Genomic DNA, 72,089 nt, shown 5'->3' on the forward strand with positions numbered 1-72,089 from the left:
CTGACCTCCTGCACAACACAGGCCACAGAATCTCACCCACCCACTCCTGCAATAAAGCTCTCACCTATGTCTGAGCTATTAAAGTCCTCAAATCATGGTTTAAAGACTTCAAGGTGCAGAGAATCCTCCAGCAAGTGACCTGTGCCCCATGCTGCAGAGGAAGGCGAAATGAATAGTATCCAAGAAGCAGCGGAATCTGTGGGATAATTAAATCAAAGCACTCACTAATAAGGGTTGTCACGCATCCGGTTTTTGACTGGAACACGTGGTCAAAAAAGGACCCTGGTGTTAAAAGTCCGGTCAGTGGTACAACAGGGGCCTGGGCCTAAGGCAGGCTCCCTGCCTGCCCCGGCTCCGCACGGCTCCTGGAAGCAGCTGCCAGGTCCTTGTGGCCCACACATTGCCCCTAGTGCCAATTCCGCAGCTCCCTTTGGCTGGGAATCGCGATCAGTAGGAGTTGTGGAGGTGGCGCCTGCAGTGTGAGGGTGGCACGTGGAGCCTCCCTGGCTGCCCATGCGCCTAGGGGCCGCAGGGACCTGGTGGCTGCTTCGTGGGAGCCGCGGTAAGCACCGCTGAGACCCCAAGCTCCCTCCAGCACCCTAACCCCTTGCCCCAGCCCAGAGTCCCCTCCTGCACCCAAACTCCCTCACAGAGCCCACCCTGCCCCAGCCCTAAGCTCCCTCCTGCAGCCCAAACCCTTCATCCCTGGACCCACCCCAAAGCCCACACTCCCAGCTGGGGCCCTCATGGCCCCTTGCACCTCAACCCCCTGCCCCAGCCTGAAGGCCCCTCCTTCACTCCAAATCCCTCATCCCTGGCCCCACCCCAGAGCCTGCACCCCTACCCCCTGCCTGGAGGCCCCTCCTTCACCCCAAACCCTTCATCACCAGCCCCACCCCAGAGCCCTTATCACCCCACAGCCTCCTCCCACATCCCAACCCCTTCCCCCAGCCCAGTGAAAGTGAGTGAGTGAGGGGGGATGGAATGAGCAGGGGTGAGGCCTCAGAGAAGGAGCAGGGTGGGGGTGTTCAGTTTTGTGTGATTAGAAAGTTGGCAACCCTATCACTGATTAGGATAGTCCAGTGTTCAGGACAATTAAATCCATGTTTTTTCAGCTGACACTGCCAAGAAGCTTGCCAATTATTGTCAGTTTTTCTAACGTTGGACTAAGTCCACCAGAATAAGTTCGTATCGGTCAATGAAATGCTAACTGCTAGTAACAGCGTTTAGTTACTTCTAACTTAGGCCGGATGACGCAGTGGTGTAAGGTTCCCTTTCCTAGTAGCATTCGCCTGAACCATCCAGTCTCTCTTGCTTCAAGGACATTAGCTGGAACATTATTTTCTGAGTAATCAGTTTGAAACACTCAGGCTAAACTCACGGGTCTGCCAACAGAAATGGCTGGGCTGATGGCCAAAAGGAGGAATTACAGACCAGAAAACTCTTCAAAGCCTTCTTCAGAAAGAAAAGGAGTACTCGTGGCACCTTAGAGACTAACAAATTTATTTGAGCATAAGCTTTCGTGAGCTACAGCTCACTTCATCGGATGCATGTTATCCTTACACAGAATAAGGAATTCACTTCTTATTATCCATACACAGAATAAGGAATCCCCACCACTGCTTAAGTAACACAACTGAGAAGCTGACTACATTAACATTACTTTAAATAACAGTTCTAAACAGAGAAACAACTGTGCAAAAATGGTGCCTTCTTATTGAACAGATCTGCTTCGTGTGTGTGTTTTCAAGGTCAGGTCTGATGGCTTTAGTAACTAACAAGTTTTCACAGCTTTTTACTCCTGTTAGCCAAGCAGAATCAATACAGCCGAGACAGAGAAACAGAGGCTAATCCAGCTCTTGTATCATCAATAGAATTGTTAAAGTTCCAATTGCAGGGCCAAACGCTGCCCTCAGTTACACCTGTGCAACCCCATTGACTTTGGCATATAGAATCTTTATTACAGGTGATGATGCCTGAACCAGAAAGTTCCCTGTTTGACTTTCAGATCCCAATTGCAGGGCTGGCAATAAGGGGACAAAATACAAAACACCCTATGTATTTATTAGAAAACTACTTGAAGTTACTGAAATATAATAAATATAGGCTTTCATAATGCCATTTTTATAACATATTTTCAGAAAAGAACCACACTTTACTATTTTAATTTTGTTTAATACAAATGTAAGGCATACAAAATTAGTATAGCACATATTAACTACAAAGTAGACTCCTCACACAATGGGTCAGAGTACAACTACATCTCCCTATGCTCCGAAACAAAAACAAACAAACAGAGATGAGCTCTGCACTATCCCCTGAAGGCTGACAAATTTGGGCTTAGTTGGACTAGTGGGAAATGAGTTCTACATTCCAAAGCCTTCTATTCAAGATGCCTGGACATTCAAAGCTTAGGACTATGAGCAGGAGCGTATCAATGGGCCCACACCAACGTACTACTGACTAAGAGAGAGCTCAGGTAGCTAGAACCCAAACCACATAGGACTTCAAAGATCAATTTGAATACTTTTCACTGTGCTCTGAAACAAATGAAAATCACATATTCTATGGAGCCACTGGTGTAACATGCTTCCTGTGACTAAATCTACTAAGATGGGGCCATCTCTACGCACAGCAGCTGAATCTTCCAAGCTGTCTTCAAGTCTTAGAAATAATCCAGCGTAGAGGCCTCAGATACTGAAATAACTGCAGGGCGTTCTAGATCTCAGAGAAATGGTCACCATTATGCCAAGAACCAATGCCCACCATTATGCCAAGAACCAATGCCAAGAACCAACTTTTGGCCCCTGACACAACTGAGTCTCCAAGAGCAATTAGGAATCCCCAAAACACATTGTCCTAGGGGCTGGCCCTTTCAGGAGAGTCAGGCAGCAGACTATCTGTGATGTACTCCTTTAAGGGAGAACAAGCCAACTCAGACCCATTTGGAAGTAATTAAATTCCTTGCTGGCTCGTTAGCCTCTAATTAGCTAATGAACCTGACACAGCTGAGGTGGTTCATAGAGACAGGAAACTCCTGAGATAAGGCCCCAGGAGAGCTCACCAGAGCAAGAGACCTGGAGGATATGTTCTGAAAAACAGGGAACACCGAAACAGAGTCAGGAAGCACCTACAGTGACACTTGGCCAGAAGAGGATGATATAGGGTAGCTACACCCTGTGACATCCATAAACTGCCAGCTTCACTGGAAAAGGGTGAGTACACCCTCTCAGTGAAAACAGCAGGCAGCATCTGCCAACCAACCACTATACCAGACTGAGCCAAAGCAAGTTCACTTTCATCCAAATCTGTATCTTGGCCAGGCACTGGGACACCAGAGACACCATCTGAATCAGCTGAAAAAAACGTTTTAGATGGGTTGCAAAGCATTGAGTGCAGCTCAGAGACAGACTGGAGTTTCACAATCTGACCCCATGAAGACTACTCCCCACAACACACAATATTTCATTTTGGTCTAGGTAGCTTTGCTTGGACCAAGTTGGAGCAATGCACACTGGGATTTACAATCTCCATGGCTTGTACCTACTTGGTGATCCAGATGTCTTACTATTTAGATGAAATATTTGACACATGCAAATGAAACCTGCTCAAAGTAAAACTCAAAGAACCGTACGGTTGTTTTTTGCTAGTCTCAAGGATTAGCACAACTTCAGACCATGGAAGGTTTTGAAAATTTTTAGTTGTACCAAAAGTGTTCTTCAGCACACTGACCAGAACAAAAGACAAGGAAAGCTACTTAAGGATCTTCTTTTCCTTATTCACCAATGTCTAAACATTTTGTAAAGCACTGAGATTCAATACTCACCATCAGTATATTTTGCTATTTATTTTCTCACATAATTTAAATCCAACCCCAAAGCATATACACATCTGTATAGCCAAGATCTTTCTCTTATTATAAGCAGGTTTTTTCCTTGGGGAAAAAATGCTGGTATGGAAGAATTTTAGTTGGATAAAAGAATCATTGGAAGACTTCAGTTGACAGAAAAAGGAATGATGGGAATTGTAAATGGGCCATTTCTGTTCCAATGTTTTCCTAGTCTAATCTCAAAGGTCAGCCTGGTGCTTTTTGCCATGAGTTGCCCCTTTTCTTGAACACACACACATCTCTTTTAAAAAAAAAAAAAAAGTCAAAAACCAATTGGCTGACCTAGCCACTAGCAGCTGGCATTGCTGTCCTGTGTGTATTTACAGTGCCAGCCAGACCCCTGATGTTCTAGGATTTTGTTTTCTTTGTTAAACACTATAATGTGATACAAATAGTCTGCAGTAGTTGACTGACTTAACTGGTGCTTTCGCATATAAAACAACAAAGAAGAGTCTTTAGAACAGTGGGGAACTGGCTGACAGTGAATACATAAAGAATAACAGCCCCAGATACAACCTTACAGTGACAAGATCAGTTAATCAACCAGTAGTGCTTGATTTATTTTTAAAAGGCCCCCCCATCAAATCTTCTTTAAAAATTGTTTGTGGATTTTTCAGGTTGAGGTATCATCTTTGGGAGAGTTTCATGCTTATTCTCTCTCTCATTGTCTGTCTCCTATCCCACATGACTGGCTTCAGCACCAGCAGAGGACTATGTTTGTGACCACATAGCGTAGTGCCTCCTCAAAGAGGCAACAGAAATTTGAAAAATTATGACTATGTGGTCTTCCTGTTTCACTAACTTCTTGGACTCCTGCCAGCTCAAGAAAGTGCTGATGTTGGTGAAGAGGTAGAACTCAATATTAGGAGCATTTAAAAAAAAAAAAAAATCCAGAGGTTGAGAAAAAAAAGCAGCCCCTGAATGCTGTAGGTCCTGACTTATTCTTCCTTCTCATAATTGCTTTCCTATACAAATCAATGTGTAGAAAAAGTAAGGACATCCATTAAATATATTTTAAAAAGCTCAATCCAGTCACTGAATGGAAACGGAAAGACTGAATAGATGGACAGGAAACGTTCCCTCAACCTGTCAGAATATAATTACACTTTGTAGAGAAGACTGTTGTCACATTATAGTTTGGATTAGAAAATGAACAAAGTTGTTACTCTGGGTAAAAGTAATTTAAAAAAAATCAATGTTTTGTGTATGGTAGTAGTGTAACCCAGGCCTGTTTGGTGTGGCACTTTGTCCCCCATACTGGTGACTAGACCAGCAAAAAGACTGATGAGCCTGCTCCAGCTTTGGTTAAGACAGATGTGTCTTTTAGCTCATGCAGTAGCAGCTTGTGCATTAAGCTCCAGAAGTCTTAGGTTTGATCCAGGCCAACGATGACCGGAATCTGTCAGCATTACAGTAGCACCAACATATATTTACAATTGAGACTAGTATACTCTTTCACACATGAATTTTTTAAATGTCCTAAAATCCATGAGTTTATTTTGTGTTGAAAATTGCTGCATTTCAAAGGGATCAAGGTGGGTTAGTGCTCAAAATGTAAGGTCACTTGAGGGGATTCCCATATTCAAACAACAAAAAAGTTTCATAACATTTTATGGCTATTTTATGCACACACCTGGGACTCAGACTATGAGGAGCCAAGTCAAATTGATATCTCCCACTTGGGATTGGTCTTAGCCAATGTCTGGCACCCACTGCAATTTGGGGAACCATTAAAAATGTTATTTGAGGTGGATCTACAATATAGCACAAAGCCAGTTCTGGATGGCTCAAAACCCTCTCTCACCAACAGAAGTTGGTTCAATTAAAAAAAAAAAATATTACTTCACCCACCTTGTTAAGCCAAAGAAAAAGTCATTTGCACATGCGTAGCAGAACTGGGTCTCTTTCTAGCCAGAACATTTTCAGGCAGCCCAAGTGGGTGGCTTAAAATAACAAGTGGTTTATTGAATCTGAATTGCACCTAAATACTGTGAATTAGGAGTCCCCGCCCCTGCCCTTGGCAACTGAAGAAATGTATGTTGTGAGCATGAGTTGCTCTTTGCTGGCATTCTCAGGTGCTCAGAGACTAGTATAGTGTCCTCAGAGAAGCTTCTGGTTTAAGAGTTGACATTTCAAAGTGTTCTAAAATTCATGTGCATACTCAGATTTTACTTTAATGAAGTACTGTCAAGGAAAGTGCATTGAATAGAGCAGGGGTTCTCAAACTGGGGGTCAGGACCCCTCAGGGGGTCATGAGGTTATTACCTGGGGGGTCACGAGCTGTCAGCCTCCACCCCAAACCCTGCTTTGCCTCCAGCATTTTATAATTATATATAAATTAAAGAACTGTTTTTACTTTATTGGGGGGTGGAGGTGCGTGTGTGTTGCACTCGGAGGCTTGCTATGTGAAAGGGGTCACCAGTACAAAAGCCTGAGAACCACTGAAATAGAGGGAATATGAAAGACTCCAAGTAAGCAGCATGCAACGTGTTTAGTTTTAATCATATGGCATGCTCCTCACTCTTTTCCTTAACAACAAGCACAATAAAAGGCAGGCCAACTGCTGCAACTCTCACCATCAGCACGATCAAAAAGAGTTGCTGAGCATCAATACAATAGGGCTCTCTGTAATGAGTGTAAGGACTGGCTTAAGCCCCACATGGACTAAATATTGTGCCAGCATACAGTAACTTGTTCGTAATGAAAAACAAAAAACTTTCTACAATTCATCCAGTCAACACTTATCAGTTTCATCTTTCAGAGTGCTATAGCTTCTGTGAAAAAAGGAGTCCAAATGAAGTGTCACACAAAAGAAAATTAGTCAGGTGGTCCTTTTAAAAGTTGCAATGATATTCCTCCCCCAAACTGCTACAGAAGAGAATCAAGCAGTGAAAACATAATTAAGAATGCTCTCATCCCTGTTAAAATGGAAATCCTGGTGTAACTACTACCTCATTGTAATATTGCTGTGCCACATATGAGCTGGGGTAGAGTTAATGATACAAGTTGGGTCGTTTTGGTCAAGGTGTTCTGCAGATAGAGCCACGCCTTGCCTCTCAAAAAACCCCCCCAAAAAACAAAAACAAAACAAAAAAAACCACATTCCGTATCATCCGAAAGGATAGAGTGCTAGGATGTCAGATGGGGGTCATCACTCAAAGAGGGCAGAATTAAGATTGTGAGGCAGGTCTGGTGTGTACCACAACTATTTCCTTATTTACCAAGTATAGGGGCACTCAACCTTCTGGAAGGATACAAGACACTGTAACTCTGCTAATCACGTTTCAGGGCAAACAGTAAGTTCCTATTTTAATTTACATTTTAAGAATAGCATCTAAGCCTATTAGTAGTTATTGTTCACTAAAAACAAGGTATAACTTCAATTATGTTAAGAAAAACAGTTATCCAATCTAAGATTACATTTTGAACACATCTAGAGTCAAATAGTTCAACAAAACTGCAGTTTAATTTCAGAAAATGTGTTAAAATATATATATTTATACATCAATTTCTGACTCTATGTGTTAGTATACACAAATGATGGTCTCTCTTGAAACTATTTATGAAATGTACATTTTTTAATTTAAATACTCAATATACACTGCACTTAATCTGCATGTTGCATTTATTAAATACATTAAAATCTGCAATGTAACAAAACGTTTTCTCATACGAAATTCAAAACACCATTTTAAATGAACAAAAGATGGCTCACTTCATTGTTTTAAACTAGTGCATAGTACACTAGCGCAGCTCCACCAACACCAGCTGTTCGTTCTTTTTTTATTTGACATTGTTCACAGACTATTACATATTACAATAAGAGTGCTGGATAAAAACCATGAGGTACGAAAGTGGTTCAAAGATTATAGGTCATGCAGATCATGCTAGACAGCAAAGAAAATTGTGAATGAGAAAAACACTAAATAAAAATACATAAAGAATGTGCATTATAAAATAAAAAAAACTCAATTACACAGCTTTGCTTCTTTGGTTACAAAGTAGGTTGAACAATTTCACAGCTTTTTTATTCCCCCCCCCAAAAAAAAAAATCATACGAAATGTCAAAAAGCAGAGGAACCATGGCAATTTCTCTCTATTAGAAAGTAGAAACAGAAATGAGCAAAGTTTTCTTCATCAAAATAGCCCATCAATTATTTATTATATCACAATAACTGGTGACTACCTGTACAGATGCACTATGGTCTTCATACTTACACTCTATACAAAATGTACATTCAAGCTGGGTCTTGACTACCGTCAATAAATACCAAAGGTAAATTGCCATTAGTGTTAGAAATATGCCAGGATTCTTTTGTTCAATTATTGCCTAAACATTTTATCTATTAAACGCAATCCCGTCTATCAATTTTTACTGATACTTACATTTATTAAAAAAAAATTAAAAAAAAAGTTCTGTGACATTGTTCATGTACATTATGAAAATAGCAGCCCTGTAATAAATAAAACAAATAAATGAAACTAATATAGGCAAATGTTACTTATACTGAAAGAACAGTGGCTCTTAAGATGAATTGTTACTTCTTACATGAGATAGCAAGGCTCAAAGTAATCCATGGGTAATGGAAACCTTGGAGAGCCCTCAAAGCTCTTAAAGACCCCACTCATGCGCACCAAATAAATGCATATGCTTTGCATTAACTCCTTCTACCATTTCCCTTGTGCACTGATGACATAACTGGACACCAACTGCGCTGTATGACATCTCAAAGTGAGGGAAAGCTCTGTAGAATGATTGTCTAATACTGAAAAGGCCAAAACACACAACTGAAGCATGGCTACTTGCTTTCATATAAAGTGGAAAGAACACCAGTGGCACACAAGGACAGATTGCTTTCAGTTTTTTCTTAATGAGAAAAGAAAAGCTTTACGCTGAGGAAACATTCGGCTGCTGTGGAGGTTGCGCTGGCTGAGGAGGCTGTGCTGTCGCTGTTTGCAGTTGTGAAGTGCTACTAGGATTGGCCTGTTGAGTTGAGAGTTGGGATAACTGATCATTGTTTGAAAGAGATTTTAACAGTGCATTTTCTCGTTCAAGTAAAGAGTTTCTTTCGATTAATTCTTTTATTTGTTCCTTCAGGACTTCCACTTCTTCTCTGACTGCATACATCAAATGGCTTTTCACCAGATCCTGTGAACAGTAAGTCAGTAGTTACACAAACTGAAACAGCAGAGTTTACAATACAGCTCCGTCCTGCTCGGTCTTAAAATGTTAGTATGATTTCACTTATTCCATTGAAGTACATCTGGTTCCTAGTAACACTAGAAAATATTTATCATTTTAGAGCAAATAATCTAGCACCTGAGAAAGTGGCTGCAAAATGTCTCCAATCTGAAAGGCCACAAAACACGGTATGCTAAATGGGTTCTACTACACAACAGAGTAGGCCACAGGCACTTCCATTTGCATTAAAACGGTAAGGTCTTTTCTACTCCACAGGAATTACAAAAGTTCTACAGAAAGCTGAAAAGAAATGGAGCTTTTGAATGGCCTTCTAGTTACATCATATGTATTTTAATGCCCAAAAAACACTTTATAATAAAAACCAGACAGCAGGCTGTGTCCTACGTTTTGGCCTCATGAGAGGCATACATCAACTGCACAGAATATATGTTTTTGCAACTAGCATCTTGTAGATTGTTTTCAAACTTGAAAGTCTGAACATGAATATATAAATACACATGCATTTAGTATTGCAGGACGGCATGTACTGGGGAGCCAAGCAGTCCACTGATGAGACAACTGACCCTATTTCTAGAAATATGTACAAGGGGGACAATGTGATTAGAAGACAACTGAAAAATGGTGTCCTGGGAGCTGATGATGGGATCCTGCAGTGTAGCACACAAGAACCAGAAAGAAACTCAGACGGAGGGGGAGGGGGAACGGGAACACACACAAACCTGCATAGGATACATGGCAGAGTTGGATTTTAATTTTATTTCATTAAATATTAAGTAACCAAGGAAAATTTTAAGTGTGCTATATCTTCAGCGTCTCTACATTTAGTTCAAGTTTTTATGTTAAATCATTTCAAAATGTTTAAAAACTCTGTGTACCAACACCATGGGTAGGAAGCTCTTTGGATCTAATGTAAAACTAATCCTGATCTGTTGCCATTCCATAATCTGGGTAAATCCAGTCTTCATATGATGGAATGGAAGAATCAGAACTAATAGAGGGGAGGGGAACAGACATTACACTACAATGAAATTCTGGCTAATGATACTCAATTTTATTCTAGGAATCTGCATTATCCCAAAGATAGCATGTTTGAATAAAAATGAACATAGCTTGAAAGATTTCATCTCATTGATTAACTGCTTGTCCTATTAGAAATAATAATCTGTTTTCTACTTACCATTGCCTGTTCTATTTTGTTGTCAATGGCTACAACACTTGCACCAGATGCACTGTAAAAAAAATTCAGTGGATATTAGATTACTCTTACTTGACTAAACATTGAACCCATTTGTACATACAAATCTTGCAAGTAATAGATTGTTAAAGGTCTGTCTTATGACATATGTGCCTTTGCTGAGAGACTTTAAATCTTAGGAGGCTTTAAGAATTCCATAACACATTACATCCTCTGTGGAAGTTCTCCTTAACTGTCTGGGACAATTAGAGCTCTGAAAATTATACTGCCACTCCCCATTCAGGCTTCTTCAGTTTACCAACTACAGTAATGGCTATAAGAAAAGGAGTACTTGTGGCACCTTAGAGACAATCTTCATGCAGTTGATAGATTTGATAGTAATGGCTATGTTATCCGGCCCTGTACCAACCGGAAAGCTCTATAAATTTGCATTTCTAATCTTCATAGAAAGTCCAGTTTATAGTTCAATTGGCATGGGGCTGGCAGGCTCCCTACCTGGCTCCGTGTGGCTCCCTGGAAGTGGAGACACGTCCCTGCTGCTCCTAGGCAGAGGAATGGCCATGAGGGGTTTGGAGTGTGGGACGCAGCGTGGGGCTGGGGCTCGGGCTCGGGCGGGGCTTTTGAGTGCCGGATCCAGGCAGTGCTCACTTTCGGCAGCTTCTTGCAAGCAGCAACCTGCCCCTGCTGTTCCTAGGTGGAGGCGTGGCCAGATAGCTCTGCATGCTACCTCCACCCGCAAGTGCTGCCCCTGCGGCTCCTATTGGCCACGGTTCCCAGCCAATGGGAGCTGCGGGGGCAGTGCTGCCTAGCCGCACCTCCACCTAGGAACAGCGGGGACAGGTTGCTGCTTGCAGGAAGCCGCCTGAGGTAAGCGTCCCCTGGATCAGACACCTCAAAACCCCTCCCACACCCGAACTCCTTCCCCGAGCCCATGTCCCGCATACCCTCCCATGCCCAAACTCCCCCCCTCTTAGTTAACGGGAATTTTTCATTTACCAGCACCCCCATTCTCCCCATATACCAGATAAAGCTTTTTATTGTATAAAACGTAAGTCCCTTAATCCATGCCTATGGACACCTAAAATTACCAGCCATTATATACCTTAATCTAGTTCAGTTACTGTTTAATTTCCCTCTCTCATTATCCACACACTCTCACTTAGAGAAACAAAAGGTTATGTAATAGATTAACAAATATGCAAACTTGCTACATCACATACTAATATGCAATGTTTTGACACACAAAAAACCCCTCCTGTAGTATTTGTCCTCAATTAGCTGACAGTAGAGGAGTGTTTTTATGGCTTTGCAGTAATGTGCCAGTAGTCAATGAGCATTTAAAAAAAAGGGTATACTCAAAATTCTGGAATCCCACAAGTGTCTTCATTTGCTCCCAGGAAACTCTGGATGCCCCATCCAATAAGGTAACTAGAATGCTATCGTAGGTCAGTAAATTAAGTCCCATTTAGGTTCTTACTGGTATGGGATATGTTTCTCCAATGCCAAGTGCTAATGCAAAGTGTTTTAACAAAGCAGGTTTCAGACTATCAGCACAAGATGGCAAAATGCCCCAACGTATTTTAGGAACAGAGTTTTGCAGACTTAAGATGACAATATTTATGCTTTCAGACAGTCTAATTTAAAAAAATCCATTTTAATACAAATTTTACAACAAAACTGTTTTAGTGTCTTGCTAACTTTCAAGCTTCCCCGTGTTACAAGGGTACTGTAGATGTCCCTCCTCAAAAATCAAAATGGTTACCAAAGCTAGCTTCCTTTTTCTTCTAGCATTTCGATTCAGATATATCCCTTTTCTGTAACTAGCTAAGATAATTTAACATGTTAGCCTTCCACAAAAATCAATTAAAAATAAATGACGGCCCTTAATGTGTCATCTTTCATCTCAAATAATCAAACAGTACACATCCAAAGCTCAACTTCTTAAGGAGAGGAAACCATAACCAATAAACTTATTTTAAAAGGTGGGTGTTTTGGGGGATGGAGGGAAGGAAGGTAGAAGTAGAGAGTAAACACCTAAAAAAAAGTTTTACAACAAAAGTCCCATGTAGACAAAGCCTTAGGGAACGTACGTTCTAAGAAATAAGTTTTCTTGGCAGTTTTACAATGTTGTCAACTCCAAAAACTCAAAAGTCATGAGTCATCCACCCCCCACCACACAAATACAGTGAGACTAAACTTAAAAAGTTTAAAAAATAAATACATCTGGGGTTCTGTTCATAAGCCTTCTGTTTTGAGACTGTATGGTGAACTTTCTTCACATAGTCAAGATTGTCTGCAGTCATAAATGCTAGAAATTTACACTGGTGAAAAATTAAAGCAGAGGTTCTCATGCAATCTCCTAACTGTTGGTATCAAGATAGATACCAAATACCAAAGACTCAAAGACAGTGAGAAGCGCCACCTCACTATACAAAGTTCCATCTCAGCTTCTAGACCTGAAACTACTCCACATAAACATGCACAAGAACCCTGTTCCTCATCAAGATCCTCTCAGCAGCCTTGCTTTCACACTCATGGAAAGGGAAAAGCCAACTGCCAAAGCTTCTATTAAAGCTCATCCTCTATTTTCTCTCAAGTGTGCATGGCATCTCCTAGAACAGCATACAAAAAGATAAGCATTAGTAACAAGCAGGAAGCTGAGAGAAAGTAACAAAGGCCATTTCGCTGACCGCTTTTGTAGCATCCAGGAGGCTCTAAATAGATAGAGAAGAGACAGTTGTCTGTAATCTCAAGGCACTTACTAACAGAAGGTAGATACAAAGGAGCACCCAAAGCAGATCAACAGACAGCATCCTATAGCAACTTCAGTATCTTTCTACCTTCCAGCAGTTAGTGCAGAGGAGCTGGGCTTCTTTTATCAGGGTATTCCCTACCAAATAAGGATTTGGCTGGTGGAGGTTCCCCCATCACCCCTCAATTTTTATTATTTTTTTTTTTAAATTAACATCTGGGCTAGCAGGATTAGTTCTCTGGATTGCAGGTGTCAAAATTTTCAAGCCCTGCTTGTACCTACAACCACTGTCATCTGAATAATTTATATACTGTTTTGAAGTTTATGTATCTAAGAAAATATAAAGCTACAAGCTATCATACTGGCATAACCTGTGTATAGCTAGAAAAGTCAGTTTTATGCTGAACACAGAAGTCAAAAGTTGGTTTTAGTGTTTAACTACCAACCATAACATTAGCAAGACTCATTTCATACTGAAGTCCAGTAAGTAATCTTGTACTTCAAAATTAGCTCCAAAACGCAAGTAGATAGTACTAGGAAATATAAATGTTCTCTCAAGACCAAAGAGTGAGTTATGTTAGTTCATGTATCAGCTATAAAGTAGCTATGTGCTTGTGTTTCACTGTGTGAGCTAAAGATTTGGTAAAAAGAAAGGCCACCTACCTTCCATAACAGAGTTCTTTGAGATGTGTCTTCCCTATCTGAATTCCATTGTAGGGTTTCAACAACTACAGTGTTTTGCTAAATAAAATAGCAAAGAGTAAATATTTTATTTTTATATATATTTATTTTTCCTGGGGACTGGAAGATGTACAGAAATGAAGTTTCCAAGCTCTTAAGTAGACACAAGATTGTATGTGCGTGCGCAAAACACTGCACAAGCTGTAGCTGTACCTCTGCCCAATCTAAATACTATTTAGAATTTTTTTCCCCCTGTGAGTTCATATTTAAATGCCTTAGTAACCCCATCCACATTACAATGCATCATTGATATGTTTAGAAAAATCCTAGTTTTAAAAAGAATGGGGTTAGATGGAAGTCTGACACAGGTAAATTAACATACAACATAAAATATCAACAAGCTTCTACAATATTGTCAAAAGGTACCCTCTGGTGGACAAAGTAATACTATACCCAATGCATGCTAGGCTTTTATTTGGAAAGTCACAGAACTAGCATCTTTGAGAGCATAACGAAGACCAGCAAGTGTTATCTGTAGTAGAGTTCTTTAAGTGCATGTTCACAGTTAATGAAATAGTATATCTTACTAGAGATTACACAAATAGTTAAAAGATATTGTTTAAAAGAATAAGAAGTTGAAGAAAAACATAATAAGTATGTAAGTGTCCAAAAAAGGCAGGCGCTGAGAGAATGGAATTGAAGAGAGTGGGAGGAGAAAAGTGTTACAAGTTAAATGAAATTGGCATTATAAAATTAAAATATATTATATTGAAACTTTTTGGATGGTTAAAGGCATTCTACCTTCAGCAGCATTCTGAAAGATGTTTAGATATCCATTATAATCTCAGAGAGTTCCTGCTTATTTAAATTTAACCTTGTCAAAGTGGATTAAATCACCACCATTTATAATTAATAGGTACTTTCATTATGAACTGTTTGGAATGTTTCTAAAAATATCAAACTTGTTACCCTTGGGATTGAATTTTTTTTATGATTGTTCTCAGTAAAAAGTGATACTCGGGGAAAGTTTGTTGGCAATCAGTATTTTGAAGTTTGGACATAAAAATGGTTCATGGTTTAAGAAATTCAGTTTTATGTTCATAAAGTAGTGTTTAGTTTTAAAAGGTTACATAGTGCTCAATGAAGTACACATACTATGCCAAGTTTGAAAGTTATGAATTGCTTCACTTCCATTAATTTAAATCTCAGCCATCTTGCTATGTATCAATTTTCTTTCACATTTAAATAAGGTTGCAAATCTCAGTGATCTGATGAAGTAAACCAACTTCAGGCTTCACTTTTTAAAAGTTACAGAAGACATGCCCTACATAAGGGGTATTGATTAGCTGTAAGGTCCATTTCCTCAGGAAATGCGTGACAACTGCAAATCAGAGGCCAAGGGGAAAAAAACCCCACCACAAGGATTTATGTATTTTCTTGGTATTTCTTGTGAAACAGCATCTGTGAAAGCAAGAATAACGTTCACAAGTCTTTGGGCTTGTTAACTCTCCACCACTACTGCAGCTTTTCCTGTCCCCAGAAGATAGATCAAGATTTCCCTGTGGAAGAGGAGATCAGAAAAGCTGCTCTGAGGATAGCAGGGAATATTGTTGGATTTACTAAAATGGATGGTTCCTTTAGAACCAGTGTCAAGCTGCCAGCATCTCTCCAGAGGAAGATGAAGACCTGTCATCAAAACAGTGTAGATAAACAACTCTCTGACTTCATCCAAAGACGCAGTGCATTTACTGTGCAACATTGGGTGACGTGGAGGCATCCTAACCATTTTGTTAGTTATTCAGACCTTCTGAAGTCAAATCACTGTTTGGATTACAGTTCACACAGATAGGTCTAGCATTTTACTTACTACTCCTGTAAAGTTAACACTTTCCTTTGGGATCCACAATCGATTCTAGATCCGATCCTGAATTTAAGGGCTTGTATACACAGGAAAATTGACCAGCATAGCCACAGTGGAATAATTATTCCACTATAGCTATGGCGATCAGTTTTCACATGAAGACAAGTCTTTAGTCACTAAGAACACTTCTGTGGTGCCATTTAATGATAGAAATCAAGATAAGTTTATTTTGGGGTAACACACTTCACAACAACAGTAGACCTAATACTAAAAGTTATAGTTTTGGAGGAGCAGCATACTTAAATGATCTTAATAGCTAAACTAACAAGATGTACTGATAGCTCACTAGGAAATAGTAAGTTTTAGTGAGAGCTATTGACAATCAACTACGTAAATGTTGTGGGAACCTTCTGGTAAACATAAAAGAGGAAGGATGATCCAGTGGATAGGGTGTTAGCCTGGGACTCGAGAGACAGGTTCAATTCTCTGTTCTGCAACAGACTTCCAGTGCAACCTAGGGCAAGTCACTTAGGGGAAGATTTTGAGAAGAACTTAGTACCCAGTAAGTCCACTGAGAATAAGTGACTGCAAATCTGTCCATTAGTCTCTTTGGGCAACAAAATGGCAGATGAAATTAAATGTTGATAAATGCAAATTAATGCACATTGGAAAACATAATTCCAATCCTACATATAAAATGAGGGGGTCTAAATTAGCGGTTATCACTCAAGAAAGATCTTGGAGTCATTGTGGATAGTTCTCTGAAAACATCCACTCTATGTGCAGCGGCAGTCAAAGAAGCGAACAGAACGTTGGGAATCATTAAGAAAGGGACAGATAAGACAGAAAAGATCATATCGCTTCTATATAAATCCACAGTAATGCCCACATCTTGAATACTGCATGTAGATGTCGATGCCCCACCTCAAAAAAAAAAAAAAAAAATTTTGGAATTGGAAAAGATTCAGAAAAAGGACAAAAATGACTACGGGTATGGAATGGCTTTGGTATGAGGAGAGATTAATAAGACGGACTTTTCAGCTTGGAAAAGAGACGACTAAGGGTGGATATGATTGAGGTCTATAAAATCATTATTGGTATGGAAAAAGTAAATATGGAAGTGTTATTTACTCTCTCGTAACACAACTGGGGTCACCAAATGAAATTAATAGGCAACAGGTTTAAAAACAAACAAAAGGGAGTTTTCTTCATATGACGCAAAGTCAACCTGTAGAACTCCTTGCCAGAGGATGTTGTGAAGGCCAAGACTATACCAGAGTTCAAAAAAGAACTAGATAAATGCATGGAGTATAGGTCCATCAATGGCTATTAGCCAGGATGGGCAGGGATGGTGTTCCTAACCTCTGTTTGCCAGAGGCTGTGAATGAGTGACAGGGTATGGATCACTTGTTCTATTCATTCCCTCTGGGGCACCTGGCATTGGCCATTGTTGGAAGACAGGATTGTGGGCTAGATGGACCTTTGGTCTGACCTACTATGGCCGTTAAGTTCTTAGATACACAAAGAAACTCTGACATGTAATATTGAGCATCACCATGCTGAACTTTTAGGTGCCTAGAAAATTAGTGGGCTTCACAAAGCCAGAATTAGGTACCTAAGCTCCCTATAAATGGGGAGAGGGTGGCACGTCAGAATGGGTTTCACAAAAGCCACCACACATGGCCAGTCCTTGCCTAAGCTAGCCAATGGAAGGTACTAAACTGAGGTGTGCGCACTAAGCCCGCTCTCAGAGCTACAGTAGAACCTCGGAGTTATGAACACCTTGGGAATGGAGGTTGTTTGTACCTCTGAACAAAACTTCTTTTCCCAAAAAATGTTTACAACTGAACATTGACTTAATACAACTTTGAAACTTTACCACGCAGAAGAAAAATGCTGCTTTCCCTTTATTTTTTTAGTAGTTTATATTTAACACAGTACTGTACTGTATTTGCTTCCCCGCCTTCCCTCCCCCAGGCTCTTCTGCTGCCTGATTGCGTACTTCTGGTGAGGTATGTGGTTGACTGGTCAATCTGTAACTCTGGTGTTTGTAACTCTGAGGTTCTGTTGTAGGTGCTTAAGTCTGGGCTTCAGGGAGGCACCTCTGTGTTTGGGATTCTCGGCTGCAAACCTCTTCTGGCATGGGCACTTAAGCTGTTTTAGCAAGAAGCTGGTGGGAGGTGAGCAGCGGCTTTATGACTAAATAGAGTGATTCTGGGATTTAGGCTCCTAAAGTGTCAGTCAGGGGGCCTAAGACATTTTGTGAATCTAGCCCTTTGTGCCTCAGTTTCCCATCTGTGAAATGGAGACAACAGTACTTCATCTCAGAGGAGTAGTTAGGATAAATTCTATTTGCACACCCCCAAAGCTTTAAAGAAGAAACCATATAAGTACCTGAGACAGCGTAACCCCCGCCCCCAAATCCCCAGATTTGTTCTAAAATAAATTTACAATATGTTAGGCTCACTTTCCCCAATAGGCAACTGCTATTTAGGCAGCAGATGCTCTCCTTTTTATTACACCAGAGGAGCTGCCTTTGTGACAAAGTGGGGGCAACCTGCTCAACAGGAGGATACAGGAGTTTTTTCTTCAAAAAAAACCTCTCTTTCACATTGTCATAGCTAGTTCACATAAAGCACTTTGAAAATGCTGATTGTCCCTCCCACAAAGAGCTTACATTCGAAGTATAAGACAGGACAACAGGGGAATATAAGCAGAAACAGAGAGCACATGATAAAAGTGACATGATATGATCAGCATGAGACACAGTGGTCTCAGCACACCAGCTGCCTACCAGTTGCCAGGTTTGTTTTTTAAATAGATATCATGGCAAGAGAGAATTTAAGGACGGACCTGAAGGAGAACAACGAGATATTCAGCCACAAAAGTAATAGTCTACACATTCTTTAAAGGCTTATAAACTACTTTAGAAGGACCTCCAAAATGTGGTTTTATGTTGCGCTAAGGCTGTATGCAAACAGAAAACTGTGGGTTATTTGTGGCCTACAGTCTATTTTAAGGCTTACTGAGTTTTTATTTTTTTCACTCTCTAGGAGCGAACAGGGCTCTTTGGACATACACACAACGTTCTCTCAGTTTTAGTGAAGCATTTAATTTGAAGAAGTCACATCATATCCCCTTACTGTGCACTATATATGTAGGGCAAGAATGTCATTTGTGTGTACTTTACATGAGAGAAGAAACCACATCTCTGGCAGTAGTTTATTTAACTCTCAGTCACCAGGCTGCTTTGTTGCAAGAACAAGCTAATCCTGAGTAGATTTTTTTGGAATTGCTACAGAATCCTCACGTAACTTCAATTCCAAGACAATTAAACCCAATTTGAAAAGAATCCCCCAGTTATTGATAATGACAAGAGAGATGCGGAGAAGGGGATATACTATTTTCTGGTCCTCCCCCCTGCAAAACGTGTCTATTCTCCCAGTTCCATCAGGGAAGTTTGTCCCTTTTCCTGGCTGTCATCTGGTAGTCAAAAGTCCCTGGGTGGGATACATAGTTTGTTCAGATTAATCCCACACAAGAGGCATGTATCAGTCCACTAGATTTACAGAGAAAGGGGTGAAGAGACGTTCACAGGTGTCACATGAGATGAAGTTTGGGAGCTATTTGTTGGTATAAACAAATCCTAACCTGAAATTGTTTTATTTGTACTGTGATGCTTTGACATGTGAAAAATTGACAGAAATTCATAATGGAAACACTGCCAGTCTGTCTCTCCAATGCCTTTCTTCCATCTACAGTCCAGCAAAGCTCAGGACACAGACTGTTTTGGCACTATCCCTGCTCTCCTCCCTCTAGGATTTTAGGACCTGTTCCTGGCCCATTCCAAGTCTCCTTTGTCCTGCTTTGACAGCACAAAGGAAGGTAAAGATGCCCTCAAAGGGCAGGTGAGGATGCACATGGGAACCTGGCTAGTTTTCAGCCAGGGTAGCAACAACATAAACAATAACTGTTTTAGAGCAATAAGTCCAGCTAGGATCTTATGACTCTCACCATTAATACTTAAAGAAAAGCCACCATCCAAGTCAGAGGCATTTGTTCCCCTTCTCTACATCTCTTTTAAAGAATCTTGTGTTAAAGAGGAAAAACTTATGGGGCTAGCAGTGCACCTAGCAACACCTGTTTGAATGGTAAGCAGGAAAAACAACATTTGCAGAGACTTCCCCAGGGAAGCCTCAATAATGACTCATCTCTTTGAAGCAACCAAGTACAAAAAAAGTCACTGATAGCCTCCTGCCATGCAAGGTTAGGTTGTGATAGAAGTCTAGGATTCTTCTAATCTTTTATTTTAAGTCTCTTTGCACTTGAATATCACCTCACTAGATTTTGTTAGCTTTTGCAGCAATGTTCAGCTTTTATTGACCCAAGATATTCCCAAAAGATGGTTAGCCACAGGAGAATATAAATCCTATTAATTTCAGGGGGGGGCACCTGAAAGACAAGATTAAACTTAATGTTCTGATTACACTGAAGAAATTCTCACATTAAAAGATAGAGTTAAGAAAGCCATAGGTGGCTCCCTATTATGACTAGACAAAGGTTGCAAAATTGATTCCTTCCACAAAGTAAGTTTCTTAAAAGGACAAGAAACATTAAATTTTTTTGTACAGTGATCAGATCCATTGAAAGCTGATAAAGTTAGATATTTAGGGCTTGAATTTCTCCCGCATCAGAGCTCCCACTTTATAAGGCAGCTGGGCCATCAGGGAGCTAATTATAGCTCCCTGATTCTGTGCTTGCTAACCCCAGCATAAATTTACTCCTGGGAGAATTCTGCAATACAAAATTAAAAATTCTGTGAATATTTTAAAATTCTGCAAAATTCTACATATTTTCAAAACACACTATAACATCAGTTTCATTTTGATAATTTCAAAATACCTGCCAGTGCTAGCAAGTATGTCTATAAAAATACAGCCCCCCAACCCCCCTGCAAAAAAAAAAAAATCAGGATTTTTTTTTTTGGGACAACAGATTCCTTACTAGGCATACTAATACAGAACTTTGGAATAATTCATTTAAAACTAACTACAATATAGAAATGTATTTCTGGCACTCCAAAGCAGCAGTGCAAAGGCTTGGGGAAGTTAAGGGATAACAGAAGAGCTGGGGGAATAGGAAGGAGCCTAGAGTGAAGCTGGCTTTTGTTGGGTGCGAGTGGGAGAAGTATGGAACAGTTTCTTTGGGGGTTTTGGAGGGGGGACGGGATGGGATTGTTAGGGAGTTAGTGAGCCTTCCCCATGCAGACCCTGGCTGACCCCAAGCCTCTCCCATTCAATCAGGCACATCTGCCCCTGGAGCCTCCCTCCAGCAGCCCCATGTGCCCCACTCTGCCGCCTAACCTGGCTCCACAGGCTGGCTGCTGTGATGAACACACCAAGCTGCTTGCTAGCTGTTACTGCCTGTCAGCTGGCTGTTCTGGTGCCACAGTAGCCTCCTGTGGACAAAAGGTGGAACTGCAGCACTTCTTGGGCAGAAAGTATTTTCTGTGGCGAGGGGAGAGGAGAGAGATGATTCTGCACCAGAAATGAATTCTGTTTGTGCACAGAATTCCCCCAGGAATAATAACTTAAGTCTCCAACACAACATGCTTAAGGGACATTACACCAGTCAGAATTGGTCACGACAGTTGTCTCCACTGGCTTCACACAAGCGCTAAGTTCTCCGTCCACTAAGGGAATTCTTTGTTGCCCACCTAAGGTCAGAATCCAACCACTTTGCACGTTAAACAGAAGTAATGTTGGCTGACTTAGAACAATGCTTCCTCAGCTCTCATTCCCTAATGCCCCTATTCCACTTGCGCTACACTGATGACATCTTCATCATATGGATCCATGGAAAAGAAGTCCTTGAGAAATCCCACCATCAACCTCAGCCTGGACAGTCCACACAAGAGACCCGCTTCCTGGACACTACAGTGCTAATAAGCGATGGTCACATCACCACCACCCTATACCGGAAACCTACTGACCGCTATACTTACCTACATGCCTCCAGTTTTCATCCAGACCACACCACACAATCCATTGTCTACAGCCAAGTTCCCCGATACAACCGCATTTGCTCCAACCCCTCAGACAGAGAAACACCTACAAGATCTCTATCAAGTGTTCTTACAACTACAATACCCACCTGCTGGAGTGAAGAAACAGATTGACAGAGTCAGAAGAGTTCCCAGAAGTCACCTACTACAGGACAGGCCCAACAAAGAAAACAGAACTCCACTAGCTGTGACCTTCAGCCCCCAACTAAAACCTCTCCAGCGCATCATCAAGGATCTACAACCTATCCTGAAGGACAATCCCTCACTCTCACAGATCTTGGAGACAGGCTAGTCCTCGCTTACAGACAGCCCCCCAACCTGAAGCAAATACTCACCAGCAACCACACACCACTGGGGAATTCTGTGCACAAACAAAAACACTAACCCAGAAACCTATCCTTACAACAAAGCCCATTGCCAACTCTGTCCACATATCTATTCGAGGGACACCATCATAGGACCTAATCACATCAGCCACACTATCAGAGACTTGTTCACCTGCACATCTACCTATGTGATATATGTCATGTGCCAGCAATGCCCGTCTGCCATGTACATTGGCCAAACCGGACAATCTCTAAGCAAAAGAATAAATGGACACAAATCAGATGTCAAGAATTATAACATCCCTGAACACTAATTACAGACCTAAAAGTTGCAATTATTCAACAAAAAACTTCAAATAGACTCCAACGAGAAACTGCAGAACCGGAATTAATTTGCAAACTGGACATCATTAAATTAGGCTTGAATAAAGACTGGGAGTGGCTGAGTCATTACACAAACTAAAAACTATTTCCCCATGCTAATTTCCCCCCCTACTGTTACTCACACCTTCTTGTCAACTGTTGGAAATGGGCCATACTGATTATCACTACAAAAGTTTTTTTTTCCCTCCTGCTGATAATAGCCCACCTTAATCAATTGGTCTCATTAGAGTTGGTATGGCAACCCCCATTTTTTCATGGTGTGTGTGTGTGTGTGTGTGTGTGTGTGTACACACATATGTATATCTATGTATCTTCCTACTGTATTTTCCACTCCATGCATCTGATGAAGTGGACTTTAGCCCACAAAAGCTTACGCTCAAATAAATTTGTTAGTCTCCAAGGTGCTATCCTCATTCTTTTTGCTGATACAGACTAACCCTGCTACCACTCTGAAATCTGTCACAAATAATAAAGTAACTGAAAGCTAGAAAAAATATTTTAACTGGACGAGTGCTCTGCACACAATATGTATGTAAGGATAACCTTTTCAGGCCCCAAAACCTTTTTTGATATGTTTAAATAAAGGAAGTATTTTGGACCTAAACATTGCCACTTTAGGTACAAATCCCTTTTTTGCATTTGTGAGGAAAGTGTCACATCAAATAAAAATACAAAGTTACAGTAGAATTACCGAAGTTTGAAATAAGATGATTAATGTTACTATTATTTCATTACACAATTTTATTAACAGGCATTTTGGTCAATGTGATTTTAGCCCCAGAAACCACACACTCTTAGTGTGGCCAGACTGCAGTCTTGACTTCAAAGCCCCGCATCAATAGTACATGAGTTAAGTGCCACTTCATATTTACTAGGTGATATCACAGTAGTATGTTTTCAGTTTTCTTTTTAAACCACACAGTAGTATCTTCACTGTTTTCACACAGAGAAATAGAGCAATGAGTGCACTGGTGTTATTCAGTGCTATGTTCTGTAGTGTACAAATGTGTTGCCAAGCAAACTTTAAAGAATCCAATGAAGCTTTGTGCAAGTTTTGAAGAGATTGTTTCAATAAGTCAAGTGCAAACAAGACAAAATGATGAACTGCTCATCAACATTCAACAAGTGAACACAATTTATACTCTAGAGACCTTGTGAAGCAGAGATCCTGGAACAGGCCAATGCACCACAAGCCTTAAATTATAGATTAATAGATATTATATATCTTACCAGGACTTCAATCTAATGTCTACAAAACCTTAAAGTCAATTAATAATGTGAGAAAGCAAATCTATTTGCCACTGTTAATGAACAGGTAATAATACATCTTTGACAAGCCATATCTGTAAAACAAATTTGAGTTTACTGCAGTTTCTCACCATGGGTTCAACTGTGACTGGATACAAAAGAGGACCAAGTACAACATCTCTCTTCATTTATAGGGATGAAGTTTGTTTCCTCATCAGGGTGCCTTAACTTGAATTGAACAAGCGAAACAGTTACTTGACATGATTTGTTTCAGAGTAGCAGCCGTGTTAGACTGTATTCGCAAAAAGAAAAGGAGTAACTTGATTCATTTGTTTTTAACTGCCCACAAATAAAATCCTTACACTGAGGGAAAGTGTAAATGCATATGTTTAAACAGGACATTTTTATAAAAAACATACCAAAAAATTATGGCCAAAAAAGGTCATTGCCAAAATTTCATCCTTTCAAAAACAAAAAGGAATTGTGGGTATTTGCACTTGATTTAGACATCCATATTGTTCTTTTAATAAAGATGAGCTACTAGCAATTGCTCTGCATTTAAATCCTTTCAATTTAGGTAGTTTATTTCAGATATGCACAGGAGAAGGAAGAGGAAAAAACCTCTTACGATTTTTCAATTCTGTAAAGTCTAAGAAGATTAACATCTGAGCGACTGAACTGCCTTTGGATTTCTATGATGTACTAGTCTATCCAGTAAGTATCTTGATTTCAAAGGTACTAAATGAAGAAAATGAGCACATTATGTAAATGATGAGACACTGCATGGTGCAAAGCTGTTCATGCATGTATACATTCAATACTTAAGTTCAATTCACATAACTTGTTCAAAGGAATGCTTGGTAGAAAGCAGTTGAAGGATTCCTATGATACTCATGAATCAAATGGAAAGGACAGAGAATGGACACATAGCAACTCAGACAAATATGAAGAATTTTTAGCTTTTCATACTCTTGCTTCTTATTTTCTTGTTCTGGATGCTAAACAGAGCATAAGTTTAAAATACATCCCTCTGCGCATAGCTTATTAAGTGTCCAAGGTGTGAATTTTGAGTTGCATTTGCTAAACTTCACTATTATGGCTCAATAGTTGAGAAACATTATCTCGTCCCAGTGGTCAAGTGCAATTACCACCATGAAGGAGATGAAGATTAGTTCTGAATCTGTATTTCTCAATATATAATTGAGACTATTCCGAGTTGCTGCTGCCAGAGCATATATGGTACAACAAAAATCCATTAATGAAATAGGTCCCATGTTATGGTGATAATATACAAAGCCATCATATTGGTGTGCTATGTACAATTTTGAATCCCTATATCCAAAGATATGCATATTTACAAAAGCTAAAGTACACTAAAACAGCATTCAAAATCCCTACTTCCTACCCCCCTCCATAGAAGTGCTACTTCACCTTAAACTCAAGGATTTTACGTGGACCTCTGAACTATAGGCTAAAGTGTGCTGCAATATATAGGCGGAAAAGGGTAAGGTAAAGCCTTTAGTCTCCAAATCTGGTTCCCTAAATTTTATGATCAGCAAATACAACAAACTCTCACATTCAGTCTTTATTAAAAAAAAACACAAACAAAAAACCACAGTATCTCCACATCTTTGCATGCCACGCCATTCTAATTCCAGACTTCAGGGTGACAGAAGAAATTAGATTCCAAGTCTAACAGTCAGAAAGGGAAAATTGCCTCAGTTAGCAAGCGGTGTATCAGTATATAACCCTAACATTAGTATCAGATACCAAAGAACTATGTTAAGAATTTTAAAGGCACATAACAAGCACTCAAAAATTCAGGTTGTCTGTGCAATCTTAATTTAGCCCTCTTGTGAATATGTACAACACAGTCTTTAAAACAACATATAATTCTCCCTTCCCCTCACAAGACTCCTGACTTGGTGCACAGAATGAATGGTGATCACTGAATGGGCTTGTCAATGGAGGAGACAGGCCAGCTGATCAAATTTGCAGGTGTAAAGTACTGAGAGGTATCACTTCGTAGAATAGAAACTTGTACTACAGGTTTAGAATTCCTTGGAACAGTACTCTAAGCCCTGGTCTACACTAGGACTTTAGGTCGAATTTAGCAGCGTTAAATCAATGTAAACCTGCACCTGTCCACACAATGAAGCCCTTTATTTCAACTTAAAGGGCTCTTAAAATCTATTTCCTTACTCCACCCCTGACAAGTGGATTAGCGCTTAGATCGGCCTTGCCGGGTTGAATTTGGGGTACTGTGGACACAATTCGACAGTATTGGCCTCCGGGAGCTATCCCAGAGTGCTCCATTGTGACTGCTCTGGACAGCACTCTCAACTCAGATGCATGATTGTTTGCCGTTGCTCTGATGCAGGGAGGGGCAACTGACGACATGGCTTACAGGGTTGGCTTCAGGGAGCTAAAAATCAACAAAGGGGGTGGCTTTACATCAAGGAGTATTTCAGGCAGGACTTCACGGAGGGTTCCAATAAGAAATGGTGCACCTAAGTTACTGTTCTTATTGGAACAAGCAGGTTAGTCTGGCCTCTGATTGATACATGGCTAGATTCACCTCGCTTCACCTTCTCTGTGAGTGACTGCAGTGTGACCTAGAGGAACGAGTCCCCTAGACGGGGGGTGGCGGGGGGTTTTGCAAATGAGTACAAAACAAATCTGGTCTATTTCTTGTTTTGATACACTCCATCTATCTTTTACATCTCTGGATGGCAGCAGACGGTGCAGAAGGACTGCATGCCATCCTCATCTCATGGCTGCTCGGCAGAAGATGATGCAATAGGACTGCTAGCAATCCGTATCACCTGCCTGCTCACCATAAGATGGTTCAATAGGACTGACTGCAGGACTAAAGAGAATGACTTGATCAAGTCACTCCAAATTTAGTCCCTGCGCCCATGTCTGCCTAGGCGTTCCTGATCGACCTCACACAGGCGACCAGGAGCACCTCGGACAGGACGGTGACGGCTACCAGTCCTATTGCACTGTCTGCTGCCACAAGGCAATGGGTTGCTGCTGCTGTGTAGCAATGCAGTACTGCGTCTGCTAGCACCCAGGAGACATACGGTGACAGTGAGCTGAGTGGGCTCCATGCTTGCCGTGGTATGGCATCTGCACAGGTAACTCAGGAAAAAAGGCGCGAAACGATTATCTGCCCTTGCTTTCATGGAGGGAGGTAGGGAACGGGGGCCTGACGATATGTACCCAGAACCACCCACAACAATGTTTTAGCCCCATCAGGCATTGGGATCTCAACCTAGAATTCCAATGGGCAGCGGAGACTGCAGGAACTGTGGGATAGCTACCCAGAGTGCAACACTCCGGAAGTTGACTCTAGCCTCGATACTGTGGAAGCACTCCGCCGAGTTAATGCAATTAATGCACTTAGAGCATTTTCTGTGGGGACACACACACTCGAATATATAAAACCGATTTCTAAAAAAAAGACTTCTATAAATTCGACCTAATTTCGTAGTGTAGACATACCCTAACAATCTTCCTGATGGGAGCTGGGGTTGGTGGATCATCAGTGTAGGTTCCCTTCAAGGGTGCTATCCAAGGACTTGTCTACCCTTTTAATTATCAAGTTTGTTTTTGTGGGGTTTTTTATTTATTTTTATTTACACAGACATTAATCTCTAGTTTGGGATACCAGCATGAAAGGAGGGTGTGTTGGTATAGCTAATTTCCATGGATTTCTTGAAATAAGCTATTCAGTAGAAGCACTCCCTGATTGTGGTACAACTACAACCTCCATAAGGAATTCACTGATTTAATTATATCAGTTTGTCTAAAGTCTTTAGGTACCAGGAACCTATACAAACTGGTTTACCAATAAGAAGTCAATATTAGGCTGCAGAACAGCACTGAAACCCCTTTCGTAAATCAGTTGTTACAGGCAACTGCATTGAAAACATGTTCTACGGATACTACAATTCGCCAGCCATGGAGATGGGGAATTTTACTTAACCTTTCCCTAAATGTACATGGCACAAAGGCTCTTCTAAAGTAATTCAGAGGACATTGTTTAACAAAAACAAAAACCCCCCTACTTACCCTGGTATATAGCCTTTCCCTTCTGAACCTACCATATTAAAAGTCTCTACAGGATTCCACATGAGAACAGATTAAAGAAAGGTGTTGAATAAATACTTAACGATCAGGAAAGATATCAAATCACAATTGTATGCAAAATAAATCAACTTTTGTGCACACAAGGTAAAACTGTCATTTGATTCCTACAGCAACCTAGAGGATTTACTTGGTGTATTTACTTTTTTTAAAAAAAGCCCCATACATACTACAGTTCCTGGTCATTATTGGCCAGCATGTGTCATTTATTGTCCCTAGGAGTTTTGAATTTGGCCTGAAAGATGCTATATCAGAAATTGTTCATCCAACGAAGTATTGTGTTCTCATATTCGAACATATGCAACCTAAAAAGTTTAGCACAAAAAGTGTTATGACAAAAAAAACCCTAAACTGGGAAGACGGATACATTAAGCTACTATATGCCATTTTTAAATAGATGCTTCAAAGATACAAACAATGCCATTTTTAAATTCTCCATTTTAGATAAGCTATGACAGCTCATGCTGTACAAATGGTAAGTCTTAAAGCTCTTTTCTGTCTCCCCTATACAACAAGTGCATTAAAAAAAAAAGTGCTAAAAACCCTCTTCCTCAGGAAGTGATTTTAAACAGTCACCTACTTACAATCCTGAATGCATATATTTGCAGATATCAAAACCTGCTATTATTAAATATGAAACTTATGGTTTATAACCACAACATGTGTATTTCACAAGCTTCATCTATTTTTAAATTGATAACCTATAAAAGAACAGGGCTTTTTAAGGGCATTTTACACAAATTGCAAATATATTGGAAAGCACTTTCCAGTCTTCTTCTGCTATATTCAAGGTAGGTTAGTTTTGGTCTGTTCAAGAGAAAAGAACTAACTTGACAGGAAGAGCTACCCCACAGGAAAAACTAACCCACAAACTGACATAACAAAATGTGTGCCTAATGAACGGGTCTGAACTACTATCACTGTGCAAGTGTATTAGACTGTTGAGCCATGTAATATAAAAAAGGGGGGGGTGAAGAGGAGAGGTTAAGGGGGTGCAGCAGTGGAAAAGAGGAAGCCATTTGACTTGGGGAATATCAAGTCTCCCTTTTAAAAATCCACCTTTCCCCTATTAGAGATCAGATACAATACTGGGATGGTGTCCAGTGTGAGGTATATCCCAGAGACCACAGCCCAACATAAAAAACTGAGCAAATATAAAGTCCCAGAGGTTTTTGGTCCTGATGTACTGCAAACAGAAATACTGAGCCCCCAGATCACATTACTCTGGTAGGTATGCATCCTGATTTTATTTTAAAAAACTGCAGCTGATTGAGGAAGGGACTTGTTGAGGCTGAATGAGGGAGGAAATAAGTTTGGAAGACTGAAGTAGAGGAAGTTACAAGATGAGAGTTTTAGGGTACATCTACATCCGCATTAAAAACTGCAACACCGAGTCTCAGAGCCTGGTCAGCTGAAGAGCTCTACGTAGCTCAAAACCATGTCTCAGCAGCAGCAGATGGTTCAATAAAAGATACTGAACCATCCAACTTATCTCTCTTCTTAAAGAGAATGAGAATTATTTAAACAATAAGCTGAATTCACCAGCAAGAATAGCTTGCAATTATTCAGGTGAGTAGCCGTGGGCTGAGAAAACCACCCTTGTTACATAAGGCCTTCAGGTGGCACACTGGGCCTCCCTGGATTAGCTCCTACACCAACTACATTATACAAGTACTTGGTCATGGGTCAGGTAAGATTACAATGAAATCTGGTTTCAGAGTAACAGCCGTGTTAGTCTGTATTCGCAAAAAGAAAAGGAGTACTTGTGGCACCTTAGAGACTAACCAATTTATTTGAGCATGAGCTTTCGTGAGCTATAGCTCACTTCATCAGATGTATGCCGTGGAAACTGCAGCAGACTTTATATATACACAGAGAATAAGTATGTTTACAAGCTTAATATCTGAGCTCTTTCTCCATTCCTCTTCAAGTCAATATTTCATTCTTTATCTATTTGATTCACGGACTGCAATGTGAAACCTACTTTCTTTTTACAAAGTTCCAAACTTATCAAAACAGTAAAACAGACTGCAAAGAGGGTAAATGGGATGGGCTAGAGGAGAAAGCTGAACAGAACTGAATGAGCAAATGAAGATTTAATAAAGTTCCAAAACACAAAATGCAGGTATTTCCACTTTTCATTAGGAGAAATCAGTTACATATCCTATTAAGCCAGGACCTTAAACCCATCCTGCTCAGAGTACTTGCCTTGGAACACCCAACAGGAGTTCAGAGTCTTGCAAACTTTGTATTCTTATAGCAGTGTTCTGGTTTAGTATGACCATTGGTCAAACTAGGCCATGATGAGCAGGAGTTTTGCAACTGAGTTTATTGGGAGCAGAACAGAGCCCTTAAAGTTACCCATACAAGAGGATCGTACTGTTTTTGTAGAAGTTTCAACTGGAAAAAATATTATATTGCTTCGTAAGTCTTATTTAGTGACAAAATCTCAGATAGTTCTGCTACAGATCAAACCATAAAAAAAGCCCCCCAAATAATTCAATAAAGCTTGATATTTAAAGAGACTGACTTACCCCTCCTAGGACCCCTCCAATTTTTCTAGGGACAAAGTGTCTCCCCAATTAGCAGGGGAGTGCCAGCAGCACTAGTACCTGGGGCAGTAGTGGCTGCCTCAGAAAGCAGAGAAGGAAGCACTTTGACTGGATAAAAGGGGCTTCATTCAGAGAACTGGAGAAGGAAATAAGCAAAGGGCAGGATGAACTCTGATGCTAGGAGCTCTGGGCGCTTACTATAGTAGGAAGCTGGCTCGGTTCCCCAAGGGCCCCATTGCTTCCCATCGCACCCCACCCTATACAATTCTAATCACCTCGTAGTAGCATTTAATTCTGTTTTTGATGGAAATTGTTCAGCCCTACCAGCAGCCTGTACCTTTCTCCTGGATCTCAAAGAAAGGTGCTGGAGAAGAAACAAGTTTCCATCCTGAGAAGGGATCACAACCACTAAGCAGGGATTAAAATCAAACAAACAGTCTGGCTCATGTGTGCAGCACGAGGAAGTTCAGTGAAAGCCAGCTTCACTGGCTTTCCAGTTTGGCCCCTTGAGATGCTGGCATCAGCTCTTCCATTTCCTTTATCTATTTTGGAGTTGAGTCACTTATTTCAACTTCCAACATTTATCAACTTCCAGTAGGGGAAGGGAGTAAAGAAGAAGAAGAGACTCTTCTTTAAATTGGGAAGGAACCCTTTGAGACCAAGGCAGGGTAAATCATCATGTCAGTCTTTGTCTATTATTCCATGGATACTCACTTTTCCAGATGGAGGAGGACATCCAAGGATATAATTACAGAAGAATAAGCTGTGAAAAACCATCTGTCTCACATTAAGTTAAAAATCACTTGTGGCAAGTACTGCAACAGAGCTGTGTTTACCAGAATCTAAGAAGATCTCCTCCAGGAGGGGAAATGATCCTGCTTATGTGCATTACATGCACAAGGAGACAACTATCCCTTCTGCTTCCACCTCCACCCCCCAAAAAATTCTGCACACAATACTGATAAATAGAACAAATATTCTGGCTTGCACGTGAGCTTTAATTGTATCGAAGCCTGAAGCTTTGTTTTGGTTACCAAATGGATGCAGGAAGTCAACAAGACCAGATAAACTGTCCCAGTACATAGCTCTGCTAATTGCTACCATCACTAGATTGACAGAGCTGGATTGAAATAGTATCAACTAAGAGCAAAGTTAAAATTCATTGCTGTTTATTCCTATGGCTACAATGTATAGATGTAGGCCTCAGACTATCAACTGGCTGTAGAAAGTCCATTTTTTAAGAACTGGGAAAATTTGTTGTTAGTTGAATTCCATTAAGAAGTCTTGTCACTTCACAAAGTGAGGGAATTTCAGTCAACTGCCATTTGTAACAATCCTTAACTGTAGTTCTCACTTCTGCCTCTTAGAATCCTGTCAAACATACTGCAGATAGTAAGTAGCGCAAAGTACTTGCTTTTATATCTGAAGGAAAAAAGAACAAAACAAAAACCAAACAAGGGACAGGCATTTTGAAATGGTTTACTTAAGCCAACAGTTGGCTAGCTACCTCAGTTTGCCAATTTGGAAGAGTAAGAGTTTAAACATCATTTTGCTGTAGATTTCTGCATCTGGTGGTTCAATGTCTTCTCATGTCAATATACAAAAAAAAAAAAAAGCACTCATTTGTAGACAGGGTAGTAAGTATAGTCCAAGGGTATATCAGTAACGTGAGGTACAAGAAAAATAAATATGTAACTTGAAAATTGATTACTATAATTCTTAGAATATTTTATTTGTGTTTCAGTAATATGGGATTTAGGACTTCAAACCCACTGACCTATACTTAAAGGATACTCTGCCATTATGTCTGCTGCAGTCAAAACCTCATATCAACACAAGGTATGAAGAGCTGGCATTATAGGTATTTATAAGTGCATTGTACAAAGCAATTTGAATAACTAGTCTACTGAAAGGGAATCATTTTTCAATTACAGGAGTGAGGGAAATTTACTGGACAATCCAAATAGTCAATAAATCCAGATGTGGTCTTATTCTTTTTAATTCTCAGTGAAAGAAATTGAACTGTTAAAGTTTTCTGCTGAAGCTCATATTAAGGCAACAGGAAAATACTCTTAGGATTTGTTATTCCTCTTTTTTGCTCTACTAATTTAGTCCTCAGTTAACATCAGAAGTGGGAAGAACAACAAGAAAATCAGGACTGCTGGAGCTTCCATTTTGTTTACTATCTTGCTTGTGCAGAAGTATGCAACAACTCAGAGTAGCTGATAAATCCTGTATAAACTGCTTTTGTATAAAACTATGTGAAAACAATTTATGAGTATTTATTCAAATAAAAATGTAAGCTTTGCATTTTTTTTTGCCAGAGTTATAGCAAATGAATTTACCTGCAGAGGTGTTCACAGGGTTAACATCAGAGACTATTTGGAGAAAATCAAATTTCAACTTCTATTAGCATAGCTAGTGTAACAAGAGCAGCACTGTGCTCCACCTACTGTCAGTTGTCCACATCTCTTAAGAGGCAACCAGAGCTTAAAACACAGCACCTTATGCAGATAAAGATCAGATTGCGGACTACCGTTTTTCCATTCCACCCCTCTCCCCCCTCACTTCTTCCTGAGGCTGGGGAGACAGGACTTGTGTGTTTCTGCTGGACTCTATCTGTGCTTAAATTCACAACCATTACTGCAAAGCATGTGAGACTCTCTCTGATAGTTAGCTGCTACCACATACAGTAAGAGAAGTACAATCCTCCATCATTGATCAATTTAACCTTTCTCATATCTCCTCCTCAGTTACACTTGCACTATGAAAATGTTCTCAAATCAAGGAGTAAGGACAGAATGGATGCAATTAGTTTACAGTAACTTCAGAGACTTGAGTGGTGGTGAATTCCTTCCCAACCTCTACTAAGGGAAAATATGGAATTCTTTTGACAAACAACAATTAGACTGTTGGTGGTTGTTCTCAACACTGGTCTTTCATACAGTGATAGAATGATGAGCAAACAGCCAGACTTACGGGCCTACTGTTAGGTTGGCACAGTTGATATATATAGCAAAGCATACCATTCCTTCAATAAGTTACCATATTTCTGAGCTCATGAAGAATACAGATTTGATGGAAGTGGAAGTTCTCGTTATGCCAAAGAACTTTTATAGAACAGGGAGTGAAAATACAGCCTTACACTGCACCTCAACAGTTATCACTCTTAACTTGGGAGAGCCATCTCTGGGAGATAACAGTTCACTCTTAATAACTGAAAGCATTTACCTCTACTCATAACTGTCAGCTAGGGTGCCAACTGCAGTAGTTTGTCATCAAGATTTATCCAACACAACTACAAAATGGTCACACTTCATAGTGTTTGCATGATGCCTGCTGCAATTTCTGTGCGCGCATACATTTTTAAAGAACTGTTTTCTATTTATTTGAAAGAGATCCCTAAAATTTCTTATAGCTAACGCTTGCTGACATATACAATAAGCACAGACAACTCTGATATGCTGACAAATAGCAAAAACTCGTTATTCAGTTCCATGAATGCCAAGATTGGAAATTGCTATCTGAAGCACCAACTGAAAGTTTAAAAACACAGTATTCATATCATAAATGAAAGATTAAAAAAAAAAGACAAAAACAACAAAAAAACCCCACACACCAACACATTTAGTAGGGAACATCAAATTGTTTCTCTTCACTACAATGGCACCTGTGGTCACAAGAGATTCTGCAGTACTTCTCATAAAAATGAAACTCAGCGTCTGGGCTAAATTCCAATTCTGGTAGTTGGATTCTGACTGGAGAATGTAAGCAGGCAGTCATTTTTTTAATTATAGATCTTCACTTCCTCTCCTAAAAACACTTAAGCATTACTTCTGCAAACAGATTATTAGAGAGAATAAGGAAAGAAATAGCTAAAGTAGCTATCTATGGAGTACTGTAGAACTTATTGGGATGAAAGAAGCTTGATAAACCTACAGTATTTGATCAGAAGAATCTAGAAGGGAAAGCCAGGGGAAAAAAAAAAAGCACGTGCATCCCTTAGGGACACCATCAATAACAATTTTTTATTTTTCTGTCTGTTACAGCTAAAGACTTCAGTGAAAAGTCTAAAATAGGATTTAATTGTTTACTTTCTTCATTTGACAGCACCTTTGTCCACTTTCCCCACTGCTCAAGAGACCCTCATAAAACAAGGGAGCAAAGACCCTTACAAAGTATATATGAATTTTAAAGAGTTCTCAGGACACTTCAAACACTATGCCGTGGAAAACTGAGACTTAAAGTTAGCTAATTTTAAAAAGTATTCAGGTCCACAATTTCCTTTTAAAAAGATTTGTAAATCATGACTGCATCTCATTTTTGAAGGAAATGTTATTGAAAGTTACTTTTAAATTGGTTATATAATCTTATTTTATCTAAAAAAAAATTCATGTATTCATTGGTGCTGACCTCATACAATTTGAAATAAAGATGTGTTAGCATCTGTATGCCATTTGGTATGGCTGATTTTTGTTCATTGAAATTTAGTTCTATTTTAACTGCGCTTTTCAAAAACTATTTTCATCATGGAGACAGGAGGAGGAACACTGATCTACTCGAAGACACTCATTGCTTGAGACAGGACTTGCCCATATTTGGTTTTTGCATACACCTATAGATATTCCTTCAGCTCTACTTAGGTGAGATCCTCTGATTTGAGAGACTGAAAACATTAAGCTCTGCAGCTGTGGTGGAGTTAGAGAAGTCCTAGTAGACTTAAGAACAAAGAGAAAAGAGGGACAGTATTCAACAACAGTACAATTCAAGCACTGTCTATTGGTATCTATTTGCATAATCCTTTATGCATTACTCAGGGTGCATATTATATGCTCTATTCCAAAAGAAAAATAAAGAGACCCTTATCAAAGTTATGTTAATGCCAATGCAAGATTTTGTTCTTATACTATGAATGAGGCCTCAAGAGCTCAGTTTTACTAATTATAATACTTTATTAGCAACAATTAGCACGCTATACAAATAAGCCATTTAACTAAATAGAGAGATATACTCCATGAAGAGTCCTTACAATCAGGTTTTCAACAGTCTAGCTGCTGTAGCTGACAGTTCACAATTGCAGCCATTCATTAGAGTTCCTGGAATATAGCCTGTGCTGTTCACATTGGTCAGCTATCTCTGGAAAATGATCTGTGCTCTGCTCCTTTTCCAACATGCCTGGTAATATTTTGCTCCAGAAGTCTGCCAAACATGTAGGAGGTTTGAACAAGCTCTCTCAATAATGTATTCTTTTAAGAGTGGCAACATATTTTTTCAAGTGCCAAAACACAGTCCTAAGCTAGCATGTAAATTTGGACCCAACAGACAGCTTCACGATTTGAGTATCCACCTTTCCGCACCTCTACCAAAACAAGACATTATATTTCAGAAGTCCAATTTAATTGGACTATTTCACTAGATTATTAAGATCTGCAACTTCATTTCACCAAGAACTTTAATTTGTACTATTTTTAAAAATTAAAAATGAAAGACCAGCTGGAATTTTCTTTTTAAATTTTGACATTTTCTTCATTTCCCCAACATATATGGGGATTTCAACACTTAGATCTAGCATACTGACTAAATGTACTATTTCCTCCATCCTCAAATATCATTGCATTTTATTCAGTCCACTGACTTAATTTGGAGAAGGGAACCAAAACTGTTTGTTATGCAAGTTATGAGACGTATCTGCAGTCTAAAGCATTTTCCCCTCTTTGTAAAAGCATCTGCTAAAATCAGTAAGGTTTTTTGTTTTTTAAATCTTTGTTGCATACCAACATTTCTCTATCCCTCGCTCCTGACATCTGAGCTTCACTGACTAATCATTTCCTCATTATTCACTGGGTCAACAGTAGGACTAGCTACAATTGATTTTTTCAAAATCTTGTAAAAGAAAAAATATTAAGTAAGGGTTACCAAAAAACAGATCCAAACTACAGGCTGCTTGTCACCTTACAAGAAACATTTTAGATCTGGTGTATATAGTCCATCAGTAACAATACACCTTAAGACACAGTTTCATACTGTCTGCACAGATGCTACGTCACTCTGCATACAAATTAAAGTTTGTATGAATCCTATCCATCCCATTTTAACTTTAAAAACAGTTACATTTAAATATGTAACAGCTTACAAAATAAATAGAAACCCTGTATATGCAGGGCTACATATGAACCATTGAAAGACCAACATTTGAGATTCTTTTAAAAAGTTACCTATATAATGAATTTATTCTTTTGTCAAACTACAAGTGCTGTAATTTAATCAGAGGTATCAAACATCCAACCATTTGATGTATTTACATGAACCATAATGATCAAATGATACGAAAATTAAATGTTCATTTTTAGAAGTTTCTAGCCCTTATGGTTGCAAAAAAAAAAAATCCTTCAAATCCTGCACTGTGCCAAGTGTAAACTAATAGTGTTAGCTTCCCGAGTCTGCAGGCAGCCTGAAACAATGATTCAAAGTGTAAATGCTAAAAACTTATTAATTTCAATCACACTGTCAACTCTAAGCCCAATTATGACATTTCAAGGTCAAACTATTTCATTGCTGATCATTTTAGCAGTAAAATGGGTGCAAGTGAAGCCCACAGTAGGTTGGAATTTAAGTTCCTGAGAAGGAAAAACTGAACCAAGAAAACAGAGGAAAACATTCAAAACGGAAAGAAAGAGAAAGGAAGAAGAAAAATAGCAGTGGTCCTGAAAGCAAACATGGTTTTCCTACCAAGTGATAACGAATGCAATAAGAAGGTACTGAACAAATAGCTAAGCACTGGTTTACTACACAAGGGCCATTCATATTTTCCCCTGGACTTTTTCTGTAGTTTGAGGGAAGCAGGCTGTCCTAAATTTATACTCTAGCCCATGTACCATGATTTAAATGGAAATTTGGCCCCCTCCACTGAATGACTGACACCAGCGTTAGACTATATAACACTCCAAGCCTAATTCTCTCCGCTATGCAGTCTCCACTGTAGTCCATTGTACTATACTGTGTTAACTGAAGGCAGATTTTGACCCTCCAAAATTTAAACTTTACATTTAAAAAAATCTGAGTTGTTACAAAAAGACTGCTCGGAAAAAAAGGGATCCATCAGCGTCTAGCTTGCTGACTGTTCTAGGCGACCTGTAAATAGGGTTAAGATTCACAAGAAATGCTCCACTGGCAAGGATAAAGGCATTCAACATAAAGTTTACCTCTTTTAGGTCCCCTGAATTCAGTCTTCTCCTGTTAATATTGCCCCAACATATAAAATGCTTGTGAATGTACATTCATGGAAGGCCACTGAAGCACGGAACTGGCCTACTTGGGACAAGAGTGAACTGTATTCAGTTAAAGGCACCCTGTCAACTTCAGATCTCATCAATTACCTGGAATTACTTCCATTTTTGTATTATATGCAACTTCCACCCCCCACCCCCACTTCCCCAGCAACTTCTTCCTTCCCTTCTCCCATTAATATTTTCCTAGGGTTTTTTTTGGAAAAAAAAAGTTTCTCTTCTGTGTTGCTGCATGAAAGACACACACAAACAGGGAAAGCATCTGCACAGGAGAAACAGTAACATTATCTGTACAAAGAGTGCTGTGAAACAAAGTAAACAAGTCCTGTTCAGTTATGGCATTTGTACACAAAGACAAATCTTGTGCTTTCTTATGCGAACTGTATAAGATTTTGCAAGTTATTTAATTTCTTAGGCCTCAAGCATGCAAACTGTCCCATATGGACTGACTCCTACACAGAGCCCCACTGAAATCTCTACCTCTATAGCTGTATGCTATAACAGCTTGAAGGAATGGGGTCTTTGTTTATAGGGTTCAAAAAGGCTTTAAACACCCACGCAATGAAGTATATCCAGTACTTTACCTTCACTAAAAGCTAGCCTCAAATTTCACAGGTTTCCTTGGTTAGTGCAACGTCATGGACGCTGAATATACTTTCATGTCACACCATGCAGAAATAAAAGATTGAGAAATATAGGCTCCTTAAGAGAAGCACAGAAATTGGGGTACTCAGCATAGAAACTAACACAGGAAAAGAGGATGTTTAGAATATAACTGTCAGTTCCTAGTTCTTATTTGCAGATTTACTTTTAGATAGGAATAACTAAAAGTTTCTGAACAAAGTATTTCTCCCTTAAAAACAAAATCTTTTGAAAAAAGGTACAGATAACGGTCTTCATTGCATTAGTACTATCTTGTTAAGCACTCCTACAGAGATTCCCAAAGAAGTTATGACATGAGGCAAGGAAGTTGAAGAGGCAGAAAAGGCATCCTGTAAGATTTCACTGTAGCAAAAGTGCTAAGGGAATATCCACAACAAATGTGAAGTCTTTTGGAAGTGTGGAAGCTATTTTGAGCTTTATGGTAGTCACTACAGTGACTTATAATAAAGTTAATCTTTTAAGGTAACAGACTTCCAAAGATCTGATAACTTTTAGTGTTTATCAACAAACAAACAGTCAGCAGTTCATAGTTTTGATAATGACTATAAGAATTTGTTCTACTTGTCATCAAACCCCTAAGCCCATTATACTGTGATTACACAGTACATCAGATTGTGCCTGGAGGAGTTTTCAGATTTTGTACCAACATATTTCACAGTTAATAACCTGATGCTGAAACCCCTCCCCTTTAAAAAAAAACAACTGGAAATCAGTGTTTTGGATTAAGCTCTTATGGATTTTAAAACTATACCTTATAAGAGAGCTGCTGAAATTATGCTCTACCTTCCCCCACATGAGAGCAAGTTTTTACTAGTACTACTCTGCACAAGCCAGATTTTTACATGTCAAAGCTTGGTACTTTTTTCTAGATGTGTGTACTGTTGCATGACATGTCTTTGAATGAGAATATTTTTCATTTTGAAATGGTTATTCTGGTTCCCTAAAGAACGATAGGCATATTATACACATTTCTGTCTTCTTGTTCATAATAATCTGAACTGTAACAATGTATTTAGCTCCCTTTACATCACAAGGTTGCCCCACCAAGATCATTTTCAACCCTTAACGCACTCCTTTCCCTGAAAGCCTCCTTCAAATTCAGGCATATTAGATTAGTTTAGGTCACAGAACTTTACCCATCCAGCAAAACGTACAGCATAGGTTTTTAGTTTGTTTTTTTAAAATATGTATACTTTAAGGAATATTAAGTCTATCTACATCAGAGGAAAAAGAAAGAAAAAAACCCAACACTTTGCAACTCACACAAATCAATTGATATAATGCTCTCACTGTACCCTTTACTAAAGTTAATAAGATATGACTGTTCCAGTCAATATTGCTTAACAAAATGATTCTCCATTATTGATTAAGTGAATGTCTACGAGGGGATAAGAGATTCCCTAAGAATGGTTATTCTAAAAGTAGAGAGAGGGTCACTTTTGTTCAAGTCACTGGACCACTATATGAAATAAATCCAAAAAAGCTTAAATTATGCTAATATATAAGTATTTTCCTAATTTATACTGCTATTGAACTTGATTTGTATGATCTTTGCAATCAGGGAAGATGGTTAATGCTAGTTCTCTTCAAATTAACCAAAACACATCACACATTGGGTGGTCTCTGGAGTACAGTGGTTTTGTTGTTGTTGTTTTTAACTACTACAATATAGCAATTAAGCCATTTTCTCCCACCTATTAGCAGTTGACAGCTTTGAAATGCATTCAAAGAGATGGGCTAAGAACTACTTCCTCATATATATATTTTACACACACACACTTACTTGTTACCTGCCAACTACATGTAGGAGAACAAGTAGTTACATGAATTTTTAAAGTTATAATAAAATAGTTCATACCTGTCTTCATCACCATCAACAGGAATAGATATGCCAAATACAGAGCTTGCAAGACTGTTCATAGGAGTAGTTGCAGGTAAGTGAAGAGGATTCGTTAGAGTGTCTGGAATGGGAGGCTTCACAAGAGGCTTACTTTCAGCAATGAGAGAAAGTGGTGGCTGAGGTAGGGGTTCTGATTTTCTTCTAGTATCATCAATCTGGCCTACTAAAGGTTGAGTCTGACTCTGAAACTGTCCAAGGTTGGATTGTGGCAGATTTGTAAGTACATTAGTTGTGCCTTGCATTAGTGAAAGTCCAACATGTTGTTGAACCACACTGGTACTCCTACTGACAGATGTATGGCTGGTCAGCTGTGACTGAACTAAACTAACAGGGACATTTGGCATAGTAACAGAAGTGGTAGACACACTAGGCACACTTGTACCGGGCACAACTGCAGGCACATTCGGAACTCCAGACACTATAGCATGAGGAGCGCTAGGCATTCCAGACACTTGACTACTTCCACCCATTTGATGCGGAGTCATGGATTTCTGTTGCACAACCCCTGTATGTCCAATGCTTTGCTGCACCACACCTCCTGGTTGCGGTATGACAGTCTGACTAGGTGGGGTCTGGCCACTCTGCATCAATCCTGATCCCTGTCCCACTGCTTCACTAGGCTGTGGTGAAACTCCCATCATCGGTGCTCCAACAGGTGAAGGATTCTGGCCAGCCACCTGGCCCACAGGAAGGCTGGAAGCCCCAGTACTTGGAACAGAGCTTGTAGTAGCTTGTTGAATAGTTCCTTGACTCTGCATAACTGTCATGTGTTGCATGTATTCTGTCTGGCCAGAAGCTTGTGTTGGCAGTAGATGCACTGGTGGAATTTGGGGCTGAGGATAAGCAAATTGCTGAGGTTGAGTCACTGGTACATTTGCTTGCTGTACCTGCTGCTGTGACATGGGCATGGTCTGTTGGGCTACTGTTACATTCGGAGGTGGCATACCCTTCCCGTTAGGTCCCCCCTGTACAACACTTTGTGCATTTACCTGTGACTGGGTTTGCTGCGGCAGCACCACAGTCTGCTGACTTGTTACTGTAGCTCCAGAATACATTGGCTGAGCAGTACTTTGAGGAATGGCCCCGCCTATGGGCTGCTGCAGCTGCTGTTGCTGCCCAATGACAAAATTAGGTTGCTGTAAAGAGGGCTGGTTCATTTTCTCCGCCTGGAGCAGCTGTGACACAGCAGTAAGGGAGCTGTCAGCTAGCGACTCTGGGCCCTGTGCCGATGCTGGCACCGCTGACATTACCATGGAGCCCCCCGTGGCACCCAAGCCACTGTCTCTTTCCTGAGCAGCCTGCTCAAAGGTGCTGCTATGTCTAATGCAATCCCCAGTCCTGGCCAGGACGCCACTACTGTCCGAGTCCCGGTCGTAATATTCCATACACGTCCATCGTCCCCGCCTATACGGCTCCCCTGTACCGTGATCCAGCTTGATCACCCTGAAGCGTGAACTGCATGCGGCCGCAGTCGTCTGAGGCATGGTCCCGGGAGCGGAAATCTGAGCACTGCTGCCTCCTGCCGCCGCGGAGGGGACTTGGACAGCAGCCACTTGGGGCACCGCGGTGCTTTTGGGCATGGCCCCCCCGTTAGCAGCAGTCGGCGGAGGCGCAGCAGCAGCCGCCGCCGCCGCCAGCTGCCCATCCAGGAGAAGGTTAGGGGAGACAGCACCGGGAGTTTCGGCGTCACCCACGTTGTTAAGGGTCTCCTCGGAGGAGCTCCTTTCGCAGACATCCTCCGGGCCGTAGTCCGTGGCCCGTGACACATCGAAGATCTCGGAGGAGACATCCTCGGTGCGGGACTCGTCTGGATCGTCCAGGCTCTCAGTGTCCTCAGTGATGCTGCTGGCCACCTGGGCCGTGGTCACGCTTGTGATCTGAAAGCAGCTCTTCTTCTTGGCCGGCATCTTGGACATGGTGCCTCCTTGGGGAGGGAGTTCTGCCAGCGCGGGTGAAGCTGTCTGCACCCCGGGGAGAAGACAGAGTCCGAGCCCGTCCGAGGGAGAGGCGAAGGTTGTCACGATCAATTGGCCGAGACCCAAACGCTATTATACATCCTCTGGCTCCCTCCTCAAGCGTCCGGATCAGCCACAGAGCCCCAAGCTCACCGGGCACCACACCGGGCTGGTGGTCGGCTGGGCTCCTCCTCTTCCTCCCGCTTCCGCAGAGCTGCGGGCCCCTCAGCAAACCTCCTCCCTCTCGCCGGACAGAGGGCTGTGGTGACCGGGCTCCAGGCCTCCGCTTTCCCCTCTTGAAGCCAAGCGGCCTCCTCGGCCTCGCAGTGCGGCCGCAGCGGCAGTACCAGGCGAAGCTCTCCAGCAGGCTTCCTGCTCCTCGCAGCGCGCCGGGGTGGCGGCGTCCGGCAGCCGCGGGGCTCCTGGGCGGGCGAGCAGGCCGCTCGTGTGAGAGCCAGTCAGTCCCTAAGCGAAGAGGAACCACAGCAGTGGCGGCCGGGTGAGGCCAGGCCCCCTGGCTCCCCCGCCCGCCCCGTCTCTTCTAGTCTCTACCTGGAGATCAGCACCAGGCGCATCTTGGAAGGAACGAGCCCGCGCGCAGCGACCCCAGACAGTCCCAGAGGCGACAGCCGAGACACCGTCCCCGAGGCTCCGCCAAGCGACGGGAGCAACCCCCGGCCCGCAGGCGGGGCGGGGTATCGAGCAGCGTTGGGCCCAGCCCCCGCTCGGTGCGCTCCGCACTCAGGCACCGAGGGAGCTCAAATTCAAACTGCTCACTCCCCTCTCTCAAGATGGGGCTCAAATTGTACGCAATGCATTGTGGGAAGAGCGATGACACTCACGCCCCTCTCCCAATCCAGCACCGTGCTGACATCGACCCCTTAGACCCGCCCCCTGCCCACGCACTGACGGACATTCGTTCCCAGGCAGAGCGCGGGGTGGACCTAGGGGTGAGCTGGGCTGGGCTACTACGTAGGGGTGAAAACTCCTCCTCAGAGCGTCGTATTAACCGTTTGGAATGTTCCATCGCCTGGCGTCCCCCGCCCGCACGGGTGTGGTACCGCCCTGAGGTGAAAGGGGTGAGCGCCCGCCTGCATGTTTAGGGTTGTGCGTTCACGGGGGGATATGTCCCTTCCCCGTCCCCAAACGGGGCCCCGGGTTCAGTATGGGGCATCTGCTCCCTCCGCCCCCCACGGGCCACGCATTCAGTACGGCGCTACGCCCCCTCCCCCCCCCCACGGGGCCCAGCGTTCAGTAGGGAGATACGCCCCTTCCCCGCACGCACGGGCCTCGGGAGCGGCTCGGCGGATACTCCCCCTCCCCCGCCTGGGGACACGTACCGGGCATACGCCCCCTTCCCCCACGAGGCCCCGGCGGCAGTACGGCGGCACGCCCCCTTTTCTCTCCCCCCTTTTCTCGCTTTCCCGGGGGCCTGTGGAGCGGTACTGGGATGCGCCCCCTCCCCACACGCGGCGCCGTGTTGAGTAGGGACGTACGCCACTTCCCACCACGGGGAGACGCCCCCTCCCCTCCCCTCCTGCCCACAGGGCCCCCGTTTCACTATGGGTCTAGGACCTCGTCTTTAATTTGGAGGTACACTCCCTTCCCCCACAGGGCCCCTTGTTCAGTACGGGGATACCCCCATTTTCCTGCAAGGCCTCTTGTTCAATGTGGGACTGTGTCCCCCGCATTACTCTATGTAAAGTTGGGGATATGGTCTGCCTCGGCCAGGGCCCTGTGTACAATCTAGGGAGACGTCCACTACTCCTCGCAGGTCCTTGGGTTGAATATTGCGATACGTGCTCCTTCCACACTATAGACCCCCTGTTCAGTATGGGGATACACCCTTTGCCCCCACAGCAACCCCCAGTTCAATAAGCAGATGTGCCCCCCCATCTACTCCTTCACGATCAATAGAGGGATATGCCCCCCTTCAAAGGGATCATATTTAGGCACCTGAAGATAAGCAGAATTATTTTCTGAAGTGCTGAGTTTAGAGTACCCACAAATTCTGTAACAGTCCATGGGAGCTGCATGTTCTCAGCACCTTTAAAAATCAGGCACTTATGTTTGGGTGCCTAAATATGGACATAAGGGTTGAGCCTCAGGCACTTATATTAGAGCTCTGAACTCCGTTTTTATGGTTTTAAAATCATGTATAAGTTTTGACAGTTGGTGGGTCTTTCATGAAATTAATGAATTAAGTAACTTTTCGGGGGCTGGATCCTTAATACAGAAATGCAGCATGCAGAAACTACAAGTCACAGCATTCAATGCTTCATACTGACTCAAGAAGCTTGGCTGCAGTTGAATGCTAGAAACCTGCAGTTTTTCTGAGACGCTAAAGTGGTGTTCAGAATGAGGGCATGTCTACACTGGCAGAGTTACAGCGCCACTCAGAGAGCACTGAAGGGAAACTGCAGTTGTGTGTTCACACTATCAGCTGCCTGTGCAATAGTGTGTTCATACTTGCGGCACTTGCAGCAGTATTCGGAGCGGTGCACTCTGGGAAGCTATCCCACAGAGCACCTTTCTCTTCTGCCGCTAAGACTTGTGGGAAGGTGGAGGGGGTCGCAGGGCATCCTGGATCCTGTCCCAATGACCCATGATGCATCGCTTCGCATCACAGAAATCCCTGTGCTTCCATCCGCATTTGGCACCATCTTTCAACAGTTTTTGTACTGCCCGCCATGCCTCTTTGGGCTGCAGGAATGGATCCCGAACTGCTGACCAGTATGCTGCTCACTCTGACCAACACATCACGATTGGCAGTGGAATTATTCCTTAAACTACAAAGGCAAGAGGAGTCTGACATTGATCTTGCCATGCATAGTAGCTACAACCCGAGATTGCTTGTGGCATTCATGGAGGTGCTGACCGCAGTGGAACACTGCTTGTGGGCTCGGGAAACAAGCACGGAGTGGTGGGATCACATTGTGATGCACGTCTGGGATGACAAGCAGTGGCTGCAGAACTTTCGGATGAGGAAAGCCACATTTATGGGACTGTGTGATGAGCTCGTCCCTGCTCTGTGGTGCAAGGACACGAGAATGAGAGCTGCCCTGTTACTGGAGAAGCACGTGGCATAAACAGTGCGGTCGCAAAGTTTGCAGATGATACTAAACTGCTCAAGATAGTTAAGACCAAAGCAGACTGTGAAGAACTTCAAAAAGATCTCACAAAACTAAGTGATTGGATAACAAAATGGGCAAATGAAATTTAATGTGGATAAATGTAAAGTAATGCACATTGGAAAAAATAACCCCAACTATACATACAATATGATTGGGGCTAATTTAGCTACAACTAATCAGGAGAAAGATCTTAGAGTCATCCTGGATAGTTCTCTGAAGACGTCCACGCAGTGTGCAGCGGCAGTCGAAAAAGCAAACGGGATGTTAGGAATCATTTAAAAAGGGATAGAGGATAAGACGGAGAATGTCTTATTGCCCTTATATAAATCCATGGTATGCCCACATCTTGAATACTGCGTACAGATGTGGTCCCCTCATCTCAAAAAAAGATAGACTGGCATTAGAAAATGTTCAGAAAAGGACAACTAAAATGGTTTGGAACAGGTCTCATATGAGGAGAAATTAAAGAGGCTAGGACTTTTCAGCTTGGAAAAGAGGAAAATAAGGGGGGATATGATAGAGGTATATAAAATCATGAGTGGTGTGGAGAAAGTGAATTAGGAAAAGTTATTTATTTGTTCCCATAATATAAGAACTAGGGGCCACCAAATACAATTAATGGGCAGCAGGTTTAAAACAAATAAAAGGAAGTTCTTCACTCAGCGCACAGTCAGCCTGTGGAACTCCTTGCCTGAGGAGGTTGTGAAGGCTAGGACTATAACAGGGTTTAAAAGAGAACTGGATAAATTCATGGAGGTTAAGTCCATTAATGGCTATGAGCCAGGAGGGGTAAGGAATGGTGTCCTTAGCCTCTGTTTGTCAGAGGGTGGAGATGGATGGCAGGAGAGAGATCACTTGATCATTACCTGTTAGGTTCACTCCCTCTGGAGCACCTGACATTTGGCCACTGTCAGTAGACAGGGTACTGGGCTGGATGGACCTTTGGTCTGACCCAGTATGGCCATTCTTATGTTCTGTGTTCACTGTGGAAGCTGGCTACTCCAGACTGCTACCAATCGGTCAATAATCCGTTCAGAGTGGGAAAGTCTACCGCTAGATTCATGTTGATGGAAGTGTGCAGGGCCATTAATCACTTCCTGCTCCGAAAGACCGTGAAGGGGCAACGTGCATGACATTATAGATGGTTTTGCACAAATGGTTTCCCTAACTGCGGAGGGGAAATAGATGGCACACATATTCCAATTTTGGCACCAGACCACCTAGGCACCGAATACATTAATCACAAGGGGTATTTCTCAGTTGTTCTCCGGGCGCTTGTGGATCACCGTGGGCATTTCACGGACATTAATGCAGGCTGGTCCGGAAAGGTTCATGATGCACGCATCTTTTGGAACACTGGCCTGTTCAGGAAGCTGCAAGCAGGGACTTTCTTCCCAGATCAGAAGATCACCGTAGGGGAAACTGAAATGCCCATTGTGATCCTGGGAGACCCCGCCTACCCTTAATGCTGTGGCTTATGAAGCCATACACGGGGCAACTTGACAGCAGCAAGGAGCAGTTCAACAACAGGCTGATCAAGTGCAGAATGACTGTTGAGTGTGTTTTTGGCCATTTAAAATTTTGCTGGCCCTGCCTCTATGGGAAGCTGGACATGGCCGATGACAATATTCCTATGCTTATAGCGGCATGCTGTACGGTCCATAATATTTGTGAAGGGAAGGGTGAAAGCTTTACTCAGGGCTGGATTGCAGAGGCTCAGCACCTGGAGGCTGAGTTTGAACAGCCAGAGAGCAGGGCTATTAGAGGGGCACAGCGTGGGGCCATAAGGATCAGGGATGCCTTGAGGCAGCAATTTAAAGCTGAAAGCCACTAATATTTGTTGATATGCTCGGGAATGCAGTGCTTGTAATGCTAGGAGGTGATTGGTGCAGAAGATCCAATATGTGGGTTTAACGTAATTGTATGTTGCTTTGCAGTCCTCTTTTTGCTTTCAATTAATAGAATAAAGATTGCTTTCAAACCAACACAATTCTTTTATTAAAAGACAACAACCAGAGGAAAGAGTCAAACAAAAAAACCCATCAGCAGTGAGGGGGATAGGGGAAGGGAAGGTCCCAGGAGGAGGAAGGGTCCCAGGACGGCTAAAGATTTGTGTATGTCCAGGGATCATATCCAGCCTTTTCCTTTGGAGTACAATGCAGTGGGTACTGTACTTCAGCAGTGCCAAACTGCAGAGGGATGGGTGTTGCATGCAGTGGCTAGTGGGAGTCTGCAGTGCTGGACTGTGATGGGGGAGGAGTGGAATACCATGGGTATACACTGGAGCCAGGAGGTTGATAAGAGTGTGTTGGCACTGTCTGGGGGGCGCATGGGAAAGAGTTTTACGACAGCGGCTGCACAGGAGGGCGGGTGCCGAGCTGCTCGGTTTGAAGAGCTAGTATTGCCTGGAGCTTGTCTCCTTGGCGCTCCATAAGCTTGAAGAGCTGCTCTGTGGCTTCAATCTGATGTGCCACGTTCTCCTTTCGGTCCCTCTTCTCGCTGTCCTGCCACTCCTTCAATTCCTGTTTCTCGGCGGCGGAGCGCATCATAACGTCACGCAGAAAGTCCTCCTTAGTTCTTCTTGGCCGCTGTCTAATTCTGCGCAGCCATTCAGCCACCGAGAACAATGAGGGAGGCTGGGCTCCCAAGGTCATCGGTGTGCAGTTTAAATGCAACATTTTACAGAAGCAGTATTGTTTGCGACACAACACTGATTCAGTGTTTTAAAACACAGCCAGTGCTCACACACCTGTCACTAACTGGCTGGCCCCAGGCAAGCACACATGAGCCACAAGACCCCCAAAATGGTGAGTAGCCACAGGGGCAGGGTAAATCACTCTTTCCGGACCCTGCTGTACACTGGGCACATAGTTCTTGGAGAAAGCCAGGACTGTAGGGACGGTCTGATGATCATTTTTGTCCCCACACTTTCCACAGGAGGTGATAATTATGGAAGATATCTCGCTGCTGAGGGTGAGCAGGGAATCAAGGGAGGGTGTTCTCCAAGCTTGCGGCTTCAGCGCTGGCCCCTATGCAGCTCACCTGTGTGCAGCAATGGTCGTCTCCTCTGTAACGGCACAGTGGTGCGGGAAAGTTACCATTAATGGGGCAAGAAACAAAGCAGCTCTGCTGAAGAACGTGCAGCAGCGGATTGCCCAGTATCTCCACGAGAGTTTCCTGGAGATCTCTGAGAGAGATTACCGTGAAGTGAGGGAGTTAATCAACAGCTTGTTCCGCCGCTCAGACTAGGCAAATGGTGGGAGACGAGCCTGCTTTCTGCAATCCTTCTGCCCCCAACAATTCACTTCAGCAATTCCCCAAATCAGATCCACTTACCAGGGGCCTCCTCTCCTGTTTATGCTTCATCAAGATCCGACTGCTGTGACTGGCTAGCCTCGTCTGGGGTAGAAAAGAACTCCTGGCTGCATGCATTTCTGACCTCCGAGTCAGCCTCTGCCTCTGGGTCCCCCTCCACATCCTCATCCAAGATTTCCTCCTCCTGGCTCAGTCCAGTTTTGACTGGCACGCAAGCCACCGAAGTATCCACAGTGGTCTTCGCAGAGGAGGTGGGGTTGCCACTGAGTATCGCGTCCAGCTCTTTGTAGAACCAGCAGCTCGTAGGCGCAGCACCGGAGCAGCGGTTTGCCTCCCGCACCTTCTGGTTGGCATTCTGCAGCTGCTTCACTTTGACCCTGAACTGCAGTGTGTCCCAGTCATGGCCCTTTTCTGTCATGCATCATGAAATCTGTCTGTAGGTGTCATAATTCCTACGGCTGGAGTGCAGCTCGGACTGGACAGCCTCCTCTCTCCAAATGCTGATGAGGTCCAGCTGCTCGGCATTGCTCCAAACAGGGGATCACCTGGTGCATGGAGCAGGCATGGCCACCTGGAAAGATGCACTGAGACCACTGTACGCATCATCGAGCAAACAGGAAGGGGGACTTTCAAAATTTCAAAGAAATTTATGGGGTGGGGCTGACAGTTGGTCACCTGAGGGCAGGGCAGTAGAGTTCAAACCAATGACCAGAGAGGTGAGAACAGGCATGGTGAGACCTCCCGGAGGCCAGTCGCAGCGCTGTAATCGACCACAGTGTCTATTCTGGCACTGCAGCACTGTAGCCCCAGTGCAGAAAGCTGTACACCTCTCGTCGGGGTGGGATTTTTACAGCGCTGCAATTGCGCAGTTTCTGCGTGCTAAGTGGCTTGGCAGTGTGTACACCTCGGGAGTTACAACGCAGCATGCTGCTTTACTGCGCAGAAACTTGCCAGTGTAAACAAGGCCTGAGAGAGAGCATTTTATGTTGTCTGTCATCTTGTTGGGTGGCACCTTTGTGTTAAAGATGAGAGCACCTATATAAGGCCATACTTCTATGTTAAAAATAAGATGGGTGCCAGTTCAGCCTATCTTATTTGGGCTGATTTTTAAAGCTGATTTTGATTATTGACTTCGGTAGGATTTGTGGATGCTCACCATTTCTGAAAATCAAACTACTTGTATTTATGTTCCTAATTATGGATTTAGGAGCCTAAGTTCAGGGACCCAGATTTGAACATTTGGGGCACTCTTCCAAAGTGTTGCTCATTTGGAGTGATGTACCCTCATTTTTCATTAAGGAAGTTTTAAAAGTATAATCTTCCTCTGATGATAATATTTCAGTGAGACATTTCTGGCCTATTCGTAATATTATAAAATCTCTTTAATTCAGACTGTTAAATTTTCAAGCTCCTTGAATATCATGGACTATGTTCCTCGATACCAAAGTCCAGTCACATTTGTGCTATTTCAGTACTCTTGCTTCCAGATTAAATCAAGAAGTACAAAGGAAACCACAGAAAACAAAATATTTAGCTGAACTTTTATGAAAATGTTAAAAGTTCAGTTTGAATTTTTTACAAAGGTTTAAGTATAGGGTAGACGGATTTAAATCAAAGTGATTTACATCATCGATTTTAATCATGATATAAAAAAGCAAGCAGGAAACCTTGATTTAAATAATCAATTTGAATCATGTTTTGCATTTGGACTTTTTAGTTATTTTTCTAAAGAAAGTTTGATTCTCATTATTTGGTAATAATTAAAATAGCTGGATTTGCAATTCTGCACTGTCTGGTACTTCTTTTTGATAACCAGGAAGATACAGTGTATCTATACACAGTTATTAGAGCAATTATGTACAGTAGAACCTCAGAGTTACGAATATCTTGGGAATGGAGGTTGTTTGTAACTCTGAAATGTTCGTAACTCTGAACAAAACATTATGGTTGTTCTTTCAAAAGTGGACAACTGAACATAGACTTAATGTAGCTTTGAAACTTTACTATGCAGAAGAAATGAGCTGCTTTCCCTTTATTTTTTTAGTAGTTTACGTTTAACACAGTACTGTAGTGTATTTGCTTTTTTCTTTTTCTTTTTTTGGTCTCTGCTGCTGCCTGATTGAGTACTTCCAGTTCCAGATGAGGTGTGTGGTTCATGGGTCAGTTCATAACTCTGGTGTTAGTAACTCTGAGGTTCTACTGTAGCGTAAGTTACGATTCTTAATTCTTACATTTTTACATTTTTTATTATGTTAGAAAATGATGAATAATGTATTTCTAGATGATGAATATTTTTTTAACTTGTGATTTGTGTCAAACTATTTTGATATAATTCAAATTCAGTGCAAAATGTACAAAAAAGCATGCTTTTTTATTAAATAAAACTAGTTTAAAAGTGCTGGATAAATAAAAAAATTTATCAAGAAGTTTATCAGAACATGTTTTTCATTTAAAGTTAACTGATTTATTAAAGGAATTAGTATCTGTAGTTAATGAATTGATTCTTTCTGTTCACCATATCCTTCAAGATTTTAGAACTAATAGATTTCATCCTTTGATGTCTAATTTTTATTTATAGATTGGAAGAGGAAAACAAGCTCTCCTGTTTTTTCAACTTACAATTGGTTTCTTAGCTTTGAATGAACTAGTCATTGAATTAAACAAGTGGAATAAGATGAAATGAAGAGAATATTCTCTCTGAACCTGCAGAAGAGAGGTTACTGCCATCAAAAGTGGTTAGCACTTACCCAAAACTCTGTTTCTAGGCAATTAGCCAGTCATTTCTACCAGTTCTTTGGTTTGCCTTTCTTTAAAACTTGGTAGCAAACATGAACTTCTTTAATATTAGTGTGGCGTTGTACTTTATATGTTTATGGAAATATGCTTATGAGTGTAAATATAACATAACTGGAATATGCTTTATGCTAGATATGCCATGTGACATATGGTCTACTGAATATATTCATCCTATTTGTATGCATGTATCATTTTTATATCTAAAGTTATGAGCATTGGCTCTGTGCTTGTATTTGAAGTGTTTGCTGTAGGAAACACATAAGGGAGGTTTGGCCAACATTGTGAAAGGTCTATTCAAGTAATTGGGAGTATTTAACTACAGTGGACTTTGGGAGACACAAGTTCACATCTGTTCAAACTAACATGTAAACAGTGGTGTTGGCCTGCAAAAAGCTGAATCATACATGGACATGTGACTTGCCCAGGAGGCTACAAACTCCATCTTGTTGCTGTGATTTTGCGGAAGAGCAATGGGGTTTCTGCCCACAAGTGAGAGACTATAAAGGGTCTGCAAGCCTCTCCATTTGGTCTTTAGCTGGCTTAAGAGATGGCCTCTCCACCCCAAAGAGATGCCTGAAAGAAACTGGAACAAAGGGTGTGTGAGTGATTGCTGGACCCAGACCATAAACTACAACATTGGTCTGAAAAGGATTGTACCTGAGATAACATCTGGGGTGAGAAGTTAGTATTTGTAACTAGATCCTTAGTGTATTAAGTTAGCCTTGCGTGTTTTGTTTTATTTTGCTTGGTAATTTACTTTGTTCTGTCTGTTATTAATTGAAACCACTTAAATCCTACTTGTTGTACTCAATAAAATCACTTTGTTTATTAATTAACCCAGAGTAAGTAATTAATACTTGGGGCAGCAAACAGCTGTGCATATCTCGCTACCAGTGTTATAGAGGGCGGACAATTTATGAGTTTACCCTGTATAAGCTTTATACAGAGTAAAACAGATTTATTTGGGGTTTGGATCCCATTGGGAGCTGGGTATCTGGGTGCTGGAGACAGGAGCACTTCTTAAGCTGTTTTCAGTTAAGTTTGCAGCTTTGAGGGCATGGTTCAGACCCTGAGCCTGTGTTGGAGCAGACTGGCGTCTCTGGCTCGAAAAGGCAGGGTTCTGAAGGCCCAAACTGGCAAAGAAAATGGGCTCAGAGGTAGTCTCAGCACATCAGGTGACAGTCCCAAGGGGGTCTCTGTGACCGAACCTGTCACAATTAGTTTTTGTTGTATTTAATTTAAAAGATTTAATAGATTATAATAAGTTTAGGCCTTAACATAGAGTGTCGGTTTTAAGTAGGTTTATTTTTTAAAAATACATTTAATTAATTTAATGTACAAATTGATTTAAATTAAATTATTACTGTATTATTTAATTGAATATTTAATTAAAATCTGATTATTTTAATCTAAAAAGCATTGATTTTTATCCACCCTGCTTAAGTAGTCACTTATGTTATCTGAACTGATGTCTGTCACTCTCAAATTGGCTTAATATTGGTCTGCATAACTTACTGAAATGCTCCACTATTGGACACAGCCAGGGCATTCCTCCTTCTGTAGGCATGGCATTGCTTCAGAGGGCCACTGCTTGAGACAGAATTTCAGCTCACAGCGGCTGGCCTAGTCCAGTGGCTGACCCCCAGTGTTTTCATTACATTTGTAGAATCAGGAGTGAGATGCTGCCAAAAGTGCTCTTCCATGCTGGGGCCATGGAAGTAGCTGTGTAGTTGCGGCACCAGCGCTGGGAGAGAGGTCTCCCAGCACTGTAAAAAAACCACCTGCATGAGGTGTTTTTTCACACCCCTGAGCGAGAAAGTTGCAGCGCTGTAAGGTGGCAGTGTAGACAAGTCCTTACTTACTCAAAACTTTGCAACCTAAATACTAGGCCTGATTACATATGAATGTTATTCTGGTAGGGAAGGGTGTGAATTTAAAAAAGAATAACTATTCCTGAATATCTCCAGGAGTAGAAAAGCTGTAGGAAAGGGATGTACTGCTTTTCATGGCAGTGAGGTAAATTTACATAGATGGAATACATGGTAGTGTGCTACAAGGTTTTATTGGCATAAGTTTGAAGTTGGCTTTAGAAGTAGCAAAGCGATGAGTAAATTAGGTTGCATAAATTCTAAAAATACCCTGTATACTGTAGCACTCCATCATGGATTTTGTATATGCCAAATATTATGCATAAAAATATTTGTGTGTTAAAAAATTAATTGATGCTGCTTTTCCATATTGCTTTGCCTGTAAAGCCAGGTGATCGTGGGTCCAAATGTAAAAATCTCAGGAAGAGAATAAATTATGTTTAATGTATTTCATTCAGAATCTTCTAAAATAACCAGTATCATCCTCTTGAGACATCATTTGCAGTATTAAAGCCTGATATTTCATGTTCTAAGAGGTATAGAAACATAAGCATTATACCACTGCCAAAATGGATTCTTGACTTTCTAATGATATGAAGTACCCACTTCAAGCCCTGGTGGGTCATGAGACACTGGACTTTGAAGCTGTCACTGGTCCAGGACTAATTACTGCTTGTCCTGCAAGTCGGCTCGGTGTTGTTTTGGGGAGGAGGATGAAATTCCTTATTTGATGGGGAATGGGTGAAGAAGGGAACGTTTATTTGACAAGTTAGGGTTTTTTTGTTTTGTTTTTTTTAATGGCAGCTATTTGAAACTATTTGGATGTTTTGAATATTAGACGTAGTCACAACAGTGGTGGATTAGAAAGCAGAGGGAAAGTCAAGTGGCTAAATGTGTTTGATAACATTATTTATCGTATGCCTCTGCAGTTTATAACATGGATACCAGGGAGGTCAGTAGGAATTCTGTTGATTTTTTTCAGGTTAGCTTGAGAGCTCTCCTCAGTGAACGGTGTTAGGCTTTGAGGTTGTTTATAGACAGTCAGGGTAATTTGATGTTTGGAATAGTTTACAGTTTGGAATAGTTCTTCACATCTTGATTTAGCAGATCGTAAGGCAGAGTAAAAGCCTTTTAGTCGTAGAGGTGAAATAGGCTCACAGAGCTTCTTATGTCACTGTTAGTTGGACTTTGAGTGTGGCTTGTGCCAACTGGTCTGTTTTCCTATCCCGGTACTTTATCTGGCACAGGACATCTATGAACGATGGTGACCTTTGAAGGAAGATTCAGGTGGGGGCATGTAGTGGCCAGTATGTCAGTGATCAAGGATAGGAAGTTGTACAGATCTGAAATCACTTTGGTACACTGTGGCACATTTAAAACAATATTCAGATTGCAGGCATTTGAGCATTTTTCTCACATATAACCCTGGCCAGTTATGGTAAAACGCTTCTGATTAACAAAAAATCTTATGGGGTAATAGTGCTCATAAGAACTACGTCCTCATCCGCAAGACAGATAAATATTAAAAACCTCTAAGGAAGGAGATTCTATCACCTCCCTAGGTAACGCATTCCAGTGTTTCACCACCCTCTTAGTGAAAAAGTTTTTCCTAATATCCAATCTAAACCTCCCCCACTGCAACTTGAGACCATTACTCCTCGTACAACTTCCTATCCTTGAGTCAGCAGTGTGCCCTTGTTGCCAAGAAGGCCAATGGCATTTTGGGATGTATAAGTAGGGGCATAGCGAGCAGATCGAGGGACGTGATCGTTCCCCTCTATTCGACATTGGTGAGGCCTCATCTGGAGTACTGTGTCCAGTTTTGGGCCCCACACTTCAAGAAGGATGTGGATAAATTGGAGACAGTCCAGCGAAGGGCAACAAAAATTATTAGGGGTCTGGAACACATGAGTTATGAGGAGAGGCTGAGGGAGCTGGGATTGTTTAGCCTGCAGAAGAGAAGAATGAGGGGGGATTTGATAGCTGCTTTCAACTACCTGAAAGGGGGTTCCAAAGAGGATGGCTCTAAACTGTTCTCAATGGTAGCAGATGACAGAACGAGGAGTAATGGTCTCAAGTTGCAGTGGGGGAGGTTTAGATTGGATATGAGGAAAAACTTTTTCACTAAGAGGGTGGTGAAACACTGGAATGCGTTACCTAGGGAGGTGGTAGAATCTCCTTCCTTAGAGGTTTTTAAGGTCAGGCTTGACAAAGCCCTGGCTGGGATGATTTAACTGGGAATTGGTCCTGCTTCAAGCGGGGGGTTGGACTAGATGACCTTCTGGGGTCCCTTCCAACCCTGATATTCTATGATTCTATGATTACATTTACAAATGGATGCCAGAAGACAAGAATGAGACAATATAACAAATGCTCTGAAATCAGTGAGACTGCTTGCATATGGGTAATGTACCTCAGGTGGCATGTGACCAGGATTCATCACCAAATTTGGTCTGCTGGTTGGATCATTAGCTTCCCTGGCTTGGGCTGGTACTGATGAGGAGTGCAAAGTGAATGCTGATCCATGCCACTCGCTTGCAGAGTAAGGTTCTGTATTCATCATGGGTCAGGATGGCATAATCTGGCTTTAAATAAGTTACCTGAATCTATCAAAAATTGGTATATTTGAAGTAGTCTCTTTTCTAAAACAGTATAAAATTTCTCAGTTAACTACATTTGTTCATTATTATCATTATTTACATAATATGGTATTTGTACCTGTTACTTCACAGATAATAACGTGCTATACAAAAAACCAAAGTCCCTGCCCCCAAAAGCTGACAATCTAAAGGCACAAACGGATACAGTTATAGCTAGCAAAGTGTGGTGTGAAAGTTATTCTGATGAGTCTAATGGAATAGGCAGGCTCTTAGAAATGATTGGAAGGAGAAGAGGAATCCATAAATGTATAAGTTAGTTGGAGTTCACTGTTACCCTATGGGATAGCAAGGTTCAACATTAACTATTGCACAGTAGGCTTCCAGCTTGTGAGAACAGATTTTTTTTTCCCCAACACATTATTTCAGAATAGAAAATTCATTCTTTCTTGTAATTTTGATGTCATTATTATAACACTGGTATAATGCATAGTTTAACATATGTGAGTACTTGTTTGCAGAGTGGAGCTGGCTTTTGGTTTATATAGGCTTGAAATTTAAAGTATCAAAGATGTACTGTATTCCTGCCTTTGTATCCAATAATATTTCCACACCAGAACATCCAATTCATTTCTCACTGGCACTCCATAAAATATATTGGCATTTAGTGTTAGGCAATCCCAAATCCTGGATTGAAAGAGTTAATCACTAACCACTCCATTCATGAACAGTGTTTACACAGGGATTTTGATGTAACTTGAAACGACCATGTAATGAGCCACTTTCAAGCAAGCTATAGTTAATAAGTGTTCATCAGCCTGGGTTATTTGACTGAAATTTTGTGTGGCCCATGGGAGGGGGAGGGGAAGGGGAACTTGATAAGGGATGGAAAAATAGGGGAAGGATGAGGAACCAGAATGAACAAGACACACTGATTCATTAACAAAACAGAAAGGTTTCTAAAAAGTCAAGTATAAAAGTTGCTTCAGCCTCAGGGTAGGTTGTCTGAAACATACACAAATAACCCATACAATGGCCTTGGCAGTGTTACAGGGATAATATTTTTGCAAGGTTGAACTATTACTGAACAATGTTCTAGTATATTGGGCACAAGCATACTGGCACTTTTATTCAATGTCAAGCAAATATGTATTCCTTTTTTGTTTTGAACAAAAATATTTACCAGGGACAGTGAAAAGAACACCCCACATAACTCATGTTTGAGTTCTTATGTGTACCCAGCATAGAGATGTAGTAACAGAACCCTCTGCCTATGCTGCATATGTCCTAGTATATTTTTGTGAATCCCTCTGCAAGGCTTCAGTATCAGTGAATTATTAGTGACTTTCTGCGCCAGTGCTTCTTCCTCTTGAGTACTGAAAGTAGTTTTCCATATTTTAACGTATGAAGAACTCATTCATAGCTCTCATGCAGACAAATATATCTAACAACTGAGGAGGCGGAGACAGCAAAAGTGCCACCATCAGTGTAGCAAGACTATGGTGAAGCAATTCATCTGTAATATACCATAAAGACAGCCTACTTCCCTCTGTTGAGGACGAGTAAAAGTTGTTTCAGTTAATTAATACAGTGCTAAAGTATTGTTTGTTTACTAATATGGTCAAAAGCAGGGACTTCCATTGGTCGGTATTTGAAATCTTTACTTCATCCAGATTGCAATATGCAGCTGGGTATTTTTAAAAAAAGTTCTTGCAGATAATTACAATAAAATGTAAAATATTTGCATAAGTAATAGATATATTAAGATGCCTAATAATAACATTTATGACTAGCTAGTGGTTTTCAAGACAGTGTTTTACAACATATCAAAGAGAATCAGGCTGTCACATTTTTCCCCCGAAATGCAATGAACTGATACATAGGACTGCAGGGTTCATTTTTGTGGCTTTAGGATGATAACTGAGGAAGATCAATAGTGTGGGAAGGCAGCATGGTCTGTATGCTACTGGACTGAGAGTCAGTGGGAGTAGGATTTCACCTCTGGTTTCTAGGCCCAGCTCTGCTATTAATTGGTAGTGTGACCTTGGACAAATCACTTCCCCCTATATGTCTCTATTACTCTTCCCACCATTTGTCTGGTCTCTTCAGACAGTAACTCTTCAGGGCAGGGACTATCTTTTACTACTTGTTTGAACAGGCTAGAACAATGGACCCTCAATTTCAGTTGGGCAAAACAGAAAATTGATAAGCAACTTAGTTTTATTAAATTTGAGCATACTGTTGGGAGTTACTAAAAGGCAGCTTCCATGTATATGAATTTAGCTATATCACTGTGATATTTTGAGGGTGGCCTTTCTTGCAGATGAGTTCTATATCAAGATCTTAAGCAAAAAGCTGAAAATTAAAACCAAGCACCTATAGCAGAATGTTTCTCCTTCCAATGGACAAATATAGATGTTCCAATTTATTAAACTAAGGGTGCAAGAAATGTGAAAATTCTTGCCAAATACCTGTTGTTTTTAGCAGTTTGGTTGTTAGAGCCTGTAATTTAGAGTTTGAGTAAAAGCTCACATAAGGATGAGGTGCTGTGGTGGTCTAAATATCATACTGTACGAGTCAGCTTGAATTTTAAACAGCAAAATAATGGACTAGAATATGTAGGAGAAGAAAATGAATTACAGGCTAAAGATTGCTTAGAGGTGAGGGCAGAAAACAGAACAAAGCAATTTTAAAAAATGGAATTAGTTTGGATTTTTACATTTATAAAGACCACACTAATATAAAGAGAACGAGCCAATAGCTGGTGTGTTGATTTTTAGGCTTTGCTGAAAGTCTCATGTGACTTAAGCATGACACTTTCCCTTTTCATGACCCTGACAAAATTGTTCTAATTGTCTTTGCGATGTTCTTGTTTTCTTTGTAGAAAGAGGCATTAAATAAAGAAACTCCCAAACAATGTGAAAAGGAATATGTTTAACAACTGAAAACAACAGATGGAAATGTTCATACATATGGAACCGTATACTTAAAGTGCTAATGGGAAAGAATAAATGTTGTGAAGTCTCATCAGACTCTACTGTTCTGATTCTGACTCAACTGAAGTCAGTAGCAAAACTCATTAAATTTCAATGGGAGCAGTGTTTTTCTTAAACAAAGCATGTCAACCTCTATCATGGAACATTTGTACAGATAAGTGAACAAGTCTTTAGTATAATATGCTCTTCTTTGTGCTTGTTTTTTTTATGCTTATCCCATATTATTTTGTGCTGCTTCTGTTCCAGCTGTTTGACTGTAAGCTCTCTGGGGCAGGATTTTTTTTCTCTGTTCAGCACACTCTGTTGAAAAGCATTATACGCATCTAAGGCACTATATAAATGATTAAGACAAATAGTAGCATGATGTGTACCAATTTCATAAATACTGATTTTTCAGCAGTATGTTTTGTAATAGCCTAGTCATTTTTAATCATTTTCGGGCTGCATGAGCCCCTGTCTGTTTTTCATCTGTTTGGTTTGGCGGCTCTCATTTACATAATTCTCTCATTAGGGCGTACACTTCAGAGTCTGCCAGAATTCAGACAATGTGAATAAATGTTTTGTTGTCCACTTAATCTTGAACCATATGCAATTTTAGAGGCAGAAGAACCTAAATTAGTACAGAAGAGAAGTCAAATCTGAGCAGTAAGTCCAATATGATTTTACAATACGTTAATGATGCTGGGCAGATTTTTACTTCGGAGGAGATTATAAGGCAGCTACTATATTTAGAATACAAAATGAACCATTGTTGCAGGAGCAATACGTTTTGAGAATACATCATCTAATAATTCCCATAATACTGTACCCTGGCTCCAATTGAGGTCAGTGGCAAAATTCCAGTTGACTTCAGCAGGAGCAGGATGAGATCCCTTGTTAATTAGCCACATGTATATACTATATTAGGTGGCCAGGAGATTTGTTGTCTCAGCACATCTCTGAGAAGCCTCTGCTACAGATGTAAAGTCTGGAAATGAAATAGAACTGTGCTCCCCTACCAGATCCTCCAGGGAAGGGGGACAGTGCTAAATGTATCCCACCCCTGGGGTGAATGGCCCACTAGCACAGCCATTCCAGCACAGCATTGTGTGGGTGTAGGGGTTGTAAATTTCATAATCTGTCTTGGAATTTGGGAATTTATTCTGATTAACCAGATTAACTTATACCAACATGCGGTCTTTTGGTCACATTACATCAAAATGTCACATTTCTGCTGCTATGTGTACTGTTGCCCACAGTGGAGTTTATACTTGAGTCTTCAAATTTGATTTTGAATGTTATTCATGGAACAGAGTTAGTTTCAGTCAAAAGTATTTAAACATCAGCAAATAAAACAGTGTTACCCATCTTTTCTGTTGGGTTAGTTTGTCAGAATCTAACAGCTTTTAAGATCAGAATATTTGTTTAAAAAATTGGAAAGCGGTAAAATTTTAAGGACACAGCTAAAGATTCATGAATTTTAAGGGTTTTTTCATTTTGATGAATAAATGTCTTAGTTTATAGCATATCTGGCATTTCAATCTTGTGATCAAATGGAATCCAGATCAGATTTCATTTAACTGGTGTTAAAAGAACAATATGAAGAGTTTCAGATATTTTTCCATAGAGATCAGCGACATATTCATTTTCTCATGTCAGTATTTCAAGTTAATATTGATGAGTTTAGAAAATGAATTATTTCTGGTAGATTTTATAGATTTTACAAATTCCTCAGTTTGGGAGCAATGGATTATGATTATGATGATGGTGATGATGATGTATTATGATGGAAGATCTCCCTGATTCACTGCAGGATAATTTCTGATATCTGTGTGTTACTCCCTGACGCTAATTATTCTTTTAATTTATTTGCACCATAAGTACTAACTTCATTCTGTTCTATGAATTATCAGTTATTATTCATATTTTCCACAAGTTGATTTGATTACATTCATTCCTCAGAGTTTGTAAGTAAAAATAATGATCAGGGTAGTTGTTTGTTTGTTTTGTTTTGTTTTGTTTTGTTTTTAAATTAATATAGGATGTCCTCAGAGCAAAAAGAAAATTTTCACTATTCTCTGTTAACCAGTCAGGTACTTTAAATAACCTAGGGCCTGATCTTGCAAACCTTCACATTCTTGAGTAATTAATTGAAGTCAATGGTTTGCACGACTGAGTTCCTAGATTGTAAGTCCTTGCATAACTTCTGGAGCGTAATAATAAGTTTAGATGGCAGTGTGGAAGAGAAGTGTTGTCTGCTTTAAATGTGAGAGGATAGTGGTGGCATAATTAGAATTTTTAAAGAATCTTTAGAGATCACCTTTAATTGTCCTTCTGAAGGAACTGACCTAATCATTTGATGGGGATGTGTTTGCTGTACAACTGTGGCTTGCAGAAAATCCACTTGGTCACAAATATTAGACATCCAGGTTCAAAGGTAGGCCTGTATGTGTTTCTGTAATATTTTACTTGCACACTCAATACGTTTTCTTCCCCTTTTTACTTGATAAGCATATATTTAGAGCAAAGATTTACAACTAGATAAATAGAGTTGTGTGGGAACTGCTATATATTTAGATACTGGATATTTTTCTGGCAATTCTACTGCTACTATCTCCTATAGGATACAGGTTAGTCAGACTGTCATTGATCTCTCTGCTTTTTCATGGAAGATGTATGGCATAATATTTATTTTGCAGTATCTGTTACATTTCTGCAAACACACATATTTTGTAACTGATAGAGAATTTGGTGTATATTTTGGTTCCAATCTGATGCCTATAAACATGATATAAAAGCTTCGACTACCTGCCTTCCTGTGAGTTTTGACATAGTTAATATCTACAACTCTCAAGATATCATTCAGATATTACAGAAGTGAGGGAATTTGCTCTTATTGGGGTTTCTGTACTAACAGACACTAGATAGAACTGGAAAAATATAAACCTAAGATTCCTGATCACATAGTGCCCAATTTTTCCACTCTTACTCTTGTTGTAGTACTTGTGTAAGTCGTCCCATTGAAGTCAATAAAATAAAATACATCAGTGGGATTGGGAGACTATTAAACAAGACTAAGAAATGGTAGAATTAGGCCCATAATAGATGTTTATGGTACTCTGCATTTTTTAAACAGTGGAATGATTTCCATGGTACTTGATTTCTTAAAGACATTTTTCAAAGGATGGGTGAGATTTTCTGACCACCAGCACTATTAAGATAGGATTTACAAAAACATTTAAAAATCTGATTTCCATATAGATATCTTAAGCCAATCAAGCTATAAATCTGTGGATGCATAGTTCAGGTTTCTGTGCCAGACAATAACAGAAAGCAAATTGTGAGCTGGACCACCTGATTTCAGAGGGCTGTCTGGTCAAGGTTACCTTTATCTAAGCTAGGGTGCAGCAGTTTGAGGGATTTAATACTTGTAAGAAAGCAGAGATAAACAGTGGAAATTTTCTTGTTTCTCAGAGCAAACTGATGAAACCTTTGGAAATGTAGTTCTGGATGACATGAAGAATATCACAACACTTTTAAGACCATTACTGATATTTCCAGAACAATTACCTATCTCAAGGCAAGCATACCCATGGGCCTCCAAACTTCTAACACTCAGCAGAGAAACTGGGTGTTTAGTTAATGGGATTGTCTTGAAGGTCTTAAATAATGTTGAAAAGCCAGTACATATACTTTACAAAGGTGATGGCATATCAAGCAACATTTTAATGTGTAAGTGAGTAATGATTTTCTCAATTATAAACAAGTCCTTTATGGTTAAGTATTAGCTTCATGCATTTTGTGAGTTTATAGCATAAAGATATTACTCTTCAGTCCCCAAGCCTTTGAAAATAATTGTAGGTCACAGACACAGAGCTGTCATCCAGAAGAGGAGTGGGGCCCCATTTGGCAGAAGACAATTGTAAAGAGAGGTCATAACACTCCTTCTCCTACAAAGAGATATCAATTTTATTTCAGACAGAAGTACCTCAGTCTTCCTCTCCTGGTGTTCGATATGAATCTGATTAAATCTGCACCAGACTAGCAGATAGGATACAGAATAACAGTATCACTTTGCACCAAACACCAGCAGGAGCAGAATTGAGAAAGTGGGTATAGTTTTTAGATGTGAAAGTATATACACAACTGCAGATACAAAAGCATCATAGTTAGACCCTCAGTTTTGTCCTGGAGGAGGATCCTACTGTAATGTCATTAGTGGATCTGATCTGTGCAATGCACAGTTACAGGATGGCAGATGGGCATGTCTCATCTCCCCATGCTACAACTGGACCAAATGGCATCATAATGACATGGAATCATAGGATTGGAAGTGACCTCAGGAGGTCATGTAGTCCAACCCCCTGCTTGAAGCAGGAACAATCCCCAATTTTTGCCCCAGATCCCTAAACGGCCCTCTTAAGGATTGAACTTGCAACCCTGGGTTTAGCAGGCCAATGTGCAAACCACTGAGCTATCCTTCCCCCCTGTCAGTGAAGACAGCAGAAAGCAAAGAGCAACAGCTGCATCAGAAGCACGAGTTTGGGCTGGTGCCAACTCTGAGGTTCTGATGCTATGGCCAGTGGGCAAGGCTTCTTGCACTTATAGGGCCAGATAATTCGCACTTTTGAGGAGAAATGTCTTTCTCTTCTTTCATGGTAGTACCAACCCTGCTGGTGCCACTGCTAGTGATCCTATCCCTCTTCATCTTGTGAGAAATACCTTTGATACCACAACAGAATTCTCAAGGTGAAGTTCTGCACATTACAAGTGACTCTTGACGAGTTTGATCCAAAGCCCTCTGAAGTCAAGGGGAGCCTTTCTATTCACTTCAGTGGGCTTTCGATCAAGAATGGAATTGTGGGGGTCCAGGTTTATTGTTTCTCAATTATTTCAGACCCAAGCTGATCAGTTCACAAGTAAAAAGGGCACTTGTGCATCATCAACAGCAGACATTGCCAATTAATTCATACCAAAGTCTTTCAGTCACATTAATTAATTTCACCCTTTTTCTGTGTGAATTGTGTGCAAATAGACTTTGATTTTTAACAATTTCTTCTTTCTTTAAAGTTATTTGATTAATGTTTCATGTAAACAAATTGCAGCCTATGCATTGCTTGCAAAATGATCTCTGCATTTATTTGTTATTCATTATTTGATATTGCTGCTATGCGATTGGCAACTTTAGCCACATGCTATTGTTTTTGTCCCTACTGTAGTTGGCTACAACAGTAATAAAAAAGCAAGGGTCCATTTAAGTTTCTGGGCCTTTGAATCTCTCCTGGAGAAATGAGGAACAGTTTATGGAGTTAGGAGATGCTAGGAAGGTAGGAGTTTAGGACTTTTTAAACCCTTTCCTTTCTGAACCAGTTAGGCCAAGCTTTGTCTGAAACATCATTGCTAGAAAAATCATACTGTTCTAATAATAGGCTGGAGTGAAATTAGACCCTTGTCTGGCTTATTTAATTGTCTCTGTGATAGGGCTCTGGCCTATTGTTTTGAGAACACCATCCAGTCCCCATTGTGCTATGTTGTTGTTTACTGGACTGCAATATTTCATATAATGTATATATAAAGTGCTTATATTGAATTTACTGGACTCCAATTTTCTGTTACCTACCACCATTTACTACAGTCATTGTCTCAGACAAAATGGTAATTGTGGTGTGGGCATATGTGCACAGTCCTAGTTGGGAAACCCACAGGTAGGTCCTTTAATAGCCTTCGTATCAGAGAAATGGGTCGGGGCAGGGAGCAATAGTCTCTTTGGTGCTGCATTGTCAAGCAGTATTTCACATACCACAATAAGAGAAGGAGTACTTGTGGCACCGTAGAGACTAACAAATTTATTTGAGCATAAGTTTTTGTGAGCTACAGCTCACTTCATCCGATGAAGTGAAAGTGAGCTGTAGCTCACGAAAGCTTATGCTCAAATAAATTTGTTAGTCTCTAAGGTGCCACAAGTACTCCTTTTCTTTTTGCGGATACAGACTAACATAGCTGCTACTCTGAAACATACCACAATATTTCACATATAATCTGAGGGCATTGTCTTAGTTTACTGGTCTCCAGCTTTCTCTCCTCCATTATCATTTACAATGATCGTTACATACAGTGGTTGTGGCATAGTTTATTTCTGTGAACTGCTAGTTCAGAAAGCTGTGATTGGATCCCTGTAATAAGCTCTGTCAACAGGGCTCTGAGGAGCATTTCAGCAAGTCTGTCCCTCAATTTCACTATGAAGAAGTATTCAGTTTTAAACTGTCTTTAGTGGTCATCAATAAACACACACATTGAACAAGAGTGGTAGCAGTGGAGGGAGAAACGATCTGTAAAAAATACACATTTGGATCCTATACATGAGAATAGTCATAACATAGGTACAATCAGCAAAGCATGGCTTCATCTGCAGAACTTGCCCCTATGCAGTGGCAGACCACATTACTGTATTGCAAAAAAACATCAATCTTTCTTCCTAAATTGAGTCTAGGAAAAGCAAGAAATCTACTGGTTTCAGAGTAGCAGCCGTGTTAGTCTGTATTCGCAAAAAGAAAAGGAGTACTTGTGGCACCTTAGAGACTAACAAATTTACTGCTTCCCCTTCTGCTTGAAAGGAGTTTTGTTTCCTCATGAACTAATTTCAGGTACAGTGTGAAATTCATTTTCCATTAACATTTATATGAACATATCTTACATGAATGTTGGCAAAAAACACATAGAAATGTGTTGGGAACACGGCAATTCAAAATGTATCTTTTAATTTACCAAATCTTCATAAATATATTTTTTACTGTTTGTGCAGCTCTAATAACCAATAATAAAAGTTTATACCTCACAGTATTATTAACAATTCTATTTGTGATGAATGAGTCAGAAAATAATCCTGCTCACTTTAACAGTTCTGTATTGAATTACAGTGACAAAAGACATAAAAGGCAATTTTTAAATAAAGCCCAGCTTTGTCAGAAAAAGCAGGTATAATTCTGAATACACACACAGAGTGCATATCTGCTGAATAAGAAAGTGCAATCTTTACATGGTCAGTCAGGGAATCAGAAAAAACATATGTTGATAAAGATATTGAATAATCTTAAAAATCTTATAAATTTAAGCCTCAACCCTGTATTAGCCTCACTAAAACTGTACAGAATAGTTGGGAACAATTTAAATAGATACTAAAAGGTGTCAGTGCAATTAGAAGACCCAATTCTGAAGTCCTTACTCAGGCAAAACTCCCAAAATCTGTTCTGAAAATGAGAGATTGGCAAGTAGTTTTTGGCCCTTCCTGTAACCCCCCATCCCTCAACACCATACATTCATATTCCTCTAAAGTTGTTTTACCATGTCTTGTGTCCATAAAGTATAGGTTCTTATTATCTTCTTTCATTAAAATGCTGGTCAAGTGCAGGATCTGTTCGGGATTTGATTTAAATGTGATATTCTGACAAGTCTTGATTAGAACTTGTGAAAATATTAAGAGTTTTTCATTTACTTCAAATTGAGACAAATACATCAATGAAAACCCTGTTTAGAATAAACTGGACCTCTGCCAAAATACGTAAACATAATGTGTAATAACAGATGTTGGAATTTCAATTAAGACAATGGATACTTGTTGCATACTGTATGCTAAGGCATTGTCCTATTGTGTTTTCTTTTTGGAAGCAGATGATACAGAGTTTAAGTATCATTCCGAACACTGAATTAGGTTGTGGACTCAAAATAGTTGTAATTTGAATAGTCTTCCTGTTGTTAGAAAAAGCACAGGAAATGTTCATATTAAAATCTAGTGTGGATTGCTACATGATTGAGGGCTAAATGTTGGGGAAATGCCAGGAAAAAATTAGGTCCATATTCCAGTTGAAGTGAATTATATCAGACCCTTAAAGCTAAAACTTTAAAACTGTCTTCACTTTCTTTACATGTAGTGTTAAACATGAAGAAAACTTGCTGTCTGTATATGTGAATTATTTCTCTCTGGATGTATTGTATCTCACACCTGTATTTATTCCCCTCCATTTTTCATCTCCCCTCTTTTCATCTTTTTAAAATTCAGTACAAATTTAAAATCACGTAACCTAAAACATTGTAAAGAAAAAGAAAGTTTCAGAATAAATTCTCCTGAAAATGGATATAAAGTACTTTCTGTGCGGATGTATGCCTTGTATGAACCTATTATTGGTCAGCACAGTTATAGCCTCTATTTTTTTATTTGTTTTCTTTTTCACTTTTTATATAATATTTGCAAATTGAAAAAAACATATCTTCCACATTATTCAGGTAATGGGTAGACTGGGTTTAATTATTTAAAAGTCTGAGTGTTGTGGATTTCCCTACTCAGACAATGGTATTTATTTGCACTGGCAGTTACTCATACACTAATATACACTGTTAAAGTGTCTTATCTGTAATGTACATTATGACTAATTTAGCTCATAAGCAGTTTCATTGTGATCTCACTGGGACAGGAATTTTGGCTTGTTTTCAACATTGTCATCTTGCATAAATTTTAGATGACATAATCATACTAAGAGGAGATTGGCTGAAATAAGAAAAAGAAGTATTTCCTGAACTGCCTGTTCTTTGAGCATTGGAACTTACTGCTTGAATTATTATGACTGTAGAAAAGCAATACAATTTCTGTTGATTTTTTTCTCTTGGTGTGACAATGAGGATCTCAGACATCTGAGTATGAGCCGGACACTGTCTAGATCAAAGGTGCCCTGACCACTTTAATTATTTAGGATGTTTAGCCATCTAATTCATTCAGGGCTGAAGCTTTTCTTAATTACATCGTGCTAGTAATTTAAAGGCAGAGGTGATTAGTTGAATGATATTGTTATCCATTATTAATGCAGCATTGTAAATTTGTACAGCCCTGTAAAATGGATCAAACAAAATAACTGAATGTGGGCCTGAACAAACCCCCAGATCTGAACACCATTAAACTCTTGTAAAGTTTGGATCCAGTTCTGAACTTTGAGACTTTGTCCAACAAGTGTCTACAAGTGATAGCATCCTCTAGCCTACAAACCTTACAGTCTAAAGACACATATGGATGCAATATGGTGCAAAACAATACAAAACAAATTCAGAATGAAGTGTGGTCAAAGCTGATTTTTTCTGAAGGAATAGATCAAGGTCATGCCTTACCAAATCATCCTACTTTTCAGAGATCCTGCTGGTACAGCTCTGCACTGTTCCTAAGATGAGACATTAATTAAGTGCCAAAATCTGGTCCTAAGTGGGAAGTTGTTACAATCATAAGGGCCTTCATGAGTGAAAATGTGAATGACATTTGAGACGTTTCTCCGGTGACATCTACAGGAAGTCAGTCTGCCAGTGGTGACTAAGTTATGTGACACTCCGGGATACCTGATTTGTTTAATAAAACTTTTCAGATGATTTGGAACCATCAAGCTGTGGAATAGCTAGCCTCTGGATCTAGCTGAAGGATTTTAATGGAGCCTACTAGAATATCTGCTGGGCTGCAACGCTGGTAAGTGAATATCTAAATTTTACAAATGTGATAACAGAGACACAAATTTCAAATTATTTGCTCAAAGTCACACAGCAAATCACTGGCTAAAACAAAGGCCTGATCCACACTAGGAATTTATTTTGGTATAGCTTTGTCTCCCATGGGTGTGAAAATGCACACCCCTGAGAGATGTACCTATACCCACCTAACCCCCGGTATAGGCCAGCGTTAGGTAGGGTTGCCAGGACAACTTGGAGTCTCTAGGAATTAAAGATTAATCTTTAATTAAAGATTATGTCATGTGATGAAATCTCCAGGAATTCGTCCAACCAAAGCTGGCAACCCTAGCGCTAGGTCGATGGAAAAATTCTCCTATCAACCTTGCTACCACCTCTTGGGGAGGTGGATTACCTATGCCAACAGGAGAACCCCTCTGTTTGGCTTAGGTAGTCTCTACACTGAAGCATTACAGCAGTGCAGTGTTACACCACTGCAGTGTTTTAAGTGTAAACATACCCAAAGTTAGAACATCAGAATTCCTGGTCCCCTATTAGAGTACCAGAATTCTGGTACTCTAACCACTAGACCATGCATTTTGTAATGTATATTATATAAGTACATATAGCATGTACAGTATGTGTGGGTTATATAATGCATGCTGGCCAAATTTAGTGCATCTGTCAAAAGGCATATATAAAATTTGCAGGCACTTCCATGTTGTACAGGATATGTGTAAAAGGAGACTTTTGGCACAGAGTTACTAAAAGGTTCTTGAGAGTTTGTCTCAGAGAGATCACAGCAGAGGAAGGAACACTGCAGAAGGTGGGGGAGGGGTAATGACTTCCTACAAAGAAAAGGGAGTTGCTTCACTCCTTGTTCTGATTTCCTCCTGGACCTCTCCTTGTATCATACCTTTCCACTTCACCTTTGCTTGCTCTTTGCTTTGTGTGTACTAGCAGCAGAGCCCTCACCCCTTCCCACACCACAACTTCCTGCCCCAGCCCAGAGCCCCCTCCCACATTCTGAACCCTTTGGCCCCAGCCCAGAGCCCCCTCCTGCACCCCAAACCTCTCATCTCTGGCCCCTCCCTAGAGCCTGCACCCCCAGCCGAAGTCCTCACCCCCTCCCACACCCCAACCCCCTGGGCCAGCCCTGTGAAAATAAGTGAGTGAGCCAAGGGTGGGGGAGAGTGAGCGATGGAGGGAGGAGGGATGGAGGGAGGGGGAGATGGGGCCTCGGGAAGGGCAGGGGGCAGGGCAAGGTTGTTTGGTTTCCTGCAGTCAGAAAGTTGGCAACCCTATGATCAGTGTTTCACCATTGACTTCAGTGGAGCTACACCATTTTATACCAGCTGAAGATCTGGACTCTAGCCTCTTGTGCAGAGCACTTCAAAGACTGTGGGCCAAACTCTGCTCTCACTTACACTGCTGCAATTCCAAAGAAGTCAGTGGGGTTGTATTGGTGTTACTGAAATTATTATTTGGATCTGGGGTTTTACTTTTACTAATATTCACAAAGCCAAGCTGAGTGCAATGAAAATTAGCCAGGCAACATAGGAACCTGTAGGAATTTGGCTTATAATGTCTTCTGAGAAATTCAAAGGGACAGGAATATATGATCCTTTACCTCATAGAATGCACAGCTCTATGTGAATTAGTTCCTTCCATAACTTACATGGAGTTATAAATAGATGAAAACCCTATAATTGTTTTTGCTTCTTTAAAATGGCAGACCTAATACCTTTCAGATTTGTCTTTGTTAAAGGAAATATTGAAATGAAAATCACACCAGCACAGCCTATAATTAATATTGACTGTAGCCCCAGTTTGGATTAGTTCCATTCTGCAATAGTTACTGGCACTAGTCCATTGATTTATAAACTAAAAAACCTCTGTGGCAAAGCATTTGATGGTGGGATCCTGATTACAGGCCAAATTGTGCTTGCTTTACTCCTGCAGTTAGTCCTATGAGCATCATTAGGAATACTCCCATGATTAAGGAGAGCAGGATTTGACTCCACATATGGGCAGGTATAGAGGGGACAGAGATAATAGCTTGAAAAAATCATTTTTCCACAGGTGAGAGAGAGCCTGTTTTACAAGCTCAGGTATCACAGCTCTGACAAATGAGTAATCTTGAAAGAACTTGTCTTTGTCCCGCTCCCTTTTATCCTTGAGGGAAAGAGCTTCAGTAACACCCTTGAGGTCACTGAGTTTAAAGACAGGTTACCCAGTTTTTCAGATACTAATTTTCACTGATATTAAACCAGAAAAAAGGAACCAAATAATATTTTTCCTCCATCTGCTTTGTGATTGTTCTCCGTTTTGTTTTAAATGATTACTACCAGTAGATTGTACAGCCCTTTTAAAAAAAACCTGCTATAGTTTTTTCCAGAAACGAGTTTGGTAACGAGTTCATTAAATATAATACAGTTCAAATTCTGTTCTCAGTTACACTGGCATAATCTGGAGCAGCTATACTGTCTTCAGAGAGTTTATACTGATATACTTCCATGTAACAAAGTATAATTTGATGTTACAAAAAAAGACTTTAGGAAATACAAATGACTAGTAATCCTCAATGGTTTGTATGAGGGCTATTTGATTTGCATACCTACTGTTAGTTTTTCTTTTGTATTTACATTTTTCCACTTGCTTTTTTACTGCATCCCAGTAAATTTCATGAGATTTGAAGCCATATCCTCATCAAGTGCAGATCAGCATAGCTCCATTGAAGCCAATGAAGCTATACTGATTTACATCAGTTGAAAATCTAGTCACTGATCTTTTCAACATCAAAGAAAATATTATGGAAATGCCATGAGCACTACCAAAACTTATGTTTTGTCCCCATCAGTGGCTGCCTGATACTTTTTAAAAGGCCTGCCAAAAACCAAAACATATACAAAGATACTCAGCTTTACCCAAATATTATACTGCTATTTTTGGCTTTATTCATGCTTCTGAATCTGAATTCACAGCCCTAATAAAAGCTTAATAAAGTCTGAAAACACTGTAAGGGAGTGTAGGCCAGGTCTCACAGTCCTTATTTAGGCAAAGCTTCCATTGAAAAAAGACACAGGATTTGTACCTGCAATAATGCTATTGTAAGCAGTAGTGTTCTGGACCATTTTGCTGAATATAGTATGTTTTTATCAAGGAAGGTTCATTCTACATTCTTTCCACTTTCACTGTCAGCAAAGTTTTTCCAAATCCGTTATTGGTGTGTCATCCTCTCCATGTGACAGGAAATGTGACTGTAGCATTGGTAGGTTTCTAATTATCCTCTTATTTGCTGAAAATAATGTCAGCCTTCTTGTTTGTACATCTCAGATGATACTCATGTTTTGTACCACTGGAATCAAACAGATGTTTTTAATTTTTTGTGCCCTTGTGGTATGAATCAGAAAAAGGGCTAAATAATCCCAGCCACTCCTTGCTCCCACCATGCATGGACCTGTAAGGAAACAAAAGAACAGCTTTAATGAAATGCATACTTACATATACTCAGAGAACTGCAGTCCCTAAGGACTCTACTGTCAGGTGTGTGTTTCACTCCCATGCAACTTTCTGGGATGTTAAGAAGAGGCTGCACATCATTGTCATTTATCTGCAGTTGCTGAATTCTCCCTTCTTCAGGATGTTAACTTCATCAGCTTACAATCAAAAGATATGTAAGGATAAGGAGGATTTAGTACCCAATCCTGGGTTCTCATTCATGCCATCCCCATTGACTTCAATGGGACTACTTGTGAATAAATGCTTAATCAGTATAGCACATTAGCCACTCCACCACATTGCCTTTCAAAGCAG

General features: G+C 40.7%; 1 protein-coding gene and 1 long non-coding RNA gene across 4 annotated transcripts; one reads left to right on the plus strand and one right to left on the minus strand.

The window, feature by feature from the left end:
• Window positions 1-1,486: 1,486 nt before the first annotated feature.
• On the minus strand, window positions 1,487-42,929 carry TSC22D2 (TSC22 domain family member 2). 3 transcript variants are annotated; one of them, XM_073359702.1, is made up of 3 exons: window positions 40,115-42,929; window positions 10,270-10,321; window positions 1,487-9,038 (listed from the first exon to the last, which is right to left on the minus strand). In XM_073359702.1, exons 1-3 carry the CDS (start codon window positions 42,070-42,072, stop codon window positions 8,778-8,780), a joined length of 2,271 nt encoding a protein of 756 aa, XP_073215803.1. In that variant the 5' UTR covers window positions 42,073-42,929; the 3' UTR covers window positions 1,487-8,777. The 3 variants fall into 3 exon arrangements, with proteins under 3 accessions (XP_073215803.1, XP_073215804.1, XP_073215806.1); XM_073359703.1 differs by lacking the exons at window positions 1,487-9,038; window positions 10,270-10,321 and adding an exon at window positions 11,288-13,780; XM_073359705.1 differs by lacking the exons at window positions 1,487-9,038; window positions 10,270-10,321 and adding an exon at window positions 23,758-23,831.
• Window positions 42,930-43,024: 95 nt separating this feature from the next.
• Window positions 43,025-52,148, plus strand: LOC140917265 (uncharacterized). Its single transcript, XR_012160766.1, has 3 exons — window positions 43,025-43,190; window positions 50,694-50,766; window positions 51,139-52,148. It is a non-coding gene; the product is annotated as an uncharacterized lncRNA (long non-coding RNA).
• The last annotated feature ends 19,941 nt before the right edge of the window (window positions 52,149-72,089 follow it).

The sequence above is a fragment of the Lepidochelys kempii genome, chromosome 9, assembly GCF_965140265.1.
Source record: "Lepidochelys kempii isolate rLepKem1 chromosome 9, rLepKem1.hap2, whole genome shotgun sequence".
In the NCBI taxonomy this organism is placed as follows: Eukaryota; Metazoa; Chordata; order Testudines; family Cheloniidae; genus Lepidochelys; species Lepidochelys kempii.

Bases quoted from the DNA above. Each gene is read 5' to 3' on its own strand.
- TSC22D2 (XM_073359702.1), bottom strand. From the start codon at position 42,072: ATGTCCAAGATGCCGGCCAAGAAGAAGAGCTGCTTTCAGATCACAAGC. The intron at 10,322-40,114 runs GTATGAACTATT...TTTTTTTTACAG, and splicing joins GTTGATGGTGATGAAGACAG to TGCATCTGGTGCAAGTGTTG. The intron at 9,039-10,269 runs GTAAGTAGAAAA...TACTGTTCACAG, and splicing joins ACAAAATAGAACAGGCAATG to GATCTGGTGAAAAGCCATTT.